This window comes from Hylobates moloch, unplaced genomic scaffold (genome assembly GCF_009828535.3).
Source record: "Hylobates moloch isolate HMO894 unplaced genomic scaffold, HMol_V3 SCAFFOLD_6, whole genome shotgun sequence".
NCBI lineage: Eukaryota > Metazoa > Chordata > Mammalia > Primates > Hylobatidae > Hylobates > Hylobates moloch.
The window spans coordinates 149,813,093-149,884,110 of record NW_026652281.1 but is presented as its reverse complement, the minus strand read 5'-3'; the positions used below and the strand labels follow the sequence as shown (position 1 = coordinate 149,884,110).

Below are 71,018 nucleotides of genomic sequence, written 5' to 3'. Positions count from 1 at the left end.
GGTCAAGAATTCGAGACCAGCCTGGCCAACGTGGTGAAACTTCGTCTCTATTAAACCTAACAAAAATTAGCTGGACGTGGGCAGGCGCGGTGGCTCACGCCTGTAATCCCAACACTTTGGGAGGCCAAGGCGGGTGGATCACGAGGTCAGGAGATCGAGACCATCCTGGCTAACACGGTGAAACCCCGTCTCTACTAAAAATACAAAAAATTAGCCAGACGTGGTGGCGGACGCCTGTAGTCCCAGCTACTCGGGAGGCTGAGGCAGGAGAATCGCTTGAATCCGGGAGGCGGAGCTTGCAGTGAGCCCAGATCACACCACTGCACTCCAGCTTGGGTAACAGAACAAGACTCCGTCCCAAAAATAAAAAATATATGTATATATTTCGTCCGGTTCTCTAGTTGTTCTAAGTGGGAGGATTGATCTGAAACCAGTTAGTCCCCCGCCCACCACGAAGGAGACATCTTCATGTGTCAGCGTCCTGCAACACGGGAAGTAGCTAATATAGAAAACAGTAAAAATTTACAAGGAATCAAAAAGAACACTTGAAAAAATAACGGAGATAGCTGTTATGTATCTAGAGAGGAGAATTTAATATTTGAAAGATATAAATTCTCAGTAATTACTTTAGGATGTTTATGCGATTTAAATATAAAGAATAATAGGATTTGGGGAATAGGAAAATGCACAATTTCCCCATTGGAATAGAAAGTCAAATAATAAACTGGGAGGAATATTTTTAACATATATGGCCAACAAAGCATTTTCGTTTTTACCAATGCTCTTACTAACCGGGAAGACTTTGCTTCAAAATCAGCAAAAGACAAGGAAAGGCAATTCACAGGAAGATAGCCAATACTCAAACAGCAAAATGTATAGGCTTGCTAATAATCAAATAACAGTATTTTGCAAAAGCAATGAGATGCCATATATCTAAAGTATCTAACTGATCAGAGATGAAAAATAAATAATACCCGGAACTGGTGAGATTGAAGAGAAGCGGGTATGCTCACATTGCTGGCTTACTTGTAAACTGTCTCAGTCCTTTGGGAGAGCATTTTGGCAGCGTAGGTTTATCATCTTAGACCTCTGCATAGTTTTTCCCTAACAATTCCCATTCAAGGAATTTATCCTGTAGAAGCAGTTGTGGGATGAGCCAAAAGATTGCTTCGGGACCCGTGTGACAGTGATGTTGGTAATTGATCATTTCTGCACACAATAAGAATGTGTGTTATATTAATAGGGGAATGCTGAATACATTATGCAGTACCCAATCAGTGGAATACCATGTAAGTCTGTTTTTTTTTCTTTTGAGATAGGGTCTCCTCATTCTGTCGCCTAGGCTGGAGTGCCGTGGTTGCCGTCATGGCTCACTGCAGCCTTGATCTCCTGGGCTCAGGGGATCCTCCCACCTCAGCCTCCTGAGTAGATGGGACTCACAGGCGTGAGCCATTGTACCTGGCTGCAATCTTAAAATTAATGATGAAAACCTACAGCAGCAATCCAGAAAATGCCAATAATTCAGATGAAAGGAACTCTGAGGAGTAGCTGCTCCAGAGCCGCCACTCAGCTGGGGAGGCCTCAGAGTACAAAGGAGTGGAGGTGGTGACAGCCCTCTCTGAGGCCCCTGACCACCCCAGCCCACCTGTCAGCCTTCATGGTGTTCCAGCAGCTTCTGGATTTCCCCCCGGCACTGCCCTGTACCACCCGCTAGCCAACCCCATCCTATCCATCTCTCTCTCTCTCTCTCTCTCTCCTCTTTCTCTCTCTTGCAGACACACCCACACCACACACTCACATCCACACTCACTCATCCACACTGACACTCACCCACCCACACATTCACACACACATTCACCCTCACACTCTCACACACCTACATTCATACACTAACACTCACACCCCCCGCACTCACATACACACTTGCAGTCACTTGGATACGCACACACATTCCCACACCCTCAGCTCATGCACACTCACACATACCGCCACGTCCTCATCCCCATGCTCATGCACATTTGCCCTCAGGCACTCACCCCACTCCCAGCCCACACTCCCCTCCCTGTGCGTCCCGTCCCCTCTGAGTCCAGCAGGCCTTCATGCCGCTCTCCTCTGAGCAGCGTCTCCATCCTCTCCCCCGCCTAAAATGGACTGTCCCCAGGACGCAGTGCCCTGGGTGTCTCAGGTAGAAGAAGTTTCCCCACGCTGGGGCCCTGGGAGCTGGAGCAGATGTGCAGATTCCGGGCTCCTTCCTCTCCTTTGGGAGCTGTAGACGTCCGGCTGTGCTGCTCTTTCCCGAGTCACTGGTGCCATCTTCCGGCCCCCAGGACACCTCGTGCCCCTACCCCTTCCCCGTATTTACAGAAGACTTGAGCTCACTGGGAGGGTGGGGGGACTTTAACCCACATGGGAGTGACCCACCCAAGTCCCCAGGCCTCACAGCTTCACCCCTTCCCCACCTGCGGCCACCTGCTCCTCGCGCTCAGCCACCTGCCCCATCACATCATTCTCTGCCGTTCTCAGAAGGGGCCTCATTTTTCATGTGTCAAGTCTAGGTCCCAGCTTTCGGCCACCACTTCCCACCCCTCCAGGCCACTTGCTCAGGATTCCTCGATGTCCCGTCCCTGGTCCTCGCCCTGCAGCCAACTGGCCTCACCCCCTTCTCACCATCCATCCTGCCCAGCAGCCGTCATTTCCCGCCTTCCCTAGCTCAGGTCCTGGGGTCTGCCACCCACGCCTTGTTGCTTCCTCCCGCCCCCTGCTGTGCCCCCCTTCCTCCCTCTTGCTTGCCTGGCAAAGCCCTGACCCTGGATAAATCCACCCTTTCCCCTCTCCAGGGCGCTCTGGAGCAGCTGAACGTTGCTGGGTAAAATCCCACCTGTCACAGTCAGCTCGGCTGCACTCACAAAATCCCACCGGCCCAGGGCTTCAACCGCACACTGTTATCTCCCTACAGCTCTGGAGGCTGGAAGTCTAAGGCCAAGGTGACTTGGTTCCTGGTGAGGGCTCTCTGCCTGGCTTGCAGATGGCCACTTTCTTGCTGTGTCTTCACACCATGTTGGGGAGAGGAGGAGGAGGGAGAGAGACATGGTGGGGCGGGGGGTGTGGGGGTGGAGAGAGCGAGCAAGCTGTCATATCTTTTCTTGTAAGGGCACTAATTCTATCACAAGGGCTCCACCATGACCTAACTGCCTCCCAAAGGCCCCGAGTCCCAATACCATCACACTGGGAGTTTGGGCTTCAGCATACGAATTTGGGAGGGGAGGAGACACAAATACCACTGCCAAGCTGACTGCATTCACTTTCAATTCAGTTTTATGATTCCCAAATGGTCTCTCATTGCCCTGCCCTCCTACCATGGTTCTCTAGAAGGTTTTCTGCCCATTCCTGAGAGGATGGTTTTCCTTTGTCTGTATATTCTCAGAACCCCTTCTTCTCCCCCACTCTCAGCTGAGGCTTCCACTCATTCATCACGGAGCAACAGAAGGTCCCCAGGGGCAAGTTGCATATGCCCACCACCAAACCTACCTCCTTCCTGCATCTTCTCTCTGCCTGCCATACAGCAGCAAATGTCCTTCTCCCCACCACAGCCACCACAGCTTTTGGGCTCGGGATCTCCTCCTGCTTTCTTGGAAGCTTTGCTTGTGTGACTTTCCCTCCCTTCCACATCACCAGTGCCTTCTTCTTTAGGTGATGTCATCAGCACACATGCTAGGGCAAGAGCTGGCAAACTATATAGCTCATGGGCCAAATCTGGCCCACCAATTGTGTTATTAAATAAAGTTTTATTGGAACACGGTCCCACTCATTTGCTTAGGAATTGTCTGTGGCTGCTATCAAACTACAATGATGGAATTGCATAGTTGTGCAAGTAATCACAAGGCTTGCAAAGCTGAAAAGCTTTACCATCTGTCTCTTACAGAACAAGTTTGTTGACTTTTGTGCTAGAGCAATGGTTCTTAGTTGTGATTCAGCATTGCTCATGAGGAGGGCTTTGGAAAATGGGAGATGGCTTTTATTTATTCATTATTTTATTTTATTCTTTTTTTTTTTTTTTTGAGACAGGATCTCACTTGGTCACCCAGGCTGGAGTGCAGTGGTGTGATCACAGCTCAATGCAGCCTCAACCTCCTGGTCTCAAGCAATCCTCCCACCTCAGCCTCGTGAGTAGCTGGGACCACAGGAGTGCACTACCACACCCAGCTAATTTTTTATTATTTTATTTTATTTTTTGAGACAGAGTTCACTCTGCCTCCCAGGCTGGAGTGAAGTGGTGCAATCTTGACTCACTGCAACCTCCACCTCCCAGGTTCAAGAGATTCTCTTGCCTCAACCTCCCTAGAAGCTGGGATTATAGGCGTGTGCCACCACGCCTGCCTAATTTTTTTGTATTTTTTAGTAGAGACGGGGTTTCACCATGCTGGCCAGCCTGGCCTTGAACTCGTGACCTCAGGTGATCCACCTGCTTAGGCCTCCCGAAGTGCTGGGACTACAGGCGTGAGCCACTGTGCCCAGACTTTTTTTTTTCTTTTAGAGATGAGGTCTCACTATATTGCCCAGGCTGGTGTCAAACTCCTGGCCTCAAGTGATCCCACCTTGGCCTCCCAAAGTGCTGGAATTATGAGTGAGCCACTGAGCCTGGCCCTACAATAGCTCTTGTCAAGCTCCCAGGACCTTCCTACTGTGAATCCAAAGGCCACGTCTCTGTTCCCATCACAGCACATCTTTCAGCAGTGTCTTCACTGTTGACTTCCCTCTCCTTGAGAAACTCTTCCCTCGGCTCAGGGCCACCACACTGGCCGGTTTTCCTGTCCCCTGCACTGGCCTCTTCTGTTCAGTATCCTTTGCTGGCTGCTCTTTCTCTATGTGATCTCAGAATCTTGGGCAACCTCAAGTGCAGTCCTGAGCTCCCGTATTCTCTCCATACATGCTCTCTCCAATGGATCTCATACCATTTGTGATTTTCCGCACTGTCAATGTGCTGTTGACCCCCATACTTATGTCTTGAATCTAGATCTTCCCTCCGGCTCGACTCATAGTCTAGCTGCCTACACGACCCCTCCCTTAAATGTCTCACAGACATCCCACCATGAATGTATCCCAAACATAACGTGTGGGTTTTCCTGTAACGCTTGCCCTCCCACCGTCCCAAGTCCCCTGGCACCACCATCCCACACAGGTGCTCGAGTGGGAAATGTAGAGTTCGTCCTTCTTCTCCCGCCCCACCATTCAGCCTGCCAGCACATTCTGTAACCGCCCAAGGGATTCACCTTGCCCGCTGCCTAGACAGACCCGATTTGTCAAGACAGGGGAATTGCAATCGAGAAAGAGTAATCCACACAGAGCCGGCTGTGTGGGAGACTGAAGTTTTATTATTACTCAAATCAGTCTTTCTGAAAACTCGAGGATCAGAGTTTTTAAGGATAATTTGGTGGGTAGGGGGCCAGTGAATTGGGAGTGCTGATCGGTTGGCTTGGGGATAGATTCCCAGGGCGTCAAAGCTGTTCTCTTCTGCTGAGTCAGTTCCGGGGTGGGGACCACAGAATTGGTTGGCAGGTCCAGGTGGGGCCATTTAGTTGTTAGAAATGCAAAAACCTAAAAAGACATCTCCAAAAGCCGAGCTTGTGTTCACAATAGTGATGTTACCTTCAAGAGTAATTGGGGAAGTTGCAAATCTTGGGACCTCCAGAATAATGGCTGGGAATATTTAGAGTTCCAGCCCCTCTCATCTTGGCTTGGTGGCTGGTGGCCTTTCATTTGTTTTTAGCCTTTTGGGAAGGCCTATTATATAAACGATACACTAAATTCCTTCCTGAAGCGAGTTCGGCTTATGCCAAGGAATGAACAAGGACAGTTTCAAGGTTAGAAGCAAGACGGGGTCACTTACGTCTGGTGTCTTTCACTGTCGTAATTTTCTCAGCTATGGTTTTTGCAAAGGCAGTTTTCATTCTGTTTTCTCTGCCCCCAAAATTCATTCTCCCTGCTACGGTCTGAATGTTTGTATCACCCCAAAATCCATGTTTAAATTCTACCCCACTGCCCACCATGTAATGGTGTTAGGAGATGGGGCATTTGGGAGGTGATTAGGTCATGAGTATGAAGCCCGTGTGAATGGGATGAGTGCCCTTATAAAAGAGTCCCCAGAGAGATTCCTTGCCCCTTGCACCATGTGTGGACTCAGCAAGAAGTCACTGTCTATGAGAAAGTGGCCCTCACCAGACACGGAATCTGCTGGCACCTTGATCTTGGACTTCCCAGCCTCCAGAACTATGAGAAATAAGTGTCTGCTTGCGGATAAGCCACCCAGTCTATGGTATTCTGTCATAGCAGCCCGGATGGATAAGATGCACCCTCCATCCAGTAATGTCTATTGGCTTCACAGCCCTTGAGCGCAGACCACCTCCATCTCTGTCCTGGGCCACTGCACTAGCCCAGCACATCTCTGCTTGGCCTCCCCTACCCCAAGGTCATTATCCCAGCCTTCTGCAAAGATGGATTGAGCACGTACCATGTGCCACGTGCTGGGAATAAGAAGTGAAGGGGAGAGGGCTGTCCCTGCCCTCCCCCACCCTCTCCATAGTGAGGGGGAAACTAAACTGACAAAATGTGATAAATGCTCCAAAGAATGGAAACAGAGTAGCTGGGCACAGTGGCTCATGCTTGTAATCCCAGCACTTTGGAGGCTGAGGTGGGAGGTCCGCTCGAGACCAGGAAGTCAAGGCTGCAGTGAGCCCTGTTCTTGCCACTGCACTTCAGCCTGGACAACAGAGCAAGATCCCGTCTCAACAAAGGCAAAACAAAACAAAACAAACAAAAGCAGCAGCGTGCTGAGATAGACAAAGGCCTCCATAGTGTGGTTACAAAGGGTCCTTCTGAGAAAGTCACATTTCAGTTGAGACTTTTATGCGGGTCATGCAAGGCCCCGCAGGCCCTAGTAAAGAGCTTAAAGTTTGATACGAGAATCTCTGAGGGATTTTAAGCAGAGGAATGATGGAATCTGGTTTTGTGTTTTAAGAAAATCCCGGCCAGGTGCGGTGGCTCACACCTGTAATCCCAGCACTTTGGGAGACTCAGGCGGGTGCATCACCTGAGGTCAGGAGTTTGAGACCTGCCGGATCAACATAGTGAAACCCTGTCTCTACTAACAATACACAAATCAGCTGGGCGTGGTGGTGGGCGCCTCTAATCCCAGTTACTCGAGAGGCTGAGGCAGGAGAATTGCTTGAGCCCAGGAGGCGGAAGTTGCAATGAGCAGAGATCATGCCATCGCACTCCAGTCTGGGCAACAGAGTGAGACTCCACCTCAAAAAAAGAAAGAAAGAAAAGAAAAAAAGAAAACGAAAAATTCCTCCTGTGGCTGCGTGGACAATGAATGTGGGTGGGGCAGGGTCCAGTGGAGGGGGGAGGCACTGATGGGCCGGGCCACAGTTCTTGGCCAAGCGAATGAGGTCAGCCTGTGTGATACACAGGGACAGGGCGGGGTGGGGTGGTGCCCCTGAGGAAGACTTAAGTATTGTTTCCAAGAGGCTGGGCAGGAGAAAAATAATAGCTGTCCACTTCAGGGACCAAGGCGGTGTGTCTAAAAGGGAATATTATGCAAATAAAGAGCGTAAGAAAATAAAGGATCTTCTACACCTGGGACACGTGGGGCTCAGTAAATGTTTATTAACTGAAGAGCTGTACCAGGTGTAAACTATGGAGGGTGGGGCATGCTGGGCAAATAGAAATCTCGCTTCCCTTCTGATTCAGGAGGAGGTGGAGGAAGAGGCAGGAACTGTCTGCTGTGGTTTCTTGAGGATGTGGCATTTATAAAGCTGTGATCCATGTGCCAGTGTGAGAAGAGTCCTGTGAACACAAAACCAGCAGTGTCCATAGAATGCCGTTTCTCTACTGTAATTCCCAGTGGGGACTGACACCCTAGCTTCGTCTCCCACCGACTGTGTCTTCCAAATGCTGCAAAATCCTCCCTCCAGCCCCAGCCGGCATACCTCTTGCACTTCTCCCCTTCTGCCCACCCTCCCCAGAACCCTCCCAAAAAGTGGAGAGGGGAGAAGTGGAACAAACTAAGCCAGCAGGACAGAGGCAAGAAAGGCTCGGCATGCACCCAGGTGGAAGGAACGTCCCAGGTATGGCCTGACGCCGATGTCTGCAGCTGTCAGAAAGAACTTCCTCTTACGGTACCTTCCCCAAGTCCTGTCCTCCTCACCTGCCATGTGGTCATTTGTTTAAGTGAAGAAATATTTGTGGGGTGCCTGCTAAGTGCCAGGCACTGTTCTCAGCATTAGCGATGCCACAGTGAGCTAGATCTCGTCCCTGTTCTTGAGGAGCTGATAGTTACTGAAGGACACAGAGAAGTAAGAACCTGCTTACGGATTAATCCAGCGCGGTGATGTGGGGGCAGGGGTGAGGTCTGTCGGGGAAGGCTTTCTGGAGGAGGTCATGTGGAAACCGAAGTTTGGATGGTGAGCAGGTAAGTAGGCATGATCCAGGCTGTGTGTGAGTGTGTGTGTGTGTATGTACTTGGGGTGTGGGTGGGAACCTTCCAGACCGAGACAGACACCTGTGTGCAACAGGTGTGAGTCTCAACCCATAAACTCAGCATGCATTTAATAAGCTTGCTTTCCCAACAACTGCATTTCTATTTTGAGACTGCATTTCACTGGGGTTCCTTCCCATTCCCTCAAGGTCATGGCCAAGTTCCAGAGGTATAGTGCCAAGGCGTTGATGGGGAGTAGGAGCAGAACACTATTCTGCCTGCCCCCCTGGCAGCCCAGGCTGCTCCGAGAGCATCAGTTATGCAGTAAATCCGGAGTCCTTCCTGTTTGCTTTCTGCCCCGAGGCATCTTTCCATTGAGTAGGGAGGGAGGGAAAGATTCTAGGTAAGCGGGGTGGGGTTGGGGGTGGGGGGCGGGAAATGCCAGGGGTCAAGGAGACTCAGTTAATGCTTAGAACCATGAGCAATCTGCATCCGTAGAGGCGGCTCGAGCTGGCTAGGGCACTGCAAGGTGCAGGGAGGCTGTGGGGGCTGTGGAGGAGCAAGGCGGGGAGGCAGGAGGAGCCGTGGGAACAGATGTGACAGAGCTTGGGTGTCCTGCCGCAGAGGCTGAACCTGGTTCTGACTCCCAAAGTGACTGTGAACACCGAGCCACACATCCCAAAGCAGCCCCGGCATTCTGTAGAGAAGGGGCTGCTTTTATCCATTTATCCATGAGGGAAGGGTAGGCGGAGCCTGGCAGCTGTTGCTTCTCTCTACAGCAGGGGTGGGCTCTTTAAGCTCTTTTTTTTTTTTTTTTTGAGACGGAGTCTCGCTCTGTCGCCCAGGCTGGAGTGCGGTGGCGCAATCTCGGCTCACTGCAAGCTCCGCCTCCCGGGTTCACGCCATTCTCCTGCCTCAGCCTCTCCGAGTAGCTGGGACTACAGGCGCCCGCCACCACGCCCGGCTAATTTTTTGTATTTTTAGTAGAGACGGGGTTTCACCGTGGTCTCGATCTCCTGACCTCGTGATCCGCCCGCCTCGGCCTCCCAAAGTGCTGGGATTACAAGCGTGAGCCACCGCGCCCGGCCTTTAAGTTCTTTAAGGGGTGGGAGTCTCACAACTTCACTGGAGCCAGATCATGCTGAGAGAGGCAAACTCTTGGTGGTTTGGGGTTATTCTCTACCGGTTTCTAGAGATCCGAGGGTAGCAAGTGCCAGTGGCTATGCTGGGGTCACAGAGCTTACGGAGCTCCTATCTTATCCACACCCAGGGCATGGCGACTTCTTCCCTGGCAGATGAGTAGGGAATGGTAAGCAGTCCTTGGAAACGCTCTTGTGATTTAATTTGACTTAACTTCTTAGCATTAGTAGGTCACTTTTGCAATTTATTAGGCAAACCACACCCCTGGGGAGAGGCTTAGCAGCTGAGAGCATGTTTTCTATTTTATGTGAGGGAGGAAAGGAAAGCAAAAAGAACTATTTAAAAAGAAATATTCAAAAGCAATCCTCAAGGTGGAGTTCAGCATCCTCTCCAAACCAGCTTCTTCGTATATCTTTTGTTGTTATTGTGGTTATTGCCCTGATGGGCCACCCAAGCTGGAATAAGCTGCCCCTGGGCCTTCGCTGTGCTCTTCCACCTGCCTGGCAATCCTTTCTTCCTCTTCTCCACCTGGAGGCCATCAATCCCCCCTTCAAAATGCTCCTCCAAGTTTCCTCTTCCTGGACACCTCCCCGACCCTCTCGGGTTATCAGGGCTCCCACAGTGTCCTGGCTTTACCCTCGCCAGAACACTGGCCATTCTGTTGTAACATCTGCTTCTATTTCCGGCCCTGGCCCCGGCAATGAGGATGGTGAGAGCAGAGATTTGTCGTGTTACATTGATTTGCTAATTCACTGGGCTCTACTTTGTCCACTGTCTTTTATTTTTTGAGATGGAGTTTTGCTCTTGTTGCCCAGGTTGTAGTGCAATGGCATGATCTCAGCTCACTGCAACCTCCACCTCCCTGGTTCAGGTGATTCTCCTGCCTCAGCTTCCTGAGTAGCTGGGATTACATGTGCCCGCCACCACACCTGGCTAATTTTTGTATTTTTAGTAGAGACGGGCTTTCGCCATGTTGACCAGGCTGGTCTCGAACTCCTGACCTCGGGTATCTGCCCACCTCAGCATCCCAAAGTGGTGGGATTACAGGCGTGAGCCCCACGGCTGGCCTGACCATTGTCTTTAGAAGACTGTCTCCTCTTGTCAGTTCTTTTTTTTATGTCCTTATCTAGACCCTTGTTGCATTAAACAATAATAACAATTTTTTTCTTATTATAACAATAAATATTTCTTATAGAATTTTAAATTTTTCATACATGTAGAGAAGCAAAAGAAGAAAATTAAACCACTTTTATTTCACCATCACCGTACTTCCATCAAGATGACTTTTGTTAACATTTTGGTATATTCCTTCAGCCTTTTATTCCCATTACCAATTATTCATGTATATTTTAATGTTATCATATGGCATATATGATTTTGTAGCTTTTAAATTTTTTTACTTAACAACGTATTATTAATATTCTTCTCATACTGAAGTCGGTCCAGGGAGATACAATCCCAGATCTTGCTGTAAGGCTGGACCTCAAGCTGGGAGAATATGACTCTGGGCACGTCAGGGCTACCGTGTGCAGAAGCAGTGAGAGAGGAGGATGGTGCTATCATCATTCGAAACCCATTTAGTCCAACACCTTTCAGCACCGCACAGCCAGTAAATACCTTGCACTGAGACTGATACAGGCTGGTCGTACTGGGTTTCTGCTACTCCTGCTTGAAAGGCGGAACCTATAGAGGTTTCCAATCTACAGAGCTTGTCACAAACCCAGAGCAAACTTTTTTTTTTTTTTTTTTGAGACAGAATCTGGCTGTGTTGCCCAGGCTGGAGTGCAATGGTGCAATCTCGGCTCACTGCAACCTCTGCCTACTGGATTCAAGCGATTCTCCTGCCTCAGCCTCCTGAGTAGCTGGGATTACAGGCGCCTGCCACCACGCCCGGCTAATTTTTGTATTTTTGGTAGAGACGGGGTTTCATCATTTTGGCCAGGCTGGTCTCGAACTCCTGACCTCAAGTTATCCGACTACCTCAGCCTCCAGAAGTGCAGATGTGAGCCACCGTGCCCTGCCCCAGAGCAAACTTCTTGAACCAGCTGGGGCATAAATATCTCAAGCACTAGGGAGGCACTTTTTTCTTTTGGATGGCCAAAGGTGCAGTTTTACCTGCATTGTCATTTCTGTCTATCTTTGAGGGTTTAAAAAATATTGCATTTTCCTCCCCTACTTGTTTTATTCTAATGTGCCTGGCACAGGGTCAGACGTGCAGGTTAAACGGAGTGGGTCAGATCAGTAGGACCGGAGTGGGTCCACGCGCCATCCTCCCAGCATTGCAGGGGCGGGGAGATCCTTTCCCAGCCCCAGCGCCAGCCCACCACACCCTCAGCTCCAGTCCACCCCCAAACGCAGACTTGACCCCAGACCCAGACTCAATGTCACCCTGACGTGCCTCCTCAAGGTAACCCAGATCCACAAGGCCATTTGCAGGAGTCTGGCTTCCCGGCCGTCGCGGCTTCTGCAGGATGTGCTCGGGGGCATGGTAGGGGATGTAAATCTGTCCAGCACCTGGACCTTGACCAATGTCTTTCTGCTCAGGTCTTTGCCACTTCTCACCATGGCCACTAGAGAGCGACGGTGCTCCATCTTCTAGAAAGAAACCGTCCAATCCCTGCGCCTTCTGCCGAGGAGCCTGGAGAGCCACCTCCCTGAACTTCAGGACTTTCAGTTTCGCTGCCTTATGGTGAGGGCGCGGAAAGGGAAGCCAGACGGTACGGGGCCCTCACCCAGGATCACTCCCGGCCCAGGCCGTTTCATTGCCCTTTGCCTGTCCGTCCATCCTTTCCTGGGAGGCCAAGGGGAGCTTGCCCTGTGGGAGGAAGCCTGCTCAGGAGCGCCAGCCAGCAGGGTCGTGGGAACCTCTTGGAGAAAGGCTGGTTTGTTGCAGAAGGCAAATGTCTCTTGGGACCTTTGCCCTCACCCTGGAGGGCTCCTCCAGCATGGGGCCCATCAGCTTCTGCGTTTGGGCAGCTCCTTTCTGCAGGGAGTGCTCAGGAGGAGCTTCTGCCGGCCAAGGGCTGTCCAGCCTCTAAGGTCCAGCTCCGGGAGTACCTTGCGGGAGGCTCCCACAAGCCGGGTCTGTGTTCATAACAACTCCAGATGAAATAACTCCAGGTGGAAAGATAGCAAGGTCAGCCGGGAGGGATGGCCCTGGAGTAGGTTCTAGACAGCCCTGGGACCACCTGTCAGAGGGGGCAGAGGCAGAAGGGAGTCTGCTATTGCTCAGCCATGTAGGGAACTCTTTTTGTGCTGATCAGGGGTGGGGTGGCACCAGAAAAAGGAGACGGAGTCAGCGTGGGAAACTGCGGGCAGATGGGGAAGCCAGAGAGGGCTTCCTGGGAGCATCCTGGTGTTTCTTTCCTGGGGGGGCAGTAGCAATCTCTCAGAGCCCCATCTCCATCCCTCTGAGGTGGGGTGTTTGTCCCTGGGGAACCCAAAGTGGGCTTGGGGCAGCGCTGAGGCTGTGGGGGCCAGCGTGGCTGCAGGCAGCTCCCCGCTCAGCTCAGTTGCGGAAGGCCTGGCGCTTCCCACGCCCCTCCTGGAATGCGGGGCTGCTCCTGGGAGTTGAGCAAAAGTGTGGCTTTCCCCCTGGAGTCTGAGGTCAGTCAGCCTCCCAGGCCTGGGGCCAGCGCTCTTGACTGGGAACCAAGACAAGCAAGGGGCGGGGGCCTGTGGCGGGGGCCTGGGCCGGCCCCGAGGCCTGGCACGACCCCACCAGCAGATCACCACTCCGGTTCATTCTGTGTGGAAGGGAGGTGTGCTAATGCCAGAAATTCCACACTGGGCGTGGGTGAGGGGTGTACACACTAAGGCTCTCCTGTTTGGTAGACCCTGTGTTGGGAGCCGGGGATACTCAGCGTCACCTGCGGATGCTGCTGACAATATCGCAGGGCAGGCCCACTGAGCTGGCACGGGAGGCCCAGGAGGTTGTAGGAGGATGGAGGCAGCCCCTGGCCCAGATGGGACGGGGGGAGGGCATGCGTGAGGGGTAGCTGGTGTAGCAGGGTCTAGAATACTCCTAAAAAACATTTAGCACCTGCTAAATGCGAGCCACTTTCTGACACAATTTGACAGCCCTCTTCCTTTGAAGCTCCAGAAACTGAGGTTCAGAGAGGGTATGTAACTTGCCCAAGATCCCACAGCACAGGCAGGCCTGTCCCCTCAGCTGGAGGGAACTCACCCACCACACTAGACCCCATCACACTGGAAACCCCGGCTCAGAGCTGAGATGCCAGGATGCAGCCTCCTAAGGGCGGAGGGGGGGTGTGGTCTTACAGGGCCCACTTAGGGGCCACGAGGGGGAAGCTCAGAAGGGGGTATCCCCATCAGGCAGCTCCAGGGGGCACATTCACGTAAAGTTTGGTATGTGAGAGGCACCCTCAGGAGGCCTGGTGGGGAGGGCAGGCCCTCTGCTGGCTGGGGCGGAGCGTGGATGTGAACTCAATCAGGCCGGCCCAGCCCTCCTAAGCAGGCCCTTGTACTCCTGAAAGGATGGCCAAGGCCTCCCCTGGGCAGTCGGAGAGGCAGGAGAGTCAGGCTGTCTGTCTGGGGAGAAGGGTTTAGACCTGGGAAGGCCCAAGCTGAGAGGGGAGGAGGCTGAGGAAAGGGGATCAGGCGGCCTGACGCACTTCGTTTTGATGCAGTTCCTCCCCAACACACCCTGCCACTGGGCTTCTGGAAGCTTCTCCCTAGGTGTAGTTAACAGCCAAGGTCGGGGTTCTGTTCCCATAGCTCAATGCCTGGAATAATCGTGTTTTCCACATCCCTGTGTGGGAGCTTCCAAGAGCCGGGAGATCCGAGCCTGAAGGGAAAAGCAAAGATTCCCTGTCCCTGGAATTGAACGGATAGGCATTGTGTGAGTCAGGACACAGCTGATGTCCTTCTAGAAAAAGCCCTTCGAGGTGCTGAATCTGGCTGTTTTTTTCTTGTCCTTTTCTTCTTACTCTCCTTCCTCCTCTCCCTCCCCCTCCTCCTGACAATGTACCCACAGACATGCCGTGACGCGGTGGAAAGCGGCAGGCCTGGTTCAAATCCTGGCCCCACAGCTCCTAGGCAGCATGATTTGGGGCAGCCCCTTCCCTTCCCTGTAAAATGGGACTGTAATACAACGGGTGGCTGGTGGGAGTCAGTGAAATCACAGCTGCAAATGTTATAGGCCCATTTGCACTTGGGAACTAGGGGGTCCAGGTCCAAGGACATAATTACAAAGAGAAAGCGAAGAAACCTTTTCTCTTTGAGAGGCCATATAAAGTAGGAGAAAGTTACTGATTCCTTCTGCGTCTTGGCTTCTTGCCTGTAAAATGAAGGTAATGATGGAGCCACTTCAGAGAACTGTTGTGAGGATTTACTGATGTCATGGATGTCCTTTGCACACAGTAAGTGCTCATTCAATGATCCGGTATTATTATCATCTTTCTGGAGGATTGCTTGTCCTGCAGGAACTCAGGGAATGAGAAAAAGGGATTTGCATGCACAATAGTGAACCCCCACCGCCCCAGGCTAGGTGCACTGCAGGCAGCAGGGGCTGGTGAGGGTCAGCGCACGGGCTGTGTGCACTGCAGCATCAGAGGAGGAATTGGATGTGCCAGGGAACATGGCTCAGGTGTTGGTAAGAACACACACGGCCAGGAGAAAGAAGGACGCCTTTCTTCCTACATCGCTAAATGGTCCCGAGCCCTCGTGGCCTGAATTGGATGGTTCCCACAGCCTCAGAAGTGCACTGGTCTAAACACGTCTGTTTAGGGGTCTGCCTTCCCCTCCAGATGGGTTGGTTCTTGAGGGTAAGGGCCATGCCATACCTAGTTTTGTATCACGTGTGGGCATGTGACAGGTTCAGGGATTGAGCTTTTGATCCAAGGAGTCAAAGGAGAGACAGCACTGGGACTTTTCCTGAAGCTTCTTTAAAGGGTCACTAAACTGGCATGATATGAGTCACTGGAGGTTGTTCTGGTTGCTGCAAAGAGAGAGCCTGTCTGAGAGTGCCATCAGCTCAGAGGAAGACAGTACTGAGAGACAGAGGCAGAGGCCTGACAACATCATGTGAATACCCGGATCTAGCTATTCCTGAAGCTAGACTGATCTGTTTTGGGCGTGAGTCAGTACATTCTGCCCACTCTCCTTTTTTTTTTTCTTCTTAAGTTGGGTTTCAGTCTCTTACAATGCAGTGGGCCTAGATTAATATGACCTTTTTTCTTATTTATTTATTTATTTATTTATTTATTTATTTATTTATTTGAGATAGAGTTTCGTTCTTGTTGCCCAGGCTGGAGTGCAGTGGTGCGATCTCAGCTTACTGCAACCTCCGCCTCCTGGGTTCAAGCCATTCTCCTGCCTCAGCCTCCTGAGTAGCTGGGATTACAGGCGCACACCACCACGCCCGGCTAATTTTTCGTATTTTTAGTAGAGACGAGGTTTCACCATGTGGTCCAGGCTGGTCTCGAACTCCTGACCTCAGGCGATCCACCCGCTTTGGCCTCCAAAGTGCTGGGATTACGGGCTTGAGCCACCATGCCTGGCCCTACCTTTTTTTCTTTATTCAAAAGAGTCTTGATTATCAGATAGCGTCTGTGAAAATGTTGCCTGGTCCAGTAGAAGGACATAACATTGTGGGAAGGAAATCTGGAAGGGGAGGAAGGATCCTGGGTTTTGGACAGACTTGGCCCCTCACTAAGACTTTGGTAAAGGGGTGCGAAATGTGTCTCTGAAAGATTTTGCCTTGAGTCTGGAGCAGGCCCACCTGGGGGCCAACCCTACTTTCAGTTTGGCCTCCTTGCCTGTAAAATGAGAACACTATTGTGAAGATTCCTTGTGAGGATGTGTGAGAACCAGGTTTGTGCTGCTTTATAAATGCTGGTTTCTCTTACCCCCTTGCTTCCTAAAACTCAGTGTCACCAAGCCAGGCTCTTCTAACCATCCAAGAGCAGGCCTGGGCAGCTCCCTCTCCTTGTTCACCCCACTCCCCTACTCCCCACTTCCGCTCCTGCTACCACTGCCATGTTCCACCCCAGACATTTGGGCCCCAAAGCCTGACCTGGAGGAAGCCCAACCAAACTGGTCAGCCTGGCCTGGCCCCCACTAGAAACTTACAGGTCCTTATCTCCACCGTGACTAAATTTGGATCTTAAACTCACAGACAATCAGCCTGGGAATTCCTGACAAATTCCAGCAAGGGCCAGCTGTTCTCTTTGGCTTTTGCAGAGTAGGGAGATCATTTTTTCCAAGTAACAAGTTTAAATGAAAAGTCATACTTGCTCATTATAGAAAATTTGGGAAATTTGGGAAATTTTCTATAATGGGCAAGCATGAGAAAAAGGCACCAATAAGGCCATCACTCAGACACAGCCCTCATGGACAGTTCACTCCTTTCTTTCTGGTCTTTCTAATGCATGGGTAGGTTTTTGGGCTGTTGGCGTTTTTGTGTTTTTTTTCACCTATGAGATCATGGTGTATGTGCAATTTTATATCTTGATTTTTTTTAACCACACTTTAACATAAACCCGTTCCTGTGTTATAAACTAACAATTGTTGCATGGTGCTGGGTGCCAGGTGCTGTGCCTGGCACATCACTGGTATGATCTCAATAACATTTACACCCATCCTAAAATCAGGAACTATTATTGTTCTTGCTTTGAAGATGAGGAAACTGAAGCACAAGGACGTTAAGCATCTTCCCCAATGTCTTGGTGAGGCCTTGGCAGTCTGGCTTCATGCTCGTGCCATTAGCCCCATATGTGTCGCTATCATGGTTTACGGTTCCCTACACAGGCGCCTGTTGTTTTTGCCCATGCTACATTCTTCTTCTTTTTTTTTTTTTTTAGACAGTCTCGCCCTATCACCCAGGCTAGAGTACAATGGTGCGATCTCAGCTCACTGCAACCTCCACCTCTCAGGTTCAAGTGATTCTCCTGCCTCAGCCTCCTGAGTAGCTGGGATTACAGGCACATGCCACCATGCCCGGCTAATTTTTTGTATCTTGAGTAGACGGGGTTTCATCATGTTGGCCAGGATGGTCTTGAACTCTTGACCTCATGATCTGCCTGCCTTGGGCACGCATTCTTTAGGACTCATTTTCTCTGGAGATTGCGATTCCCCACTTTCAGTCCACAGAGTTCAGACAGGGCAGCTATTGGGTGCAGGTGAGCACCCATCCTGGGTCTGACCAATCAGAGCCCCGTATCTGCCTGTCCTGTGACTAGTTCAGGAGCGGACACGTGACCTGAGCTGGTCCATGCAGGGGCTGCTCAAAGGCAGGATGCCGGTGGCCCTGCAGGAGGCATCTTGAGAACCTGCCTGGGAATGGGGCCAAATCACAGGGCCGAGCGAGAGGGGAGAGGCTAGTCCTGATGCAGCATTTCAGACCCTGGTTCCACTTGCACGTAGAGTGGGTTCTGCTACTGGACTTTTCAGTTCCCTAGTTCTTTATCCCCCTAAAACCTATCCGAGTTGGGTTTCTGTCACTTGTAACCAACAGTCTTGGTGAATACACCCTGGTTGTTGGACATTAGGGTTGCTCACAGTTTTTTACCACTCTAGAAAATGCTGCAGTGAATATCTTTACACGTAGATCTCATCCTTGAGTAGAATGATTTCCTTGTGATTTTCACAGAAGTGAGTTATTTGGCAAAGGCATCAAACATTGTCGGGGTTCTATGGACATTTTTCAATTTATTTCCCCAAGGCTGGCAATGATTTGGATCCTCACCTTCACTCCCCATCAGTGTATGTAAGTGGGATTTTAAAAATTGAGTTCTGAAGACTTTTTTAACAAGCCAAAGTTGTATTTTTTTTTAAACAGGAAAATTATGTCAATATAAAACATAAAAACAGACAAAAATCAAAACACACAACACAGAAAAGCACAACACGCAAGACCAGTGCAAACCCTTCCCAACCCACTTCCCAGGTTTTAAAACCTTGATTACAGATCCCCAAGGATTAGACTGTATTGGAGAGGTCACAGTATTGAATCAGAAAAAGAAGAAGACATGTTTTAAAAGGTCTGTACACAGGTAGTGGTGTGTGGGGTGGGGGATGTACACTTCATCACTCCAACATCAAAAACATGATGCAAAAAGGATTTCAGCGATGACCACAGATTTCTAGAACCCTACCACGTATGCTAGCCCCACTCCCCATCCACTTTTAAAAGTTGCTTTTAAAAAGGATAAAAAGTGCACAGACACTTTCGTAAGGCACAGACAGATTGTCGCACAAGTCATTTCATTAGGGACTCGGATAAGACAGCGAGACAGTTAAAACCGAGAAATGCCAGGAGGCCGCGTGTTCCTGAGCCGGTGCCCCCTGCCAGGACTGGGGCAGGCGCAGGGCCGAGCAGTGGGAGGTTATTGCCTCTCTGCCTCAACTGGACAGACTCACCGGGGTTCTCCTGGGCCTTGGCGACTGATTTCCGGGACCTGAAAGCAGCAATTAGCCAACTTCCCCACTGTGTCTCCCTGGCAGGACCTGAGGGTGATCACCAACCCGCGGGGCCTCCGGGGGTTCTACTTAACGCCGTTTTGGCAGCAGCTCACTGACTGCAATGTGCCCAGCATTTCTAATGAAGAGGAGGTTCTGTGAAGCGCACAGCGGTTCTGGTCAAGAAGGCAGCCTTTGGGCACCCACCTCAACGGACCCAAGGCAGCAGATGGCCAAGAGAGCCCAGTGGATTCTGCCCCAAATATCTCATTCCCCTCTTAGTGTCACCCCTGCTGGCATCACAGCTGGGACACGGTCCTCTCTGCTCTATCCTCACAGCACCTCACACATATTAGGTACTCAGCAAATGTTTCTGGAGTTATCTTTGTGTGTGTTATGTGGTGCTGTTTTATCAAACCCCTGAACACTCATAATCTGATTTCTGGTTTACTCAGCAAACCTTTACTGAGTAACTACTACGTGTTAGCACAGGACCAGCACCAGGGGGTCAGAGAAAAGTTCACCCTGTGTCCTGAACACAGTCCATGCTGATGAGTGGCACTGAGGGACTGGAAACGTGGTGCTGCCGTGAGGGGAGCAGCTCCATCCCAGGGGACTCCCCATCCTGAGAACCTGCTAGGACAAGGAGCTGGATTTGCCTTGGAAACAGCCCAGTTTTTCAGGAGGCTCTGAGTGAACAGGCACAAGACCATTAACAACGGGGTGTTTTCAGGTCTCCCCTGTCCTCGCCCTGGAGCCCTGGCTGCTGTGGCCCAGAAGAGCACACGATGGGCAGTGAGCCTGGAACAGCCGAGGGCTGGGTCACGTGAGGGGGTGCTCAGGGGGCTGTGGCCCCGCGTGAGGGGGTGGTGATCACGGAGCCTAGGAAGATGGTGGGACAAGGCCCCAGGTCCCTCCCCAACTGTGGACACCCCTGCATAACAAGAGAGGGCCCTTGGGTTGGAGTCCAGATCTCACAGAGCTCAGCTCTGTCAGAAGGTGGGCAGTGAGCAGATGAGCCTGGAAGGGAGGCCGCTTTTCCTCCCAGGGTGTGGGCAGCGGAGGGGCCCTGGCTGGGGCCGGAACCCTCCACATAGGCACAGGTGCCCGGACTCTCTCCAGGTGAGTTTCAAGGGAGAAAACTCACAGTCTCGAGCTTCCTGGGACTTGAAGCCAGGCAGTGGGAGTGTGGGATGTGGCAGCAGACACTCCCGGGTTTGAATCCCAGCCCTGCCACCTCCTGTTGTGTGATCATGAGGTCACTTCACTCACAGGACCTCAGTTTCCTTACCTGCCAAGTGGGATAATACCAGCTTTCATAGATTCTAAGTAGCACAATTTTTTTTTCCCCACACGTGAACATCTCTGATTGGAAGGAACTGTACAGTTGTAGCATCTCAGTTAAGATTGGCAGCGTTTTTTTCCTTATGGTATGTAAAACAGTGTGTTATATGACCGGCAGTGTCTTAGACGTGACTTATTACGGCAATAAGACCTGCCTCACAGGATTCACGCAGGAAGGTGTCTCTCTAGCCCAGTGCCAAGGCACACTGTAGATGCAAAATAAAATATAGTGGCTCCTTTTCCTCTTTCTCTGTCCCCTTCTCAAGACAGAACATAGTGGGGATGTGTGCATCTCCTCTGTAGCACTAATGCTCAGAGCATCAGGAAACGTCTGGTTTTTAGAAGATAAACACCTCCTCACCTCCTCTTGGAAAGAGGGAGGCTATTTATAGTAGCTGCAGAGCAGGCTGAACAGGCCACTGACTCCCTTCTTCCCAGGTCCCAGGTGGCCAGGAGATACCTGGTCCACCTCTGGGTCCAGGCCCAGTCACTGGTTTCCCAGTGGAGGCTGGATGTGACCCCGGCTGGAACCCAAAGGGGCAGCCAGGGAAGGGCAGGAGAGTGGAGCTGCTTTCCCCCAGGCCACTGAGACCCCACAGCTTGTGGCTGGGTCTCAGTGTAGACAGGAGACGGTTGTCTGGAGCACCACAGGCCTGGGGTGGGAGTCCTCCCATGCAGGGCCTGTGTGTGGCCCCGCCCACACCCAGCACATGCAGGAAACCAAATTCAGCCAGGCACCCAGGGCTGCTGGATTCCCAAACTCTTATCTTGGCAAACACTGCGGTTCCAAAAGCTGCTCAAAAGATTCTGCTGCAAAATTAAAATGTGGGAACTTCCCCAGATTTTCTAGGGAAAAGTAAATAATCAGGGATTCTTGATGGGGCTAGAGAGTGGGGGCCTTAAGTTGGAATCAGGTCAGACAACCGTGACTCCTCCCAGCTAGAGGAGGAACAGGAGGCCCCAAACCGCCAGCATCGCATGGGCACCAGTTGGTTTGTGGGGCTTGATCTGGTGAGGGCCTGGCCCAGCTTTGCTCTGGACACCCAGCAAGTGTTTGTTATATGAATGCATCAACTCCCCTGCCTTCTTCTCCCTCCTTCCCTCCTTCAGCAGGGTATAAACAGATTAGGAATTGTACTACAAATGATACTTGCTTTTTGTAAGGCGTCTCAGGCTTTTTAGAACGTTGTGCTGGTCCTCCCAAGAACTCTTGGAGTTGTCGGGTTCTAGACTTCTAATTGGGAACTGAAAAATAGACAGGCCAAGGGGCTTCCCTAATGGGACAGCACAGAAGAGGGCAGAGGTGCAGCCCAGAACTGGGGGCAAGAAGGGAGAGACAGGCCTGGGCCAGCCCATCAGCCCGGGTGTGATCTGGGAGTCTGCAGAGATGGGCAGGGCTGAGGGGGTGGGGCAGGGCCAGGGTCCCAGGAAATACCAGCAGGTAGGTCTGGGAAGGGAGAGAATCCCAATGCCAGCATTTTTAGTTACTGTCTCGATCATTAGTTAACATACTTATCAGTGAACACTTTAGTAACCAGCGGAGGAAGATACACTGAGAATCAGAGCAAAGACCAAAAGTTATAACCAAAGTTATAAAGCCCTCGTTCCTCCTCCTGCCAGCAGGTCCCCTGGGAATGCCAGGCCCAGGGGCCACCGCAGGAAGGTAGAGAGCTGTCTGCATCGTGGACTGGGCTTTCCAGCTCCAGGTGGGTCACCTGCCTCTGGGATTCTTTCTCTCCCACAGAAAAACAGAACCTACTGCTGGTCTTCTCCTTGGAGATGGGCAGGGGCATTACAAGAGACTTGCCTCCAGAGACAGAGACAAGGTATGATGTGTGTATTCTTAGACAGTCTGGGGGTGAAGGGGTGAAAGGATGACACAGCTCAGAGGGCTTGGCCTCAGTGCCATCACACCCAGCTCTAAGACCCAGTAAGAAATGAAGAAGTGAATTGTTCTCCGCCCACCTTCCCCTCAAGGAGTTGATGCTTTGGAGCTGTAAACAATGAGTTATTTTTGCCTCCCCTTAGAAAATCTGAGCATCTCTTTTCTACACCACCCCAGGGAGTTCTGTTAGGGTCAGCTTAATACATTCAAAACCAGCTTATGTCCCATCCCCAGAAAGTGAACAACTTCTAGTCATGCCAACGTCGGGGCTCCGGATTGCACATTTCCTCCCGGAGCCGGGACCCCTGGTAAAATCGCTACACGTTCATTCTCTCTCTCACACACACATTCTCTCTGTTCTCCCTCCCCTCCCCCTCTCTCACACTCAACCCAACCCCAGCAAGAAGCATTGCACAGACAGAGGACGCTGTTTCCCAGCTGAAAGGTCACCAAGGGACAGGGTGATCTGCCAGGCAGTTCCTGAGCTTGCTCTTGGGACGGCCTTTTGGGAGCAAAGCACTTTGGAGCCGGAAGCAACCCCTGCCTGGGCTGAGGCCCCGCGGGCCTCACTCCACGACTGTCACGCCTTCCACTGGAGAGACGACCGCTGCTCTTGGACTCCCTGGCAGCCATGTGGTTGCCCAGCCCAGGGGGGCTTCAGAAAGGTGACCTTGCTCCGGCCAAGGCCCGTGGGCGGGCTAGGCTATGGCCTGTAGATCTTAATGACGTCCTTGATGGGCCGCCGGCAGATGGGGCAGCAGGCCCGGGCCTGCCGCTTGAGCCGCAGGCCGCAGCTGTGGCACAGGCACATGTGTCCACATGTGTAGATGACCGTGTCCACCTCGCCATCGAAGCACACCGTGCACTCGCCATTCTTGATGCCTGCCGGCTCCGGTGGGGAGAACACGGGTGACACTGGGGGGCTCAGCGGGGAGCTGGGGGCCGTCACTGCCGAAAGGGAGAAGAGGACATATGTTAACAATGTCTCTCTCAGGTGGGCTCTGTTGGGGCAACCCCGAGAATGCAGGGCTTCTTGGTGGGACCGGTGGGAGAACGCTTTTGGGAGATACTAATTTGAGTTTACCCTGCAGGTTTTGCAGCTTTCTCTACTCTTCTACTCCCAAACACCAAGATAAAATGCCACCATCGTCACCCTTTGGAATGCCCTATCTAGACACTTCTCCTCCCTCCAGCTGAGTGTACAGCAGAGCGAAGGAGAGGATGTGAGGGAAAGGCGGCCGCCCTGCTCAGCCCCTGGAAGGCCGCTGGCACAGCTGGAGGAGCCAGGCCAGCCACCAGCCCCTGCCCCTGCCAGGGTCTGCATTTCCTTACCCAGGGATGACTCAGATGCCGAGGAGGACTGGTTGACACTGAAGGTCATATCTGAATCACTATCGTCCTGGGAGCCGCTGAGGGACCCTGATGGAGTCGTGGTCGCAGGGCTGGACTGCAGGGTACCTGAGGCCCAAAGAGATTCCATCAGGGGCAGTGGGAGGTTGGACCTGCCCTGCTAGTCCATGGTTCTTCACTGCTTTGCACCTTAGCTTTCCCGTCTAACAAGAGGACCAGAGCTATCTCCCAAGGTTCTGCTGAGGCGTGAAGAGCGCATCCAAGTGTGGTGCCTCTGTTCTTTGTCTACCCAGCCTCTATTCTCATTTCTTCCAGAAACAGCCCTGGGATATTCTTTTGGGATACTAATGTGCCTTCCCTCATAGGATAAGGGCCAGGCCAATAGGAACTTCCACTCCCTGGTCTCAATAGTGGTGGTTCAGGAAAGGGCACATAATCCACGTAAGGCCCGAGACCCAATTCTGCAACGTTTACTGGAACTACTAGGAAAGAGGGAACTCATTCCATTCATTGGGAAGGAAGCCTGGAGCTGGAAGAGCCAACCCATGGCAAAGGCCTGCCTCAGAGTGATGCCAACACAGAGGCAAGCAGAGCTTTGAGTTGGAAAGAGAGGTGGGATCCAGCTGTTCCTCAACTCACCCAATATACTCCCAGACATTTCCTTTTTGCTTAGGACACTTTGAGTGGGGTTTTGCCCCTTGCAGGAAGATCCCTGACTGCTAGTGCTCAACATGGATGAGTTTTCTTCCCCAAGCTTGCTGTTGGTTCAGACAATAACAGCTTATTTCTTAGGATGAAGAGATGCCCCTTCCCTTGCCCTACTTGAGGATGAATGGACAGATAATGGGCACTTCATCTTGGGCTGAAATGATGACTATGTCTGATGGTTCCTCAAAAACACAAAACACAACTTTCCCCCTCCCCAAAAAACACTCTGACTAAATAACCACACTGCCACCCGGCTCCTCTTCTGCCCTCATGAAGACAGCAACAGCTGCTGTTGTTACTGTTACCACTGATTAAACCCAGGGCTGTGTCGGGCCCCGCTCAAGGCATTATATGCACATGATTTCATCCTCGTGACAACCCCACGGAAGCAGGTATCACTCTCTTTCTACACAAAGGAAACAGGCTCAGGAGAATCTGTGATTTGTCCAGCATCTTCAAAGCTGACCAGCGATATGACCCTGGGACAGTTATTTAATCTCTCTGTGCTCATTGTCTTATCTGTAGGTGGAGATAATGATACTGATTTCATAGGGTCAAAGGGAGGATAAAATTCAATGAGAGAACATATGAGCTGTTGACTGCTTCTTATGCTTGGACTCTACTTTTTGAGCCATGAAATTGGAGCCAGGCTCTCTGGGAGGCCTTCTCTGAACATCTCCTTCACTCTACCAAGCTGGGAGAGGAGCCCCAGGCTGTAGCAAATGTCACACCGTGCAACTCTCCTTTAGGGTGTCTGTGAGCTCCTAACCGGCATGGAGTGTGTCCTGTCCTCTGCTGGCCCTATCCTGGTGCCCAGGGCCCAGCCCACAGCTGATGGCTGCTCCTGCCTATTTGTGGCATGAATGAAGGCAAAAATTATCTCAAAATAGGATGGTTCAAGCCTCCACTCCACTTTCTGTGGATGATACTATTCTTATTTCCTCTTTCATGTGTAGTCGAATTTATTTTTTCCCTACACTTACTGTGCATTACATGTTAAAAACACCCTAATATAACAAATCATAACAACGGAACTAAAAATCGCACCGACCATTTACCGAGGGGATACAGCCTGCCAAGCTCGGAGACCAGCCAGTTACCTATCTAGGTCGATGGTTTACAAAATGTGGTCCAGAGAGCCGCAACGTCAGCATCCCCGGGCACTTGTCGGAAATGCACGTTCTCAGGGCGCACCGTGGACCCACTGAATCGGGAACTCTGGGGTGGAGTCCGGCAATTTTGGACGGGGTGGATCGTGCCGGGCGCTTAAAGTTGGGAACCGCGGGCTGGCCTCGGGCGGTGCAGCGCCTGGCGAGCGGGGCGGGGCCGGGGAGGAGCGCAGCAGGGCGAGACGGCGCGGGACTGGGGAGGGGCGGGGCCTCGCGCACGCGGGGCCGGGGACTCACCGAGGAGACGCAGCTGGCCCGCGACGCCGCCGCGCACGGCGAAGAAGGCCCAGAGCGCCTGCGTGGTGTCGACGCACAGCAGGCGGCCGCGCGGACGCCCGTTGACGCCCAGGAGCACGTCGCCGCCGGGCCGCAGCGTGAAGCTGAGCGCGTCGCCGCCGCTCGGCACGGGACCGGCGCGCGCCACCACCCAGTACTCCTTGCGGTCGAGCAGCGCGTCTGGGTCGGCTGGCAGCTCGTTGGGCCGTAGCCCGCCCGGGTCGCACGACGTGATGCCGAAGGCCAGCGCGCCGGGCGCCGCCAGCCCCGGACGGCCCACCTCCACGAAGAGGCTCTCGCCGGGCCGCAACGGGCGCTCGGAGAAGACCAGCGTGCGGCCGCCGTCGGGCCTCGGCGCGCAGGCCACTTTGCGGTCGGCCGACAGGCTCACGTCGGGCCCGCGTGTTGCGTGGAAGCGCAGGTCGGCCTCCAGCAGCGCCGGCGACGACGCGGGCCGCGGGCGCTCACGGGGCCCGCACGGGATGGCGGCGGCCGCGGCGTCGGCTGGCGGTGGGCCCGGGGCGCGGCCCAGCGCCAGGTGGCCCAGCTTGGCCACCACCTGGTTGTTCTCGAGCTCGTTGTTGTCGAAGTTGGCCGCGTCGTGGCTGCTGGGCGGCAGGCAGGCGCTGAAGCGGGCCTGGCTGAGGCGCGCGGGCGTCAGCGTGTCGGCGAAGGCGCTCTCTGTGCGGACAAAGGGAGGGACATGGCGGGGAGAGGCGGCGTGTGAGGCTGGTCGCGAGCCCCTCCTCGCCCGCTGCCCCCTGCAGGCCTCCACGACCGACCCGGGCCTCGAGCAGCCCCCGCCCCACCCTGGCTTCGAACTCTCCTTTTGTCCATCTGTGTTATTTAGTCAGTCACAGGAGCACAGAATTGCATTAAGCACCATCCTCGGTTTCCTTGACATGCTCTTACCTTTGGGACTGGCAGATAAGGCCCCATTTTTCCTGCATCCTTCTTTCTCTTTTTCCATCCTTCCTCTTCTTTCCACCCTTTCCCCTTCTCTCCCTCTTTCCGAGGTTTCCATACTTTGATCATTAAAAGGGTATCTAAAAATCGTTTATTGTCCGTCTCCCCAACTAGAACATAAGCGCCAATAAAAAGAGCAAACCCGTTCTCGTGGCCTTATGCAACAGGCACTTCTAAGCTTTCGCACGCTACCTCATTTAATTTACGCAACCACTTTGTGAGGCATGTACAGTTACTGCCTGCTATTGAGCTCACAAGGAAACTGAGGCACAGAGGGGTTGGGGAACATGACCAAGGGCACATGGCTACTAAGTGGCAAAGCCCCGACTTGAACCCATGACTTGAGCCCAGGCTGTCTAGCTCTAGAGTCTGGGCTCTTCAACACATGCTGCCTCTGAAAGAAGGGAGGACCTGGGTCTGTCCTCACTGCTGTGTTCACAGCACGGAGCACAGTGCCTGGCCCTGGATACGTGTTTAAGCATTGAAAGAAAAAAGCCTACGGGAGATTGAGTCAGTTGATAAAACAAAATGAAGAGCAATTTTTTTTTTTTTTTTTTTGGAGATGGAGTTTTGCTCTTATCACCCAGGCTGGAGTGTAATGGCGTGATCTCGCCTCACTGCAACCTCTGCCTCCTGGGTTCAAGTTATTCTCCTGCCTCAGCCTCCCGAGTAGCTGAGATTACAGGTGCCTGCCACCACGCCTGGCTTAATTTTTTTATTTTTAGCAGAGACGGAGTTTCGCCATGTTGGCCAGGCTGGTCCTGAACTCCTGACCTCAAGTGATCTGCCCACCTTGGCCTCCCAAAGTGCTGGGATTATAGGCGTGAGTCAGCACGCCCGGCCGAAGGGAAAGTTCTTTAAAAGTTAGTTATGAAAATATTTTAAAGTAATTTTTAGTGAATTGAAAAAATGTTCTTCATATGACATAGGTAAAAAAGCAAAAATAGTGTTTATCATTTGGGTAATACAGGTACTCGTACTTTAGTAGATTGCCTGTTTATTTTCTGCCTCCCTAGCTGGAATATGAGTCTCTTGAGGGCAGGGTCTGTGTCAGTCTGGTCACCACTATGTTCTCAGGGCTTGGCAAATAGCCTTCACTATTAATAGTTTATTGGATGAATGAATGAACGACTAAGGTCTAGAAGAGACTGCTATGCTAAATGACAACATCAGGAAAGAGTCATTAAAATATTGTGAAGGTGTTTTTTAGTGATACAAACATTTTTGTTTACCATAATAGGAAAATAAGTGTTTTAGACTTTTTAAACAGACCACTTTGAGCCAAGATTTTGTTAAATGTTACCATTCTATAGTGTCTTGAAAAATACTTCCTCTTTAGTTTTCCAAATATGAAATGAAATGAAATCATAAGAATGCACATCCTTTTTCAAACTATGCCCCAGGCCCTGGTGGGTCCAAATGCACCCCCTCAGGCACCTTTCACTTAAACTGGATTTACAGCACTTGGGAAACCAGTAAATCTGGCAGTAGGACCTGAATTCTGGCCTGGCCACAATGGGCTAAAGCTTGCCCTTGTATTGAGGTGGTTTGATCTCTCTTGATGGCCCTCTTCAAGGTCTCAGCAGAAGGGGTCAGCTACTTGTTTGGGCTCTGGGCATCTGAGTGTGTATGCTTTGCCTTAGCGAGGGTGCTTCCCATAGCTCGAGGGAAGAAGTGGGGTTTCAATTTGTTTCTTTAAAAAAGTACATATGTGTGCATTTGTCTACATCTGTCTGTCTGTCTATCATTTTATTTATGTGCATAGGAAATCAAGTGCTGGAGAGACATAAAATATTAATAGTAATTATCTCGGGGTGAGATCATGAAGGACTTTTCTTTAGATTTTTTTGTATTATCTAGTTTTCCTACAATAAACTTGTATGCTACTGATATGGTTTGGATTTGTGTCTGCCCAAATCTCATGTCAAATTGTAATCCCTAGTGTTGGAGGTGATTGGATCATAGGGGTGGACTTCCCCCTTGCTGTTCTCATGATAGTGAGTTCTCACGAGATCTGGTTGTTGAAAAGTGTAGCACCTCCCCCACTTCACACTCTTCCTCCCTCTCTGGCCGAGTAAGCTGTGCCTACTTCCCCTTCGCCTTCTGCCATGATTGTAAGTTTCCTAAGGCTTCCCCAGCCGTGCTTCCTGTACAGCCTGCAGAATCATGAGCTAATTAAACCTCTTTCTTTTACAAATTATCCAGTCTCAGGTGGTTCTTTATAGCAGTATGAGAACAGACTAATACAGCTACAAATTTTTATGGGAAAAAAATATTTTAAAAAATTGAGTTTTCAATTAATATTTAATAATATGGGAAAATACCTATGATATAACATTAAATGAACAAAACATTCAAAACTGAACACATGGTTTGATTCTACTTTTGTGGAAAATGTGTGCATAGGATTCATAGGAAAAATATAGAAATACATTAAAATGTGAGTGGTTATCTCTGGGTAGAAATTTGCTTCTTATAGTTTTCTAGTTTTCTGTTCTTCTCCAATGAACATAAATTGATTTTTATAATCAGAAAAAAAGGCATATAAATAAAGGTAGAATAAAACAAGCACTTTTTTTGAAAAGGCATTTTAGACAAGTACGTGTTTCTGGAAGTCTCGGTGCAATGCACTTTTCCCAGGCTCCCTGCCCCACTCACAATCGCTCGCCCCTAAAGGCGCTGGCCTTACTCGCCCTGCTCCTTCCCCCACCCCTAACTCTCCTCCTCCTGTCCCCCAGCGGCTCCACACAGGAGCCCGTCAGTGCAGCATCCTTATTAACAGCATGGCCTATGGAGACAGGAGGACTTAGTTTCAAGTCCTGGCTTTGCCTCGTTCTGGCTATGTGACCTTAGGTATGCCATTTCACCTCCCAGAGCCTCAGCTCCCTCAGCATAACACAGAGTGATAGAGTGATAGTGGTAAACACCCCCATGTTATGGAAATTACTTTCATGAAGAGTAATACAGAGCATAGCACTAAGTGCGCAAAACATTAATTATGATCATAAAAATGTATAGAGCACTCATTGTGGGCCCAGCGCTGCTGGGTGCTGGGTGAACAGAGGTGAACACACGGGCGTGGCTCCTGTGCTCATGGAGTTCCCTTTCAAGTGGGAGATAAAGGCTCTGTGAAGCCATCTTACAGAAAACTGTGCCAAGTGCCACCAAGAGCCTCTGTCCTAGGTGGAGAAGTGTCACTGGGGGAACTCTGAGGCTCCAAGAGGTCACACAGCTGGGGAGTGACAGAGCTGGGATTCTCTGAGGGTGTATAAAGGGGGACTAAGGCCAGAAAAGGCCTCCCTGACTGATCAACAGGCTGCGACCTGGAGATAAGGGATCGGTGGTCAGGCAGGTTCTCCAGGCCCAGAGAACAGCACGTGTGAAGGCTCTGAGGTGCTGGAAGCTTAGTGTGTCTACAAGGCTGGGTTACAATGAATGTGACATTGTGCTGGGTACCTGGCACATGGCAGCCCCTCAGAAAAGGTTGCATGGCCTCACTTATTCTCTGTGGAAGGAGCTTTGTTCCTCTTGGGCATGGGCCCTGATTGAGACAGGCCCAAGACAACGCAGTGCTGGCCTAGGCCAGACACTTCAGAATCCATTGCTCGAAGGGGCATTTCTTCTAAGGAGAACCAGTCGGATAGAGGCAGAAATCCAGCAACATCAAGAGGCACCGAGGGAGCGTGTGGAGACTGCCCAGCTTCTACCCGTGGCTGAAACAAGTACACACATAACCACGTTCTCGAGCGCCTGCCAAACGCAGCTCCATACACTCATGGTCCCCTTTGGTCCTCACCACTATCTTATGTGGCTCTGTAAAATGGGCACATTTCACAGTGGGAGAACACTGAGGCGCTGAGAGGTGGAGTGAGTTACTGAAGGTCACATAGCCTGGGGGTGACAGACGGGATTCCAGCCCAGGCTTTGACTCCAGAGCAAGGCCCCTGGCTAGCAATACTGCCTCCCAATGCTGCTGTTCTCGTTCAGCTCTGAGAGCTGCCCGGCACCTGGACTTGGCCTTGGGCCAAGGTTGGAGTTTCAGTCTCCGCGGGCCTAATGTCCCTGCCTCCCTGCCATGAATACCCACCGAGCACCAACACACAGCAGCAGTCCCCAGGCAGGTATGAGGAGGCTGGGACAGGCCCCTGACCTCCCACTCTCCCAAGCCACTTCCAGGGCCTAGCTCTTCCCTTTTTCCCCTCCTCTTTCTCTCTTAAGTCCAATATATCTGGGCTGGAAGTAAAGCAGAATGTACGTCTCACATGAAACCATCTTGGTGTAGACATGAAAATGAAGGCAGGGACAACTGGGGACAGAGAAACCCATCCATCAATCACCACTCTGTCTCTGTGGGACTGATTCGGGCCACGTACTAGAGGCAGAAATGACAGGACTCGCTGACAGAATGGATCCAAGGCAAGGAAAAGAGGAATCAAGAATGACACCGGGTTACTGGCCAACCAAGTGGGTGGTGCCACTTACTGCCAATAGTCAACCAAGTGGGTGGTGCCACTTACTGCCAATAGTCAACCAAGTGGGTGGTGCCACTTACTGCCAATAGTCAACCAAGTGGGTGGTGCCACTTACTGCCAATGGCCAACCAAGGGGGTGGTGCTACTTACCGCCAATGAGGCTGGCTGAGGAGCAGGACGTGGGGGATTCAAGAGTTGTGTCCAAGCATGTTCAGTGTAGGATGACCCTCAGATGTAGGAGGAGAGGCTGGATAGGTGGTGGGAGGCCTGGGGTTCAAGGGAGGGGTCAGGGCTGGGAAGATCGGTTTGGGAGTCAACAGCCTAGATGTGAAGCCCAATGATGGGCTCAGATGACTTGGAGAAAGAGGGCAGACAGAAACAGGCTTGTTTTATGACAATCTGTTGAATGCTACAGTTGTTCTTAAATGCCTTCCTATATGCATATTGTATTACACAATTTAAGGAAGTAAAAAGGAAAGAGTGAGCCCAGGATAGAACCCTGGGGCTTTCAACATAGGGAGGACAGGCAGGGTGAGGGGTGGCCAGGAAAGCAGGAGGAACAGCGGGCGCTCGGGAAGGCCCAGGAACCACAAGCAGCAACATTCACGCAGCAGGGAGAGGTTACCCGGGCTGAAAGCGAGGGGCCCGGTAGTGGGCCCAGGATGTAGGCTCAGGGTCTGACAGGCTGAAGGTCAGTGATGGGCAGGGACTCACGCCTCAGGGCACAGCTTAAGAGGGAAAAGGAGAGGGTGGCATAACCAGCACTTAAGAAAGACCTGCCCTGAGGGAGGGAGGGCAGAGAGACAGGACTGTGGCAGGTGAGGGGGCTGACCGAGGGTGTTGTAAAAAGATGGACGCCACTGGGGCTCTTCTATGTGCTCGTGGGGATGACTCAGTGGAGGCGGAGGAAGTGGACAAATGACAGGAACCATGTCCATGAGCAGGCAGGAGGGGACAGGAGCAGAGCTCCTTATCCACAGCCACAGGGGGAAGGCCGAGAGGGTGGGCACCAAGGGAGAGGGCTTGGGGTTCTAGGAAAGAAGATGGCAAACACTGGCCTTGGTGTGCTGGGGCAGGACCCGGGTCTGTGGGCCACTGACCTCGTGCTTTTCCAGATGCCCCTCTGCCAACCAGAGAAGGCTGGACTGCAGACACAGGCCTCAGTTGGACCCTGGCCAATTCTGGCTGTGACCTCAGTTTCCCCACTTGCAAAGTGGGTACCCTCATCCCATCTCAGTGGCCTGTGGGGAAGATTAAAGAGGGCAGAACAGTGGGATCACAATGCGCCTAGCTCCGTGCCTGCATAGAACAGGCCTTCAGAAGCCTTTGGTGGGACAGGCTGGCGGTCATGCAGTGGCGGTCTCGCTCCAGACTGGCAAAGGACAACCCTTCAGGACACCCTGCCATGCAAATGATTTACGTTGGGGTGAGGAGGTGGGTGCTGGCCTGGTCTGTTTGGAAAAAAGAACATTAACCGCAAAGCTAATGACTCCGCGTGGCTCCCACTGGGGCTGTGCCTGAAGCCAGCAGCACAGCAGCATTCTTCCCGGCCCGAGGTGTGCTTACAGGCCCCTCATCGAGACAGCCCTGGGTCCACACCTCCCTCCCCCACCGTGGCCACTGACCAGCTGGGAGACCTTGGGCAAGTCCCTGCCTTTCTCTGGGCCTCAGTTTCCTCTCCTGCAGCCTGGAATGGTGCGCTCAGACCTCCGAACCCTGCATTTAGCTCCATAAGTTCAAGTCTTTATCACACACTTTGTTTATAACAATAATGAACAAACTCTGACTTTAGGACCACCAATAGTTTTGTAACCTTGGCCAAGTTCTCTATCCACGTGGAGTTTGCAATTGAGTTTCCTGCCTCACAGGATTCTTGTAAGGAACAGAAGACACGACCCACGTCAAGCTCTCAGCATTGTGCCTAGCACAGAGTAAGTGCCTAGTAACTATCTTTAACAAGGGATCTCAGTGCTTCCAAGCTGGGCAAATGACACCTTTCCAAGGCCCATGCAGGGCTGTTGTTTCCGGCTGCCTGGCATCCACTCCCCTTCTTCTGGTAACAGCACCCAGCTTTTCTTTGGAGGGAACTGCCCCACCCCCACCTCCCATTGCCTCAGGAGTTGGGAGGGGGGCCTTAACCTGGCCAATCACTTCATCCTATCCCCCTGGCCATGGAGATGGGTTCAGAGATAGGCGTGTGACCCAGGCCAGATCCATGAGGCTACATCTAGAGACGGTAGGCAGGCCTTCTAGGAAAGCAGCTCTTCTGTTGGATTTGTTAAGCTCGTGGGACGCAAGACTGGAAATGCTGGTGGCCTTTCCTCCACCCCAAAGGGACAATCCAGCTGAGGATGAGGCCACCAAAGAAGACGGCAAAATGAGAAATGAAGACAGACAAGTATGCCAGGTGCTGTTCTTTGGGTCCCTGCACTGAGCCAGGCTTAAAGGCGACCATTCCCAGGAATTTACAGCCACATGAGACATTAATGCTTCCTTTTTTTTTTTTTCCTTAAGTGAGACTGAACTGAGTTTCTGTCCCTTGCAACCAAAGATTTCTGACAATATGGTCTGCTATGCCATGACCCCCGACTGGCATTGCTTGTTCAATCTGACCAGCTTCCCACGACTGGGCAGAGGAAGGACGGCAGGGCTGACACTGACCACCCTGGAGCTGCCTAGGAGGAAGGGCAGGGCTGCCTCAAAAAAGCACAGGGCCTGGCCTGAACTCGAGGACCTCCAGAAAGGGCTTCCATAGAAAAGAGACATAAGTTGAGTATCCCTGATCTGAAAATCTGAAATGTGAAATGCTACAAACTCTGAAGTTTTTGAGCACAAAACATGAAAAAACACTAATCTAGAATCATCAACAGTGATTTTCGGATATCAGATTAGTGATGCTGAAATGTTAACTATAATACAAATATTCCAAAATCCAGAAACGTCTAAAATCTGAAATGCTTCTGGTGATAAGCATTTCCGACAAGGGATACCCCAGCTGTGATAAATGCTTCCTGGAGCCACAGGGAGAAGGGAGGGAAGGGAGCGCATGGCCTGGCAGAAGCTTCCTCTCCCGGCTCCAGGAACTGCTAAATTCAGCTAAAAGTAATTTTCCTGCAGTCAGTCCCTTCTCTTTGGCCCTGAGGAGCATCTTGAGAAATCTAAGCCTCTCAGGATGGATCCACTCCAGGACCCGCAAGCCCCTCCTGATCTGTACCCCAGAGACCATTAAACAAGCATAGAGCATCCCTGAGACAATGCACCCTATAGAACTGTCTGTGCGTGTGGCCTGGGGGATTGGTCGTAATCCAGGTGTCCATCAATGGGCAGGGGCCACGAGGGAGAAAGGAACCAGATAGGCATACAACAGTACAGATAGAGCCTAAAGAAGGGTGAGTGGAAAAAGAAAAACAGAATAAGATCCTTAGCACAATACCATCCACATATGCATATAAAACAGATCTACCTATTTTTAAAAGATACATTCGGCCAGGCACGGTGGCTCATGCCTGTAATCCCAGCACTTTTGGAGGCCGAGGCGGGTGGATCACCTGAGGTCAGGAGTTCGAGACCAACCTGACCAACAGGTACCCAGTAGAAACCCCATCTTTACTAAAAATACAAAAATTAGCCGGGCGTGGTGGCAGGTGCCTGTAATCCCAGCTACTCGGGAGGCTGAGGCAAAATAGCTTGAACCCGGGAGGCAGAGGTTGCAGTGAGCCAAGATTGCGCCACAGCTCTCCAGCCTGGGCAACAGAGCGAGACTCCAAAAGATACATCCATGGGACTATGAATCAGAGTGGTGCCTATCTGGTCAGGAGAAGGCATGAAAAGGAGTGGGGATTGGGGATGAAGCGAAAAAGTCAAAGCATGGGCAGGGCCCAATGATTCTATCCCCTGGACAGAGGAGTCCCAAGAACTTGACACCCAAGGTTCCCAAGCAGGGAGGGAGGAAGGAGGGGGCAATGTACACTTATGCAAAGGGGATCGTTAGCAGAACCCTGCAGCACCTGGGGGCCCTTAAGAAATCCTAACACCTGGGTGCCACCCCCAGAGGTTCTGATTTAATTGGCCTGGGTGCAGCCTGGGAAGTGGGAGTGTCAAAGCTCCCCAGGTGAGCACAATGCGAACTAAATACTGCCGCAGCAGTCTTCCAGTCCTGGCTCTGCCACTGACCGTCTTGGTGGTTCTAGGCTAGTCACTTTCCTTCTCGGGACTCTGGGTTCTTTACCTGGAAAGGGCACCCCAGGGTCTGGCCCCATAGATGCAGCACTCTCTGCTGCAGCTGGACTCTGTGCAGGAGGATACTGGGCTGGGCTCACAGTTCCACCAGGCAAAAAAAATATGTGAGGCCTACGAGCCCTTTTTTATTTCTGAGACTTTGGCTCAAGATCGAGGGCAAATAAAACACACCCCAGCCCCACAAGATGGGGTGGATGCTTCTTAGACAAGCATTGCCAGATGAAATGCAGGATGCTCAGTTACATGTTTTTATTTTATTTATTTATTTATTTATTTATTTTTTGAGATGGAGTTTTGCGCTGGCACCCAGGCTGGAGTGCAATGGTGCCATCTCGGCTCACTGCAACCTCTGCCTCCTGGGTTCAAGCGATTCTTCTGCCTCAGCCTCCCAAGTAGCTGGGATTACAGGTGCCTGCCACCATGCCTAATTTTTTGTATTTTTAGTAGAGACGGGGTTTCACCATGTTGGCCAGGCTGGTCTCGAACTCCTGACCTCAGGTGATCTGCCTGCCTCGGCCTCCCAAAGTGCTGGGATTACAGGTGTGAGCCACCACGCCTAGCCACATTTGAATTTCTGATAAATACATTTTTTTTTTTTTTGCATAAGTACGTCCCAAATATTGCATGGGATAGCTTGTACTAAAATTTTTTCCTAATTAGCCAGGCATAAACCTGTGGTCCTGGCTGCTCAGGAGGCTGAGGCAGGAGGATTCCTTAGGCCTGGGAGGTCGAGGCTGCAGTGAGCTGTGTTCATGCCACTGCACTCCAGCCTGAGCAACAAGAGTGAAACCCTGTGTCAAAAAAATTTTTTTTCCTTGTTTATCTGAAATTCAAATGTAACTGGGTGTCCTATATTTTTATTTGCTTGATTTGACAACCCCTACCCAGATGCCACTTTCATTTGTTGGTTTTCAGGCTTTATCCAGTGGGACCTGATTGTGGTGAGGTAGGAATGAAGGGGTCTCAGGGGTTTTCAATTCTAGAATTTACAACTGAGACGCTCTAAAGGAACCATGTCAGCCCCTTGTTCCTTGCGATGGAAAGGAGTTCAGAGTGCTCAGGATAGCACAGAAACTGGCTTTCTCTTTATGTATCCATTGGGTACCTTGGACACCACCTTCAGGAAGCCAAATTCTCCCAGGTATTGGGAGATTTCAGGTGGGATTTTTGATGTTCTCCTGGTGCCTCATCCTGTCCTGGAAACAGCAGGGTATTTGTCTCCTGTACTTAAACCATACAAAATCATGACTGCTTAGCTTATTTTTATTATAACATTTTTCCTGATTACAAATCACTGTTATTTTGGAAAAAAAAAAAAAGTCACTCATAGTCCCTTTGCCCAGATGTAACCAATGACAACTTGCTTTTCCTCTGGGAAGAAAATAAACATTCACTGAGCCTCAATCACGTGTCAGAAACTTCCCCTCTGTTATCTCATATAACCTTCAGAAAGGACAATAACCTTATTGCTCTTTCTGACCATAAAAGCAATACAAGCTCTTTACATATATGTATTTTTTAAAGGTGACTCAGAGATATAAGGAAGCAAAATTCACCCATTATCTCATCACCCATGGATGAAATTCCTTCTAATACCATTCTCCTCTTTTATATATGTTTGTGTTTCCTGCAGATCATATGAGGCAGATAAAAAAAAAAAAAGGACAGAATAATTTTGTGATCATTGTCCTGTGGCACCTGTGCCAGGTACTTTCCATCAATGAGCACAGCTCAGGGATGACTTGTAGATAAGGGAAGCTGAGGCTCATGTCTGCCATGTCACAGTGACATTCCAGCAGACTCTACCTCTCCCTTCCTAGAATGTTGTAAGGAGTTTAATAAGGGTTTGCTGAATAAGGAAATGGAGTGGGGGGAGGGAGAGTTCACCTCATGGATTTATGCAGTCTCATTAAGTCATCAAAGGCTGCTTCCAATTTGTATTTTTTAAAAATCCGAATCCACTTGAGCTGATTATGGAGTGGCTGTGATTTCTTGGCTGTTACTCAAAGACATGGGCTGCAAATGAGCAGGTGAATGAGGTGGGGTTGCTTCCCTGCTGGATAGGAACAAAGAGCTCCAAAAAAGATGATGGGAAATCTAGGAGGTTTCAGAAACCTGCATCTCCTGGAGGTGAAATACCAAAGCCTTTCATGGAAAAGAGCATGAGGGAACACAGTTAAAATGCCCAAGTAGGCTCCAGCTTGGAGGGTGGGTAGCTCTTCTGGTCTAAGCCTGGAATTTGGACACATGCTCCAGCTCACTTGCAAATAGGCAGAGCTTCTTATTTCTTAGCTGTTATTTCTTGAGTGCCTTCTCTGTGTCAGGAACTGTGCTGCATCCCTTTCAGACATCATCTCATGTAACCTTATCAACAATCCCATGAGGTGGGTGCTATCTTGTGCCCATTTTGCAGATGAAAAAAAAATCTGAGGCACAGAAAGGTTCAGTTACCTGGCCAAGGCCACACAGCTGGCAAGTGGAGAATCAGTTCTAGAACAGAGGTCTATGTGATCCAACACCCTGCTCTTGACCACTCAGATGTTCCACTGTCTTCCTACTTCTGTGGGTTGGGGCATAGCTTGGATGCATGAATCTTTCCTCCTTGCCCAATGGTGGGGTAATGAAGGGGATGAGGTAGAGGATCAAGAATCCCAGGCCAGGGTTTTCCCACGAGATGCAAGGCTGAAAAGCCAGAAACAGCCCAAACATTCAGATATACAAACTCTGGTAATCCAGTTCATGGGATACTACTTAGCATACTTAGCAATAAAAAGGAACAAACTACTGATACAAGAACAATGTGGATGAGTCTGAAAAACATGATGCTGAGATAAAGAAGCCAGATACCAATAGATAAATACTGTGCGATTCCATTCACATGAAGTTCAAAACCAAGCAAAACTAACCTATAGTGAAAAATCAGAACAGTGGCTACCTCTGGAGAAGAGAAGGCTTGACTCAGAAGGATCAACTCTGGGGTTATGGACAGATGTATCGGTCTGTCAACACCTGCGAACCTTTAGATCCATGCATTTCAACAATGCCCATAAGCCACACCAAGAGCTGTGTCCAGATTCCCTGACAAACCTGCTCTCCCTTTACTCCCCTAGAGGTCGAGGCTGGGCTGGTTCCGGTGCAATCTGTAGGTTCAAGAGCTAAGGTCTCAAACAGAAAGCAGATGAGTGGTTGCCGGGGCTGAAGCGAGGGGAGAATAGGGAGTGGCTGCTTAATGGGTAGGTTTCCCTTTGGGGTGATGACATGTTTTAGAACTGGATAGAGGTGATGGTTGACAACTATATGCCACTCAGCTGTACACTTTAAAATGGTTGCTGTTTTATTATGTGAATTTTACCTCAATTTTTAAAAAAAGGTCGAGATACAGGTAGCAAACTTCTACTCCCATGAATTCTCACCATCAGGATTTGGGCATTAGCGGCTGCCTCCTCCGTGAGAATCGGGCTTACACCTGTCAGCCTCCCCAGCACCTCCAGCCCCTTAATGTGGGCCAGGGTTTGCCACACCTAACTCCTCTTTGCACATGCCATGGAGGTACTCCACAGGTGCTTGTGATCAGAGCCTAAGTTTGACGCTGAATGGGTGAATGAACGACTAAATGAGCAAATGGAAGTGTGTGAATGAATGGGTGAAGGAGTAAGCAAATGAATACATGTGCAAATGAGTAAATGAATGAATGAATGAATGAGCAAATAAACTAGGAGGTGAAGGAATGAATGAATGAATGAGCGAGTGAATGAACGAATGAGCGAGTGAATGAATGAATGAGCGAGTTAATGAATGAATGAATGAATGAGCAAATAAACTAGGAAGCGAAGGAATGAGTGAGTGAATGAACCTGGGCCACAGCATGGGTTCAAGCCATGTGGGTTCCAATCCTGGCTTTGCAGCACACATAATTTAACCTCTCTAGGCCTCAGTTTTCGCATCTGTAAAACGGGAGGGTAGGTTGTTTTGAGAAATAAATTAGTTAAAAGGCGTAAAGCGCTTAGTGCCACGCCTGGCAAAAGGAGCTCTCCATAAGTGACTGTGGCTACTAATGAAACACACACCCACGCGCAAAGGCACCGCTGCCAGGTCCCCAGGGGGCGCCGCGCCCGCGACCTACCCAGAAGCTGCACCTCGTCGGTGATGCCGTAGACGTCAATGAGCGCCCAGAGCGGGCCGCCCACGGCCACGCCGCAGTGGAAGAGCACCGGCTCGCCGTCGTTCACGCTGTAGAACACGCGGCCGTGGCGGTCCGCCCAGTAGGCCAGCACCGTGTCGCGCAGCGCCAGGTTCTCGGGCAGTGCCTTGGCCCAGTAGCCCGGCCGCGTGACCAGGTCGGGGCAGGCGTACTTGGGGATGTCCTGGGCGCTCATGAGCGACGGATCGTGGGCAGTGAACCCGAAGCGCAGCGCGCCGCTCCAGCCCGGGCGCACGGCCACCAGGCGCAGCCGCACCTGCTCGTACAGCCGGATGGGCCGCTGCGTGAACGTGACGCCGTTGCAGAAGCTGTTGCGCCGCGTGGCCCGGCGCGAGTGGCCGTCCAGCCGCACGTTCTTGCCTTTGGCCTGCGCGTGGAAGCGCGGCGCCTCGCCCAGGACCGGGCGCCGCTCAGGGCCGGGGCCGCAGCACGGCCGGGTGGCCAGGAGGCGCGCCGGTGGGCTCGGGTCTGCGGAAAGACACAGGCAGCACGGTTAGCCTTCCTCCGAACTCCTGTGGGCCCCGATTGGTCTTTACTTAACAATTATTTTCATTTGAAATTCCATTTTAATTGGACTGGTTATTGATAAACTTAAGAAGGTTCCAGGCTAGACCAAAGGGAGACCGGCCCTAACCTCTTTGCCCCCCAGTAGCCACCGTACCCATTCCACAGATAAGCGAACCAAGGTTTAGTGTGTGTGGTGAAGCACTAGAGCTGTTTCACTGTCAGAGGGGCCAACACCAAGAGCTTACCACGACAGCCAGCCGGGGCCAAATAACTTCTCCATCCCCATCAAATCCCTCCAAATCTACAAGGACCTCCGGGGGCCACCTCTGGGCCACAGAGTCCCTCCAAAGCAACAGAGCCCTCTATTCTTGGGGTTAGTAGTGGTGGTATTTGGCTGCTTTTCTCTGTGCAAATCATCCAAATACCTCCCCTCCTTTTATTCAAAAGCTAAGACAGGTCAGGCAATAGAAATGGCCAAGGCAGCCTGAATCCCAGCTCTGGCACTTCTAGGTGGGAGGTATGGGGCAGACTTGTCACTTCTCTAGCTCCATCTTTTTGCCTGACATGACTCCACTCACACAGCGGCTGAAAGAGAATGTGGATGAAATCCCTAGAGTACTACCTGGCACAGTGTGTGTGTGTAACAAGTCATTAATAATATGATATTATTACTGATGATATATTACTGAGGTTCCAAAGCACATCCAAGCCAGGATTCGGGGACTTCCCCTCCCCTCAGCCACAGAAAATGAAGGCATTGCTTATAAGCCACGTTGGCTTTTCCTGAACGGACACTTTTGGGGTCCATTTCTAAAGACATTCTGCTCTGAAGGACCTGGGGAATCCCGGGGTGGTCTTTCAAAGGATCCGGTCACAAAGCCAGGTGGCTCAATATCAAGTGGGAGTCTTCCTCTCCCCCTACCTTTCCTCCTCCCATCCTAGGGGCGGTTCCTGGGGGGCTCTGGGATCCTGGGAGGTGGCAGGGTGGGAGATTACTACATGAATCTCTGCTGCTCTTCGCACAGCAGCTGAGTACAATTTTCATGGCAAATTCTCACAAACCACAGGCCGCCCAAGGCACACAATGAGAAGAATGGCGACCCCGGGAATGAAAGCCCACTCCTCCCACGCCCAGCTACGGGGTGCACTGTGCTCTGGGCACACCACAGAGTGGAGGTGGGGGGGTTCGATGAATGCTGAGCCTGATGGGAGCTAGGGCAGGGGAAAATGAAGAGGGAGAGGCAATGATGAGGCAAACAAGACATGGCTCCCCTCCCCAGGCCCGGGGAGAAGGCAGGCCCAGTCACGGGGGGAGGAAATCACGCCTGGAAGCTGGGAGGCCCCTCTCCAAACAGAAGCCGCTGGCCCACAGAAGACAAAATATAAGGAATAAAAAAGCCAAGGTTCCACATTAGAAAGGAACATAAGGGGCTTCAGTCATTCTTTCACTTAACACACATGAAGCGAGTGTCTAGTATGTGCCAGGCACCATGCCAGGCACTAGGATTACAGCAATCACCAGGACAGACAAGATTGTTGCTCTGATGGAGCTGACGTTCCAGTGGGCAAAGCCAGACAATGAAAACCATACTCTTCCTGGAGGGAAGCATTACAGAGTAAAATTCAGCCAACGAGGCGGGACAGAGAGAGGTGTTTTCTTAGGACTTTGAGGAAGGGCCTCCCTGATGAGTGACTTTGGAGCAGAGGCCTGAAGGAGGTAAGCAAATGAGCTGGGAGGGTGTTTGAGGGAAGACCATTCCAGGTAGGAGGTACAGCAAGCGCAAAGGCCCTGAGGTGTCGCTGAGAAACGACAAGGAAGCCAGTTAGCCAGAATGGTGGGAGCAAGGAGGGAAGCGGGTAGAAATGAGGGTAGAAATGAGATCAGAGCTGGGGTGGCGGGTGGGGAGATCCTATTGTTTGATTTTTCTGTAACCATTTCACTCTGAATGCGATGAGACCTTATTGAAGGTTTAGAGCAGAGACATGGTAGGAGTGCTCAGGCCACTGTGGAGTGGACTGCTGGGAGGCGGGGGCAAGGATGTTGGGGCCAGCAAAGCTACTGGATTATTCCAGGGCAGAGATCATGATGGCTCCTGTCAGGGGTGGGTACCAGTAAAGCTGGTGGGAAGGGGTCAGATTCTGGATATGTCTTGAAGGTAGTAGAGATTTGAAGGTTTTCATTCATTTTTATATAGGAAAATAGAAAACATTCAGTCTACTTGCTTTGGACATTTCAACTATATTCAATAGATAAAACAAATTCAAAAGGCCTTTTGGTTCATTTTTTTTTTTTTTTGAAATGGAGTCTTTCTCTGTTGCCCAGGCTGGAGTGCAATGGCATGATCTCAGCTCACTGCAACCTCCACCTCTTGGGTTTAAGCACTTCTTCTGCCTCAGCCTCCCGAGTAGCTGGGATTGCAGGTGTGCACCACAATGCTTGGCTAATTTTTTTTTTTTTAGTAGAGACAGGGTTTCACCATGTTGGCCAGGCTGGTCTTGAACTCCTGACCTCAAGTGATCCACCCACCTCAGCCTCCCAAAAGTGCTGGGATTACAGGAATGAGCCACCGTGCCCAGCTGGCCTTTTGGTTCTATAACAGACACTTGAATGGGAAGCAGAGTGGTGGTTAGGACAGGGTAGGGAGATACCAGTAGTAGATCCCAGAGGGCAGGGGCTTGTCCATGCCATCTTTGGTTTCCCTGGGCTCAGCACACACCAGGCTTGATAAATACCAGTTGCTGCCTGTGTTACAGTTAGAGCTTGAGCAGACCTCAGGGATCATCTCCTCCAACAAGCCCATTTTACAGATGGGAAAATGGGCCAACAGAGGGAGAGGGGTCTGCCCAAGCTCAAGGTCAGTCAGGGTCAGGGCAGAAAACCCTTTCTTGGGCTCTTCTGGCCGGGCCCCCCCGATGTAGAGAGGCAGAATATGGAGGTCATTTTCATGCAAGAAGGGTAAGGCCCACGAGGGGTGGCTGAGCACCACCTTCCTCAGCGTCGGGCAGTGGCGAAGGCCTCCGCCTTTCTACACCTCCCACCACAGTTAGTCATGGGGGCACCTGCTGTTTCTGCCTGCCCAGTATCCAACCCTCTCTTTCTGGCTACTATGCTCCAGTTTTCCTTGGGAGATCTCGCTTTCCGCCAGCTAGTGGATCGACCTCACTCCAACTCTAGAGACTAGGGTGGCCAATCAGATGACTGTAGACTTTTTGGCTAGGGGCGCCCTCTTCTGCTCTAAGCCAGGTTGAGCTGGGTTTCTGATACTAGCAACCAACAATGTCCTGACTGATAGAATCACCGCACATTCAGACACTTACTCTGGGCTGGTCATGTGCCATGCAGCTCATCATTTAATCCTCGTAGTGTCTCTATGAGGTAAGGACTACTGTTATCCATCCCCAGCATGCATGAAGAAATGGAGTTTCAGAGAGGTTGAGTCACTCGCCCAAAGTCACACAGCTGGTTTAGTTAAGAGCAAAGATGAAACCAGGGATTGAAGCCAGGAGTGTGTGATCCCAGCTCTGTTTTTGTTGCTGTGTTGTTGTTTGCTTTTTACCATTTTACCATCGTCTCTCTGCCTTTGAGAAACCAACACAAGATGGACAGAAGGGCTGGGCCATAGACCCCTAAGGTAGGAGAGGGAGGCAAGAGGCTCCCTGTTGACTTCCTTCATGCCTGGGCAGATTTGCCAGGCACTGGACTGGCACAGGCAGCAGACAAAATGTTCATTCCACTGCTCATTCATTTCTTCATCCAGTTATCCTTTCTGCAGATCACACACATCCCGCCTTTGTGGAGATCTGAGTCTCTCCAGGTCAAGCAGACACGCAGCTGAATGCCCAATGACAACAGGCATGATAAAGACCATCTCAGGCGACGGCACCGGGGGGACTAGGGACCTGGAGGAGGCCCTGGACTCAGGGGCTGGGAATAGTGGGATGCCCACTGAGCCAGGTCTCGAGGGAGGAGAGGGAGCAGAGGGGAACCGTAGGGGCAGAGGCAGGGGGAGGCTGGAATTTGGGAGGAGGGTAAAGTGACATGGTAGGTGTGGCAGAGGATGTGCCAGGTTGGGCAGTCACTGCCTTGCAGAGGTGAGGGCGAGGGTGCTGCAGACATCACAAGAACCAGATGGGAAGGCCCTGAATGCCAGCCCAAGGGGCTCAGACCGCACTGCACGGGCAAGAGGGAGCCACTACAGGGCTTTTGGCAAAGCAGGGCCACAGCCACGCCCGCGCTGCCTGTCAGGGAGGGGCCTCCAGGGCAGCAAGGAGGGTGGACACAGAGTCAGGCTGTGGGCCATCTCTGGAACCACAAGGTTAAGAGGAAGGGACAAATCCCAAATGAGCAGGGGAAACAGCACCCGGGTATAGACCATCGGCAGAGGTAGCCCAGGGACAGCAGAAGCCTGTGCTGTCCACGCTCACGGCGGCCTTGTGCGAGGCACTCAGCTCCTGATGCAGCTTCCCCCAGTGCCCAGCAGGCCAAGGCCCCCTCCAGCTGGCAAATCCTCCAGGAAACATTAAATAAGACCACAGATCAAAAGCCCTTCTGCGCACCAGCGTCCATGGCCACCCTTATTTGATTATTTTTATCTCCCCTCCCCATCACTGTTGTTTCCCAACCTCATCTCTCAGTCGGAGAGTTTCTTTACAGAAGGGCTTGGGAATCCCAAGAGATGTTCTTTAAGAGCGGCCTGCAATTTAAATGAATACTGGGGTGGAGAGAAGTACTGCCTTGTTACTATAGGGGAAGTTTCCTGCAAAACCAACTATATGTTAGGATAAAATGCGGCCAAGTAACCAGCGAAGTTTACATATTTGTTTAATCTTGATTATATGATCTGACTTCCTTCAAGGAATAAGAGATAAACAGTCTTATTTTTTTCCGCCCCGAGACCAGAGCTCTGACGTGAGATAAAGAAAACTAGAGTTAAAAAGTTTCTAAGAGGATGTGTTATTTACACAAATTGAAGATGCTTAAAATAAAAGAAAAACAATAAGCAATCTCAAATAGTACACCAGCATCTGCTTTCAGCTGGGTTCAGGGAAAGTGGTTCCTAGAAGAAACAGAAAAATGTGGAAGGAGGACTCCAAGGGCCCCGCGGATCATCCTAGTTTGGAGATGTCAGTGGCAAACCTGAGCTTTATCATTTAAGTTGCTGCAACAAACACAACAGCCACATCATAGAAAGTTCAGAAAAGGGGAGAAAAATCTACCCCCCGCCCCCGCTGCCTCTCCCAACTTTTGCACCCCATCTCTGCATTTTCCATTGTCCCAGTCCTGATCCCACGTGAGAACTGTGGGCTGTGCCCTCACGATGTACCATGGCTCTGCTGGATTGTTTTTGACACATGGTATCGGCTAATTCTTAAAACAAACCTTCACCGACAGGACTGGTGTCTCCATTTTTCCAGGAGAAAACAAGGCTCTAGGCAGCAAAGACACTTCCCCTGCAGCTGCAAGGGGGCAGCGCTGAGATGTGACCCCAGCCTTTCTGACCCCAAGCCCGTGCTTTTTCCCCCGTCCTAACTTTCTTCCATAAGTACCACTGAAGTACTCAGTAATATAAGTAGCTTCCTAACTTTCTTACCATCAGAGTGCACAGCCAATTTTGTATCCTGCTTTTTCTTTTCTAACTCAACATTACATCAAAAGCATCTCCCCGCATCGCTCCCAAGCCTTCTCTGCTTGTTTCATGGCTGCGGAATATTCCATCGAGGGCCAAATGTCCCCCACTCTTCACCTCCTGGCAGTCACTACAGCCGTTCCCCCAAATGGCCAAGTCTGTGGGCGCAGAGATCCTTAGCTTCTGGCACCAGGACCAGACTCAAACAGACACCCTGTCACTGGTAAAATAATAATAATAATAATAAAAAACAAATAAAACCTCTTCTGCCAGGATGAGGCCCCCAAACCACGCCAGCAACTAAATCCCATGGGCCATCCTCCCATGAAAGACCGAGGCCCTGCTGGCCTTGGGTGGATGCTGGCCCCGGCCAGTGAGCCTCGCCCCCCACTTCTGGCCAAGAATTGAGTCCAGGGACTCTAAGAAGTGGGGGAGGTGTGGTTTCTGTGAAGTGGGAACTTGTTCATAGAAGCGAAAAGGGACAGCTCTGGCCCAAATCCCATGGCTTTCTTTTTTTTTTTTTTTTTTTTTTTGAGATGGAGTCTTGCTCTGTCACCCAGGCTGGAGTGCAGTGGCGTGATCTTAGCTCATTGCAACATCTGCCTCCCGGGTTCAAGCGATTCTCCTGCCTCAGCCTCCCGAGTAGCTGGGACTACAGGCGCCCACCACCACATCTGGCTAATTTTTGTATTTTTAGTAAAGACAGGGTTTCTACTAAACCCTGGCCAGGCTGGTTTCGAACTCCTGACCTTGTGATCCACCCACCTCAGCCTCCCAAAGTGCTGGGATTACAGGCGTGAGCCACTGCACCTGGTCAATCCCATGGCTTTTTAAATTTTTTCTTGAGGCAGGGTCTTGCTCTGTCTCCCAGGCTGAGTACAGTGGCATGATCACAGCTCACTGCAGCCTCAGACTCCCGGGCTCAAGTGATTCTCCCACCTCAGCCTCCCAAGTAGCTAAGACTACAGGTGTGTGCCACCACACCTGGCTATTATTATTATTATTGTTATTATTTGGAGAGTCGAGGTTGCTGGGGCTGGTCTCGAACTCCTGGGCTCAAGCAATCCACCCACCTCAGCTTCCCAAAGTGCTGGGATTACAGGCATGAGCCACCATGCCCAGCCTAACCCCCATGGTTAATCACAGGCTGCTCCAGCCCCACCAAGACTAGAGGGCAGTGTCTTTCCATCAGTTAGTCAAGGAAACAGTGCCCGGACTCGAAATGCATGGCAGAGATTTGGAGGGTGGGTGATGAGTGTCTGTGGGTGGTTAGGGAGGAGGGAACTCTGCGCTGGCTGTCGGGGTCACCAATGCCCAGCCTTGGCAAGTCTTTCTGGAAGGCCAGTCAACGTAAGAACTGCTTCCTGGGTGGCTCTGAGGTTTACTTCATGGGCTCTGGATGAAAGCCTGTGCTTTGCTACTGATTTGTCTGTGAGCCTTGAGCAAGTCACTGTACCTCCCAGATCTGCAGTTTTGTCATGTATAAATGGTGCGTGACCTTAGACCCGTCTCAGGCTGCTGGCAGGGGCAATGAGAGCATAGAAAAATCCCGGCAGAAGTCCTGGCACATAGTAGATGTTAAATAAACAGCTATTCCCTTCCCTTCCCCATGGGAAATAACAAGTCCAACCACTGGGTAAGCCCCTCACCTCCATCTCTTTCATGCTTTTCATTTCTACATCACAGTTTGAGAGGTGGTTAAAAAGAGCACAGGCTTGGAGTCAGACCTGGGTTTAAATTCTGGTTTTGCTTATTTATTAGCTGTGTGATCTTGTGGTCCATGTGATCTTGAGGTCTGTACTTAACTTCTCTGTTCCCCCCGCCCCAGCCCCCAACAACCTAGAAAAGTAGGAAAAATCATCTCTACCCTGCAAGGTTGTTGTGAGGATGACACAGAGCAAACTCATCAGATACACAGTGTGTGGCATGTAGTAGGTGCTCATTAAACCCTTGATCTCCTCCTTTAACCACCTCATTTAGTTCCTTTGACTCGGAAAGGTTTATTCCTGGGTCAGAGATGCCTACCTGTGGCAGCTGGGAAAACACGTTCCGAAACATTTTTCTCCCATGGAGGGCTCATAACCTTGGCCAGCAGAGGCCTCTTGAAAACCCTGGGGTTGCTTCCCCTTGGTGTCCAAGGACAGAGGCCTATTTTTAAGCCATCCCAGCAGGCATCCTAAATGCGCCTTGTGCCACCCCCTGAATGATCCTCACTCATCTCCCCAGCCTAGCCCTTCCTTTGATCTAAAAAGAGCCCAAGGAAACGGCAGTCACCGTCAGGAGGATGGCAGGAAGCAACAGCTCCCGATACTCCGGCCCCGAGACACCGGCTTCCAGCCTGCTGGTGTTCCGCAGATGGCATGCTGGCTGAGGTTTTCAGCAGATTCCTCTCCACCAGGAAAGGGAATTGCCAAATGGGAGAACGGTCTATTCTGCCTCTTCCTTTGAACATGAGGATTACACTGGAGTTTCACTGGGCCTCTGCTATGTACTGGGTACATGTCTTGGTTTATTGGGTTTAATCTTTAGGAAAACTCTGCAGAGTGGGTTTTACCACCTTGATTTCCCAGATGAGGAAACTGAGGGTCTGAGAGGATCAGGCTCATGCCCTTTCTTCCACCCAACCCCTTCTTCAAGGCAGCTGCCATAACTTTTGGGTTGGCAAGGCGTGGGGAATGGTTCATGGACCTTGTTAGAAGCAATAAAATCTATAGAGGCTTTCCCCCCAGAAACATACCCAGACTCCGTGCACAATCTGATATTCAACTTCAGGGGCTTCCTGGACCTGGACCTTTATAACATGCGTCCTTGGACTGTAGACCTTGAGTGAGAAATCTCTGGTTCAAATGACATTTTCCCAAGTCCAAAATGTAAACCAGCACTATTGGCAGTAGGAAGCAACATGGTGCTCATGTGTGTTGGGGTGAGGAAGGCAGGCTGTGCTCTAGAGAAAGGAAAAGGCAAGGCTGGTATTTAGCAAGGCTTCCCGCCATATCCAGAGGGGCCAAGATATCAGTCACCTTTACCAACAAAGTTCCATTTTCCATTGGTGGGTTTAAAAGTGGGCTGGAAAAAAACATAACCAGGCTGGGCACGGTGGCTCACACCTGTAATCTCAGCACTTTGGAAGGCTGAGGTGGACAGATCACCTGAGGTCAGGAGTTCGAGACCAACATGGTGAAACCCTGCCTCTGCTAAAAATACAAACGTTAGTCAAGCGTAGTGGCAGGCATCTGTAATCCCAGCTACTCGGGAGGCTGAGGCAGGAGAATCACTTGAACCCAGGAGGCAGAGGTTGCAGTGAGCTGAGATCGTGCCACTACACTCCAGCCTGGGTGACAGAGGGAGACTCCATCTCAAAATAAATAAAAAGAAAAGAAACATCACCAACCCTTCCTCACCTCTGCCAAATGGGGCAGTGACAGGCACTCAGGAGACAGATACCAGCTTACTGGACTTTGTTCCCTTTTTCAGAGGCCTGGTTGGCCAGCATCCCCAAGGGAAAAGGGCCAGCCCGCGCTGGAAACTGCCACTCTGCTGCCTTTGCTTTGCAAACAAAACCCCGTCAACAGCTGCAAGGACATCCCAGAGAGAGGCCAGAGGTCGTGATGCTGCTTGTGGGGAGAACAGCCCACTCCATCCAGGCCTAAGTGGCAGACCTCTCAGCTTGAGTGGGCTCTGATGCGAGAGTTCCCAGGGGCTGAGGTCATCCTGATGCCCCCTCAAAGCATGCTCAGCAGGGGCTGGGATTCCCAAGCTGACTCCGACCCTCTGCTGGGCCCCTTGACTGAGGTCTCTTCTTGATAAAGGGACCCAGGAAACTCCAACTTCAGAGGCGCCGGCTCCCAGGGCTAGGGCCCCACTGCAGTAAGAGGTGGGGGGAATATGCCCTCATTCCTTCTCAAGTACATCACTTCCTCCTTCATCTGACATTTACAGAGCATCTGCTCTGGGCCAGGGCCCGCGCTGGCTGCCGGGTACATGCACTGACAAGTCACACACTGTCTCTGCCCCCTCGAGCTGAGACCAGCTGCAAGGATAGACATAAGCAGACCCCATGACTGCACAGAGTGGTGGCCAGGGAGGGCTGGGGCAGTGGCGACAGCTTCTCAGAGGAGCTGCTTTGCAGACTGAGGAAGCAGGGCTGGGAGGATGACAAAGGATGGGGAAGTGTGTTTCAGGCAGAGGGAACAGCACCAGCAAAGGCCTGGAGATGAGAATCAGCTGAGAGCACTGGGGAACTGCGAGGAGTATGGGCCAGAAGGGAGAGGGGAGGGTGGAGTGGGAGTCAGGGGCAGTATCACAAAGGGTCTTAAAGGCCATGCAGGGGAGGTTAAAGTCCTCCAGAAGGTTCTGGGGGCTGCTGAAAGGTTTGGATCAGGGAAGAAACCCCTGTGGACCCACCTCTCTGAAAAATGAGATTGAAACCCTGGGCCTTCCTTTCTTCCATGCCAGTCAAAGTGACCCAGCATGGCAGGAGTAAGAAAACAGTCCAGGTTTTGAACGTCTCTTCCAACGGCTGACATGGTCCTGCCCCTCAGCGCCTGCTTCTCCTCCTGGCAGCCCCTGGCAGCTGCCCAGTGATAAGCTGGCTGAGGTTGCCAGTCCTACCGTTTCTCCTTCTCTTTGCCTTGAGGACAGCCACTCCCCCAGCCTGGGTGGTGCCCAGAAGCCTGGCTGCTCCCAACTTCAGCCCCAGGAGAGCACCTGCAGGGCCTGAAAGTCAGCATTTTTGGAGCAATAGACCCACTGGCCCAAGTTCCCCTGGAGCAATGCTGTTCTTGCTCCTGGACTGAGGAAATGTTCTTTACACCCCAACAGCTGGGCAAAGTGTTTGCTGGTCCCAAGGTCTCTCACTTACATCCTGACCCGCAAGAAAAAAGCTAGACTACGTATAAGTAGCTTAATCCACCTTCTGGCACAGAGGGTGAGCAATACCCTGGCTTGGTCTCAGGAAGGAAGCTTTGGCTGGAGGTGGGGCAGGGGTGGTGGTGGATGTCATCAATCAGCTTGTTTTGAGCTCCTCAAAGGCCACAGTTTGGCGGAACTTGGGACCAACAATAAGCAAAGCATCTAGAAAAGGAAGAAAGTGACTGATTACAGCAGGGGGATGGAGCCCCAGGGCTGAGTGTCCTTGAGGCCTGAAAAAGAATTGGGGTAGGGCCTGATGGGAGAGGCAGACCTCCCAAGGGACAATGGTCCCCCACCCACAGGACCTTGCAGGAACCTCCTGACGGTGCTGGAGGAGGTGATGGCTACCAGACCCCCTCCCAGGGAGGAGGGCGGCTCTGACAGGTTGGTTGAGCTGCCCACGACCAGGAATTGCGGCATGGGTGTTTGAACTCATACCAGCCTGACTCCCAAGGCTATGACGAAGATGCTATAGCTCCTGATGGCAAAGTGCAGAAGTCATCCCTGCAGGGAAGGAGGACAGCACAGTGCCTGACACAAGGTAGGTCAGCTAATGTCATCTTCCCAGCCACACTCGGCTCTGAGGCCCCCCAGGAAGTGACTCTGATGCATGTCTCATCCCTCTCTGAAGATGCAGCCTTCTCTTCTCTCCCTGCCTCACCCACCACGCAGGGCTTCCCCCAAATGCCTGAATGGCTCATGAGTGGAGACGAGAGATTGTAATAAATAAGACACAAGACAAAAAGATAAAGAGAAAACAGCTGGGCCCAGGGGGACCACTACCACCAAGACACGGAGACCGGTAAGTGGCCCCGAACGGCTGGGCACACTGATATTTATTGCCTACAAGACAAGGGGGCAGGGTAAGGAGGGTGAATCTTGTAAGTGATTGACAAGGTGAAGCAAGTCATGTGATCACTGGACAGGGGACCCTTCCCTCTTAGGTAGGTGAAGCAGAGAGAGAAGGCAGCATATGTCAGCGTTTTCTTCTATGCACTTATAAGAAACATCAAAGACTTGCACTATTCCTTCTACCACTATCTACTTACTACGAACTTCAAAGAGGAACCAGGAGTATGGGAGGAACATGAAAGGGACGAGGAGTGTGACCATTGAAGCACAGCACCACAGGGAGGGGTTTAGGCCTCCAGATGACTGCGGGCAGACCTGGATAATATCCAGCCTTCCACAAGAAGCTGGTGGAGCAGAGTGTGACCTGACTCCTCCAAGGAACGGAGACTCCCTTTCACGGTCGGCTAAGTAACAGGTGCCTTCCCAGACATTGGCGTTACCACTTGACCAAGGAGCCCTCAAGCGGCCCTTATGCCTGCGTGACAGAAGGCTCACCTCTTGCCTTCTAGGTCACTTCTCCCAATGTCCCTTCAGCACCTGACTCTATACCCAGTGGTTATTCCTAGGTTATATTAGCAATGCAACAAAGAGTAATATTAAAAGCTAATGATTAATAATGTTTATAATAATGATTGATAATTGTCCATGATCATCTCTATATCTAATTTGTATTATGACTATTCTTATTCTAACTATTTTCTTTATTATACTGAAACAGTATGTGCCTTCAGTCTCTTGCCTCGGCACCTGGGTAATCCTCCACCCACAGGAGCCCTGATTAGAATCTCCATCCCATGTGTCCTAAGTTCTGGCGATCTGACAGTCCTTGGTTCACTGGGCCTCTCTATAGCCCTATGAGCCCATTTCACAGATAGGGACATTAGGCCCAGAGAAGGTAAGGGGCTGGCACAAGTTCATGAGGCAGATAAGCAGCAGGGTGAGGATTCGACTCAGGTCCGAGTGCATGCTGTTGGTTCTCATGCAGAATTGCTTCCCTAGCCAACCGGTCATCTATCATGGGGACGTGAGGGGCTGACTCAAATAGTCTATAGCAGGACTATTTGGTCTTACCGCACAGATCAATTTTGGGAGCACAGATCCCTTGCCTCCAAGGAAAAAAGGTAATGGCCACTTACAGAGTTCCCAGCTTGTGCTGGATTTGGACTTCTCCTAGAATCTCCTATTTATTCATCATCACAGCCCCATGAGGGAGGAAGGGATTGTCATTATCCCCATCCTAAAGATGAGGACGTGGCGGTTGTTAGATATGAGTTTTAAATTTCTTTTCAAAGAATTAATATGTCAGTATGTTCAATTCTTTGCCTTCTACTTTTAAACTTAACGTCCTAGTAAAGCAACCTTTTTTGATGATCTACTCCACCCTAACTCATTCCGATCACTGGCTCCACCCTAACTCATTACGATTACCTGCTACCTGCTCTGCCCTGACTCCCGCCAAAGCACTCACCCCGTCATTCTCTTTAAATTAGCCAATCAGAATTAGTTTAATCTGCACGGTCTAATCCTAGCCAATAGGGGAATGACACAGCAGCAGGGGCCACGTGCGTCAGGGATAAGAACCCCTTCCCCTCGTCCAAGTGTGCGCTCACCATTGCTCCATCTGTAAGGGCGTACCCTTCTATGAAGTAACTTGCCTTGCTGAGAATTAAAAAGAAAATGTTATATTTGAGTGCTATTCCTTTTGCGGCACCGAAACTTTATATATAACAATTTGGGGGCTCGCCCGTGATTATATTCCCCTCCGGGGGCGGTCTCTGGTTCTCATGAGGAGGTGCACCCCACCCTACTGTGGCAGTCTCAAGGGTGAGAAATAAGACCCACCCAGTGAGAAGAATAACCTGAGCTCTCAGCAATGCGGAAAAAAAGAAAAAAACCCAAAACACTGGCCAGCAACCTAGCTTAAAGGATCCTCACATACTGTGGTGACAACTGTGCACAGACCAAGGAAGGAGAGCTGCGGGAGCCGGTAAAGTACTTCCTTGGTGGTCAAATTCCGAAGGGCTAAATGTGTGTGCGTGAATAATCACCAACCACCCTGCTCGCGGTGGTGTTTGTGTGGATGGTGACAAGTCCTACTGCTGGACGGAGTAAGTGGGTCCTCTTCGTGGTTCTGTAGCTACCTCATATGGCTTAGGGTGGATCCTGCCGTAGGATTTATGCCAGCACACCAAAACTAAGAGGGGCCTAATTCTCCCTTGGGGAGCAGCCAGAGAGGACAGCACGAGTAGGAAGTGTGCAAAGGACCTTCAGAGGGGGAAAGGGGGGAAACAGGTCAACCTCCCAGGACGAGGAAGGCGAGACACCCCCTGGTTTGAGGGGTTGAGCCTTCCGGGACAGGCAAGGCGAGACATCCCTGGTTTGAGGGGTTCAGCCTTCTGCTAATTTCAAGGGTTGAACCTCACACAAACCCCCCGTTTCTTCTTGGGGGAAGAAAGAGTAGCTCCACTCCCTCTGGTCCCTTCCCTAGGTGAAGAGGAAGGAGAGGGGAGAATAGCCTAAGCGGCTGGCAGAGGCAAGGAAAGACCAGCCGAGAGAGGAGAGAAAAAGAGAGAGGGGAAAGAGAGAGGAAGAGACAGACAAAGAGGGAGTCAGAAAGTCAAAGAGAAAGTGAGAGATATACAAGTAGTTAAGAAAAAAAGTGTACCCTATTCCTTTAAAAGCCAAGGTAAATTTAGAACCTATAATTGATAATTAAAGGTCTTCTCTGTGACCCTATAACACTCCAATACCACTTTGTTATCAGCGTAAACAAGGGCGTAGCCCAAAAGCACTGAGGCCACTGACAACCCGTAGCCTTCTTATCAAAAATCCTTAACCCAGTACCCTGCGGATGGCCCAAATATATTCAATCTGTAGTGGCAACAGCTTTGCTAACAGAAAAAAGTAGAAAAATAACTTTTAGAGGAAACCTCATTGTGAGCACACCTCACCAGTTCAGAACTATCCTAAGTCAAAAATAGCTTAACTAAAAAATCTTAAAGTATGGGGCTATTCTGTTAGATGATTTAACATTAACCACTGATAATTCCCTTAACCCAGCAGGTTTCCTAACAGGGGATCTAAATCTTAATTACCATACAAAGGTGTGACCAGACCTAGGAGGAGCTCCCTTCAGGACTGATGGTTCCTCCCAGGTGATTGAGGGAAAAAGACACAATAGGTATTCAGTAATTGATAAGGAAACTCTTGGAGAAGCAGAGTTAGGAAAATTGCCTAATAATTGGTCTGCTCAAAGTGCCAGCTGTTTCTACTCAACCAAGCCTTAAAGTACTTACAGAACCAGGAAGGAACCATCTATACCAATTCTAAGTTAATTTGGACTAAACAAGGTCTTATTAACAGCAAAGGATAATTGAAATCCCAAACTTAACAAGGTTTTCAATAAAAGTAAAATTTGCTAAAAGTTAACAGTGTAACATGTGTTATCCTAACTTCTAATCTTATGGCCTCAGGCAGTCCAGTCCACAGACATGAAGGAAGTTTGCTCTGGAAAAGAATGGTTATCATCTTTAGGGGGAAAAAAAAAGTTGGGAGGAGAATTTATGTAAAAAGAATGTTATATGGTAAATTATTGTCCTAAAATAACTGGTTGTTTAAAGAAAGAGATGTTTGCAATAAGTCAGAAAGTTGAGGCATGTTGAAGAATTGTCTGTGAAAGACATGAAAGAAAAAAAGTTATAAAAAGGAATTTATGCAAGAAACGTCGTATAATTTAAAAGTAATTAGGCCTCCTGAATGTAAAACTATTGAAAAAAGTTGATGTGCAAGGTGTATAAGGAAAGTAAAATATACTTTTAGTAAAAGGATTATAAAGAGGCATAAGAATGTGGATTTTTACCTACATTAAAAGGGTAAAAATTTTTTTTTGTTTTGAAGGTTTAAGCAAGTTTTAAAACGTTAATTGTAAAGGAAATTCTGTGTGTAAACATATTGGCTAAAGTTAAAAGGGTATCATCCAGTTTTTCTGTGAACTGGACATTAAAATAACACAACGGGTTTTTCTTAAAGCACGAACCTGCTCTTTAACAAAAATTATAAAAGGTTAAAAAGAGTCTATAAAAATCTTACCTTATGGTCAGACATTAAAAATTAAATGTCTACAAAGTTTTATTAAAACGAAGTTTAACATTGACACACTAATATAAAAGTGAAATTTAGCTTATCTGGTATAAAAATCATACAGGAAGCATTGTCAAATATAAAATGGTGTTTGGATTTCTTCGGTCTAAAAACTAATAAAAATAGGTGCTAAAGGAAATTTCTCAGTAAGAAGGCACCAAGCACTATAAAGTCCACTGCTGATGTCCCCACATTTAAAATAAAAGGTCAATTTCTTAGAAATTATATACTTGGTTTATCTCCCACTTTCCTTTCCCTCAAAACTAAAAGTCTTTTAGCACATGTACCACCCCTAGAATTTCTGGTAAACCAGCACCAACCTGAAGATCACGTTCTCATCAAAGGATGGAAAGAACGAAAACTCAAGCCAGCCTGGGAAGGACCCTACCTTGTGCTGCTAACCACCAAGACAGCTGTTTGTACAGTGTCATCACACCTGAGTCAAGAAAGCGCCACCCCCTCCAGAGTCGTGGGCCATAGTCCCAGGGGAAAACCCTACCAAACTAAAGCTAAACTCTTTCATCTATTCTATTAATCTTTCCTCTTCCTCGCTCTATTGCTGACCATCTAGTTATTAATAAAACCAAGTCAATTTCACCTCAAACTATTGCGTTCAGTGCTTGCCTTGTTATACCCTGTGGGGACTTGCCAAATCAAACACAGCTCTCTGCTTCAGAAAAGTACCTCTGTCCCTCCTGACTTTCTTCAGACTGGGCATTAGTAAATTGGGACCATTTAATCTGGGAAGATTTCTATAAAGACCCCAGTGTCAACTAGGAGTCTTGCCCCCTGATGTAGAGCTTTTATGCCATAGTTGGTCCAACGTTCTGTGGACTAGTAAAGAGCAAGGATGGACCGCCCCAACCGGTTTTTGTGATTTCCTAAAAGCCATACGTTCATTTTGCTAGAGGATCATAGAAGTTAGAGACTTAAAACAAACGTTGGCAATTAGAATATCAAGATGCAAATGTCTGGTTGGAATGGATCAAATATTCCGTCTGCACGTTAAACAAAAGCAATTGTTATGCTTGTGTACACGGCAGGCCAGAGGCCCAAATTGTCCCCTTTCCACTAAGGTGGTCCTCTAGTCGACCAGGCGTGGGCTGCATGGTAGCTCTTTTCCAGGATTCTACAGCCTGAAGTAATAAGTGGTGCCAAGCTCTCTCTCTGCTATATCCCGAAGTCCAGCACCCTGCGGGTCAGCCCCCGAGGGCCATCCAGCTTCCATGTCCCAACACGAAGTTCACTTCGTGTCTATCATGACAGGGAAGAAACTCAGCCTCCCTTGGAGACCTGAAGGGATGCAGTGAGCTTAAGAACTTTCAAGAGCTTACCAATAAGTCAACCCTTGTTCATCCCAGAGCGGATGTATGGTGGTATTGTGGTGGACCTTTACTGGACACTCTGCTGAATAACTGGAGTGGCACTTGTGCTTTAGTCCAATTGGCTATCCCTTTCACCCTGGCATTTCATCCACCAGTGGGAGGAAAAACAAGACATCATAAAGCAAGAGAAGCCCTATGGGTCTTTTGACTCTCGTGTCTATTTAGATGCAATTGGAGTCCTATGGGGAATACCAGATCAATTTAAAGCCCGAAATCAAATAGCTGCAGGATTTGAGTCAATATTTTGGTGGGTGACAGTTAATAAAAATGTAGATTAGATAAACTACATCTATTACAACCAACAGCGATTTTTTAACTACACTAGAGATGCTGTTAAAGAAATAGCTGAACAAATAGGGGCTACTAGCCAGATGGCTTAGGAAAATAGGATAGCCTTAGACATATTAGCAGAAAGAGGAAGAGTTTGCGTCATGATTAAAACTCAATGTTGCACCTTTATCCCAAACAACAGCGCCCCTAATGGAAGTATAACAAAGGCACTGCAAGGTCTGACTGCTCTATCCAATGAATTAGCCAGCAACTCGGGTAAATGATCCCTTTATAGGATGGCTAAAAAAGTAATTTGGTAAATGGAAAAGAATAATACCCTCAATTCTTATTTCCCTCGCAGCCATAATAGGTGTACTTCGTCTTGTCAGGTGCTATGTCATACCATGCATCCGTAAGTTGATGCAAAGGCTCATAAAAACAGCACTAACTAAAACCTCACTTAACTATCCTCCACCTTATCCAGAGAAGCTACTGCTTTTGGAAAATCAAGCAGAACTAAGCCAAGACATGGTAAAAAAAAAAAAAAAAAAAAAAAAAAAAAAAAAAAGAAAGTTTGAAAAGAAAGCTGTAAGGAAATACAAGGGGAGGGGTTGTTAGATATGAGTTCTAAATTTCTTTTCAAATAATATGTCAGTATGTTCAATTCTTTGCCTTCTACTTTTAAACTTCCTTGTAAAGCAATCTTTTTCGATTACCTACTCCACCCTAACTCACTTCGATCGCAGGCTCCACCCTAACTCGTTCTGATCACCTGCTCCACCCTAACTCATTACGATTACCTGCTACCTGCTCTGCCCTGACTCCTGCCAAAGCACTCACCCCCTCATTCTCTTTAAATTAGCCAGTCAGAATTAGTTTAGCCTGTGCGGTCTAATCCTAGCCAATAGGGGAACGACACAGCAGCAGGGGTCACATGCGTCAGGGATGAGAACCCCTTCCCCTCCCTTGTCCAAGTGTGCGCTCACCATTGCTCCATCTGTAAGGGCGTACCCTTCTATAGAAGTAACTTGCCTTGCTGAGAATTAAGAAAATGTTATATTTGAGTGCTACTCCTTTTGCGGCACCGAAACTTTATATATAACACAGCTCAGAGAGGAACAGACTTGCCCAGGATCATACAGCTTAGAGACAGTGGAACTGAGATTCAAACTTGGGACTGCCTCCAAACCAACCCTCTTTCCACCACTTTTCTTGAGATTCCAGCGAAAGACCCCATTTGTAATCACCTGGTGACCTTGTGCCAGGCTCTGGTCCTCAGTATCCCCATCTGCCACGTGGGAGCTGGGATGGGGATTCTGAGCACCCTCTGGTCCTGGGAACAGAGCCCCTGAGTGACCTATCTGCAGGGCTGAAGCTCCTGCAGAGACATGGAAATTCCACTCTGCCATCTCCTGCCCTTGAATGGCCCAAACTTTTAGGGAAGGGAAGCTTTTCTGAGACATGGAGACCTGCTTGTTTGGACTGGAAAGTTACCAGGCAGACCTGACAATGGAGACACGGAGTACAGCGCAGACCCATCTCATAAATCCATCCTTGTAGCAAAAGGAAAGAAAACACGTGCCTGAGGGATGCAATTGTGATATAAACAACGTGTAATGTTGAGGATGTAAACAAAATACACTGTTTAATAGCTGTGGGCATTCTGCCAAGTGCCAATACTGCCCAAGACACCTCGACCCCACCCATTTCCCCAAGTGGCTTAGTCATTAAAGAACTTTCCCCCCTTGCCTAGAAGGGAGGCTAGTGGCCAGCTCTGGGTGGCCCTGAGTCCTGGTAATAAGAAGATGAAAGGAGAAGGGATGAGTTTGCTGGGTCTGCGGTCCTGGGATGGCTGTCCCAAACTCTGCTCAGAAACACCTGACGCTATCTGAAAGTTCTGAGGCTGGGTGGACACAGGGAGGTATGAGAACTGGGCTGAGGCAGGTGGCGTCACTGTCCTGTGCCTTATATGTCCTGATCTATAAAGTGGGGCTAAACCCTCCACCATGTAGAACTGAAAGGGGGACGACTGTCTAAGTGAAAGATGTGAAGGGTGCCAGGCAAGAGTGGTGGCTCACACCTGTAATCCCAGCACTTCGGGAGGACAAGGTGGGCGGATCATCTGAGGTCAGGAGTTCAAGGCCAGCCTGACCAACATGGTGAAACCCCATCTCTAATAAAAATACAAAATTTAGCCGGGTGTGTCGGGGGGTGCCTGTAGTCTCAGCTACTCGGGAGGTTGAGGCAGGAGAATTGCTTGAACCCGGGAGGCAAAGGTTGCAGTGAGCTAAGACTGCACCACTGCACTCCAGCCTGGGCAACAGAACAAGACTCTGTCTCAAAAAAAAAAAAAAGTGAAGGGCTCTGCAGGAGTTGGGCAGATGGGCGCTGGAAGGCATTCCCTGGAAGACCCCAGGGTCAAAAGGTGTCTTCGTGGATAATTCATCTGAGATGCATTGGATACTCCAGGGCCTCTGCAAGAACCACGTCAAGTCCCAGCTTGGCTAATTACCTGTGTACTCCAGTGACAGGCACGCTCTCCCCGCTTTCCAGTTCCAGACAGTTCCCACAGTTAGTTCCTCCTTTGGCTGAACTGGAATCTGCTCTCCTTTGATGTCTACACACTGGTCATGTCTGCACTGGGTCCACCGTGCCCTTCCCCTTCAGGTCTGCAGGCAGCTCTCAGGCCGCCACGGCCCCCCCAGACTGTGTTGCTGGAGAGTCTTTGCCTCCCTGGGGATGGCACGGCCTTTGATTTGCTGCCCAGAAAGCCCTCAGGGCATCAGCTCTCCCCTGACCTGCCTTGGCAGGAGTTGGAGATTCACACACCAGACCTTGGGGACTATCTGCTGGGAATCCCCATGGTGAACCCACAGGCTGCCTGGAGAGGGCCCCCACCCTGCCATGCCTAGAGGTGCGATGTGAGACAAAGAAAAGTAGAAGAACTAGGTGAGCAATTAAAAATGAACCTGCCAAGATTTCTAAATGCTTACAGATTTCTGCCAGATATGATGAAGGCTTCCAGTGCAAATGGAAACGTCCTCCATGGGAACCCTCCACCCTGACCCAACATTTCCTTCCACACTGACGTTCCTTCCCTCTAGCTGGAATCTTGTTGGACTGCTTGAGCCGTGCTCCCTGGGGAAGTTACCTTCCCTCTCTGTGCCTACGTTCTCCCAAGAGTTGGGGCACTAATAATAGGAGCCATCTCACAGGGCTTGTCCTGAAAGGCATGGACGTACCTGCTGAGAACACTGTCTGGCACAGACAGGCTATGTGATACAAGTTAGTGGTTAGTGTCTGTCTCCCTTGAGAGCACCCAATCCTAAGATCAGTGTGGAGGAGGGGCCCATCTCCCAGTGAATACACAGTCCTAGCAGGTGCTACGTGTGAGCACTTAGTACCTGCTGGACACTTGGCATGCCTGACAGGTAACATCATTCTCCCCTTTCTGTAGAAGAGGAAACCGAGGCTTAGAGAGGTTATGTCACTTGTCTGGCTAAAAAGGGGAGAGGACCAGACTCAGAACCAAGAAGGAAAGACTCCAGCCTGTGCAGTTAATCTGCTGCTGCTGGGGGCACAGCATGGGGACAGGACGCTTCTCACCTGCAGGACAGACGTGGGCCTGGATGACAAAGGGCTCTCACCCCCACCTGGGCCCTTGCTCACTGGCTGGTGAGGCTGCCTGGAGGTCCGGGATGGGGGAAGGCCTGTGAGCACCCTGGGCCCGGGGAAGGCATTGGGAGTACTGTGATGCTTGCCACTGGGGGCTGGGGGTGGTGGCATGGGCCAGTTTTTACCGGGCAGAGAGTCAGGAGCCTGAGTCCTAGTTGGGCAGGAAGAAGGAGCACAGAACTCAAGCTCACCCCTTCTCCTCTCAGGCAAGATTCCCAGAGGCCACATCCAGCTTTTGAGTTCCAGAGTCTATAGGCCTGGGGTGAGGTGGGCGGGGGCAGGGGGCTTCTCTAGGCACAGCTTCATTTTGGCGGCTGTGGACAGAAGTAATTCATCTTCAGAGGGCAACGGGAGTGCACCTGCAAGAAGGGTGGGGCTCAGGTGCTCAGGATGAGGACAAGGGGTAGCAGCAAGTCAGCAAGAGGAGCCCCAAGAGGCCCCAGGGTGCAGTGCCCCATGGGATGGAGGGGAAGGGGTGTGGTGCCCAGCGTGCCTGGGATCCAATTCGCTCTGCCACTTCCTGGCCACCTGGGCCGGGCAGATCTCATTACCCCTCTGAGCCTCAGTTTCCCCTTCTGTAACATGAGAAGACTGCCTCGCAAGGCTCTCACAATGGTTTCAATGGGATGGAATAAAGGGCCTAGTGCAGGGCAGGTGTGCGGAAACTCGGACCACCCCGCAACGCTGCCCAGGTGAGCGTGTGCTACCTGCCGGGCTGCGACCTGGCGCCCTCCCTCTTCCCTCTCTGCTTTAAGCTCTAACCACACACTTGGCTTCTGGGCTTCTATTTTAAGCCCTCAGAGAGCACCATAAGTACAGAAAGCCCTTTGGTCCAAAAGAGAAGCAGAGCTGACTCTTCTCCATGGGGGAGATTAAACAGCCTGTTCTGAGCGGCCCTTGAGGTCCAGCCCAGGGAAAATGCTACGGCCCTGCTGGCAAACACAGCACATTATACCGGTTGGGAGTGTGGCAGCTGAGAAATCCAAGCCTCCTGACTGCAGCCTGGCCTACAAGAAGCCTCCTCTTACCCCTGGCCCCCGCCTCCAGACTTTCCCACTGCTGTGACCCCACATCCCACCCCCATTTGCACTGGGGTCCTCAGAACTCCACAGCTCCTCATACCTGTGCTGCTCCCCCTCCGTCAGGCCTTTGCACATGGTGCCCTGAACAGCCTTTCTCACTCCCTTCTAGCTGATGTCTCTTCTTTCCAGGCTCAGCTAGACAGAGCGCACCTCCTCCAGGAAGCCTCCCCTGCATCTTCTGGGCTCTCACAACTCCCCGAGCTTCCCCCCGACCACATGCTGTAACTGCTGTGTCCTTATTGGTCTCTCCTGCTAGAACTTGAGTCCCTAAACCCAGGCTGTGTTCCCCTGCCCAGCATGGAGCCTGGCCTGGAGGTTTGGTGAACACAGGAGAACTGTAAATGCAACCCACCGGGCAGACCCTTCTTGGCAGAAATCGGGTGTTCAGGAAAGAGCCCAAGGAACCCTTGGGAATTGCTGTCAGTAGACAGGAAAGGGGTGCCTCCCCATCTTCGGCCCCTTGGTTCAAGGCTTGTGGTCACCTGGGGCAGGGTTTTCAAGGCAAGGAGTGAAGGGCACCTGTCAGCCAGCCCCGTGCAGGGACTCCAGGAGCAGGCCCGAGGCCTCTCTTCCCAGAACCACGACGGCTACCGTCCTGGGCATGTGTTGAACCCTCACTTTCTCTATTCCACGTAATTCCCACACCCACCAATCGTGAAGGAGCTACCCCTAGTCTCCCTGTGAGGAAACTGAGGCAGAGAGAGGTCATGCCATTGGGAATTGGCCGAGCTGAAATTTAAACCCAGGCAGCTTGACTCTAAGATCTGAGTCTAACACCATAACACCAGCCTTGCACTGCTGTAGGCCAAGGGCCTTCCAACTCTCAACGGCTCCCGCTGTGACCCAGGGAAAGAAATGCATTTTACACGGCAACGCCAAAACACACATCTCACACACACCTGCATGCGCAACTGAAACAAAAGTTTCTGAGGCAAAAATACTCTTACTACATAAATGCACCAGATTTTTAAAATTCTATGTCATTAAAGATTTTTTTTACAGCCGGTCACAACCCACGGTGGAGAGACCACATGGTCTGGTGGCCAGGCCTTGCTTGGAGTGTTGGGTGCTGAGTTTCCCTCTCTGAGTCACAGGGTAGCAGTACCTTGTGCTCTCCAGTGGTGTGACCAAATAGGTGCCCCGTTCTGTTAGAGCATGTTGGCCCCTTCCACTAGGGCCAGCTCATGAGGGTAGCAGGCGATTCTGATTCTACAGAATCACTGATAGAGGTGGTTCTTAATGACCTGGTGGAAGGGAGGAAGATGGGACAAGACAAGCAAGGTAAAGCCCAACTGAACGTGAAGTTGTGACTGGGGAAGGCGGAGGAGAGGTAGAAAGAGAAAAGGCAATATCACTCCATGGGCCATCCATGCAGTATTGCCATGGCTGGAAGGAGGGTGACAAGGGTCGCTGTCCTCCCAAGAGCTGAGAAAGTCCAGATCCAGGGAAAACAGTGGCTGCCAGGCCCTGGGAGCAACACCACCCATGGCTGATAGGAAGCCAGGGAGCAGCAGATGTGTCCCGGGTAGGCTCAGCATCCACATGGCCCCTTATCTGGGCCAAAAAGAGAAAGGGGCTCTGCAAGGGAGGATGTCAGAGTGTCTGGGGTAGGCGAGTGCTTCTTTGTCTGGATGCAGCACTTACAGACTGTCCACGTAGGTTAGGGGAGGCTGCTTCTCCGCTTACTCTGTGTCCTTGACCTCTCTGAGCCTCCACTTGCTGCCCTGTAAAATGGGGATAAATATAGTCCCTCTAAAGGGTTGTTATGAGGATTTCAAATAGATACTGTGGGTAAAGCCCTTGACCAAGGGCTTGGTATAGAGCGGGATCAACACACTTTCCTCACTCCACAGCTCCGGGATGCCCGGTTATTGAGCTAATACGAAAAAGCTGTTGGTTTGGTCAAGCGTGGGCCAACTTAATGATTAAACCCAACCTGTTGTTTGAATTTAGTGTATTCTCCAACCAGAGCTGCGGGCGAGCCCAAGAGGCGAGAAGGAAGGGATTGGAATGTGCTGTTAGGAGAAGAAGAGGATGAGTCCCTCCCTCCACCTCCCCTCACTCTCATCCTGGAATGCTGCCCTCTCCTATCCCCACCTGCTTACACTTTTTTTCTCCCTTCAAATACCCAGATGGAGGCTAACGGACTCGAGAGAGAAGGACTACACGGCATTAGGGGTCAGACAGGTCTCAGTCTTCTAAGCCCAGCTTTGCCACTGCCTAACTGTATGCAAAGTGTCTTAATCTCTTTAAAATGGAGGAAAATGGCACCTTACTTTGCAGGGTTGAGTTGCAACTGGAAAGAGAATATAGAGCACACAGTAGGAGCTTAGTAGATATGAGGTCCTGTGCTGCACGGTTCTGTTTAAAGGGCATGTCTCTGAATATGCTGATGCGCTTTGCAAGAGCTGACAAGAGGCTTCCGCAATTGATCATAAAGAACCTTCCCTTTCTTTGGCATTTCCTTATTGTATAGCATAGCATGCCGCGTGCATGGCGGGGAACCCAATAAATGTTATCTAAATCACGGGCTGGGAGGCCACAGCATGTCAGAATAAGAATGCAGGACTTTGGAGCTAAGTTAACCTAGATTTCAATCCCAGTTCTGCCAACTAGGTGAACTGTGTGAGCTGAGACAAGCCAGTTTACCTCTCTGAGCCTTGGCTTCTCAACTGTAATACGGAGATGATAATGTCTACATTGAGGGATGTTAGAAGAATTAAATTCGTCCATTCATCCCATCCAACACGTACTTACTGAACATTTACTCTGTACTAGCCACTGCTCCAGGTGCTAAACGTATAGCAGTGAATAAAACACAAAATCTCCCTGGGGGAGACAGACAAGAAACTGCTAACTACACATACAGCGTGTCGCATAGTGACACATGCTAAGGAGAAACTTAAAGCTGGGTCAAAGGAGTGGGGTTGGTGGCAACAGCAGGCCCCTCATTCAAGCAGAGACCCCAGGGAAGCCTAGTGGGGGCCATGGGGAGGAGGGCAGAAGAATGTGCCAGGGAGAGGGATGCGGAAGTGCAGAGCCTTGAGGAGAAGCATGCTTGGCGTGTAAATGAAGCCACATATGCAGGAAGCCTGGCATGGAATCCAGGTGCTCAGCAAATGCCAGCTCTCTATTTCAAGTCCCGCAGAAAGAACCCCACGCATGTGTCCTTTTCCTGAGAACGAAAGCACAAGGATTCTACAGGGCAAGACTGTGCCAAGTGTTCCTTCAGCCTAAGATTCAGGCAACATTCGAGCTCCACCACCAGTTTTTGAGCCCTTGCCAGGCACCAGTCTCTGGGATGGGCAACCAGGGATACAAGATGATCAAGACAAGGGCTCTGTCCTCAGGGAACCCCAAAGAGTCACAGAGACAGGCAATGACAATGCAGTGATTGCAACGATGAGCAGGAAAGGACTTCAGGTATCCAGGTAGCAGAGCAAAGGATGAGACTGTGGGTGGTCAGGGAAGGCTTCCTGGAGGAGGTAACCACAACTGGATTTTGAAAGGCAGACTAGACAAGAAAGGACAGTCCATGCGTGGGGACCATCACATGCCAAGCACAGAGGTATAAAAAACAGCACAGGGTGTGCAAGAAACTCATACTGGTGGGTCGGAAAACAATTAACGGCCCTTCATATTCTTGGCACCTGCCACCCGATGTGACTCAAGAATTCCAGTTCTGACCCCTTCCTCAAACTCAGTGCAAGCTTCAAGCCCCAGAGGAGAGTCTGAATTCCCCATACTTAGACACTGCAGTGGGTAACCAACCTTAACTGCCGGCTCCCAGCCTAGGGTGGCCCAGCCCAAGACAGAGAGTTGAGAGGGATGGAGAATACATAAATCACCAGCTATATTTAGCCTGCCTGGCGTGTGTCTGTCCCTTTACGCACCCCAAGGCTGACCCACAGGTGGCAGAATGGCTTTTTACTAGAATAGTATAAACATTTTTAAATTAAGAAACCAAGCAAAGGGGCCTGTGCTGAGGTGCCTCATCCCTGAGTCTTTGTGGCGAGAATATCTGCTGCCCTATTTGCCAACATCCCCAGATATCTCCTGACCCGCGGGTGGGTTCTCCCCCAACCTGGCAATAGCCCTGTCCACAGGAGGTAGAGGCCACCCTCCAGTAAGCAGACCTGGGTTCTAATCCCACCTCTGCCACTGACTGGCTGGTGACTCTGCTGATGATTTCAGCTCTCTGGGAATTTGAACGTTTGAGTGCAGTTGCTCAGAGGCTTGTAAAGTAGGAGCTGGCTCCTCTTCCATAAGCTGACCCTGGGAATCCTGGGCTCAGCACTGTCCATTTCAACCCGCTCCAGGGGAAGTTATCCTTTAAGAGCATGTAATGCCTAGAAGGAGAGCTATATGGGAGTGTTATAGCAGAGATGGGGTGATATGTCCCTCTTCTAGAACCTCACACTAAATTAACCTCACAGCTGATTTGCTTCCCCATTGAGCCGAGCCTTTGTGCTTTAAACACACACACACTCCTCTCACCTTTTGCCCAAAGGATGCTACAAACGCCCAGCCTTAAGACGAAATACTTCTAAATACTTGGGCGTGTGAGGGGAGCGAGGGCAGAGAGACACAGGTCCCACTCCAGATTCTCCCACTACTAGCTGTGTGACCTTGGGTGAGTCATTTCACCTCTTCTGACACTCAATTTTTTTTATTTGTAAAACTGGGATACACATCTTTATCGCGAAGCTTCTTTGCATACCGAGCTGGGGTATGCAAAGTGCTGGGCACTGAGCCTCCACGGGCGCGCGCGGGCGCGGGACCGCTGATCTGTTCCCACAATTACCATGTATTTTCCAGTAAGGCCCCTCCTACCCCGTTACCCTGCTCCGGATCCCCTCACTCCGGTCCCAGAAATTCTGGGGCTGATTTTAACTAGGGGGCGATGCGATCTACAGCAGCGACTCCGAGGGGGCGAAGGAGTCCCCAGTGGCGCGGACACCAGAGGGGGGCGCAACCGGGGTGCGCGTGGGAACGTGGCCAAAGCAAGGCAGCATGCGCCGCGGGGGCGCTGGGAGGCTGGAAACTGGGGTGCCCCTGCGAGCACCCCTCACTCTCGGCAGCTGCAGTCTCGGCACCACGGGTGGCTTCTGACCGTCGGAAGCCCTGGCGAGCCCGGCTCCAGTCACCCCCACCCAGGTCGCCTTGAGTTTGCTCATCAGCGCCCTCGGGCTGGAACAAAGGCGAGGGGGCGCGCGGCATCGCCCCAGCGGCCCTTTTTGCGCATCTGGCCAAAGCCAGGAGAATGAGGACTGGGGTCCCCAAGGTAACCAGGACGCGGTACCCGCCCTCCCGGGGCGCAAAGCCCAGCCGCGGGGCGCGCGCCGAGCTGGGGTCCGGGAGGTACCGGAGACTCCAGCCCGCTGCGCGCCGAGGGCTCCAAGGGGCGTGGGGTGGCTCTCCAGAGTCACCCAGCGGGTCCCCCGGAGGAGAGAAGCCCGGCGCCCGCCTCCCGGGCAGGGCTCCCCGGCGTACCTGGCAGGGTCCGGTGCACCGTGTTGCCCATCGCTGCGTCGGGCGCGGCGTTGGCGGCGGCGCGCTCTGGGCGCGCGGAGGCTAATTACGCGGCGGGCCAGGGACCAGGACCGGGGTCGACGCTCCGGGGCATCGCCGCTGCACTGCCGAGCCGGCGGGCGGCAGCTGGGGCGGGAGCCGGGAGGGAGGCGGCGGCGGCGCCTGCGGGAGGAGGAGGCGGAGCCACCGGCCCGGGCCCGCCGGCTCCGCCCCCGCCTCCCACCGCCTCCAACAGTGCAGGGGCGGGGCCGCGGCCGCCGCATCTTTTGAAAGTTTGCACCAGGCGGCGGGAGAAGCACAGCCAAGCCTCCCGCCCTCGCCGCTCCCGCGCCCGGGCCGGGAAGGCGCGCAGGGCAGCTGGGTGCCCTCGGGTGCCAGGATCGGCAGTCTGCTGGCCTCTCACCCATTTGTTCTAACACTTTGAGAAGGCCCACTGTGTGCCAGGCCCTCTTCCAGGCGCGGGGCCCCAGCCGGCCAAGTCCTAGCCCCGGCAGACCTCTTTGGAGAGTGCTTCGTCCGCGGGGGACTTACACAGAGGCAGAAGGGCGCCTGGGACCGTGTAAAGGGCTTGGAGACAGTACGCCCAGGGTTCCCGGGTTTGGGTGGAGTCTTTTCTATCCCCTAGGCCAGGTGCCAAGGAATAGAAGAAACCTAGTGTCCAAAGATTGGGAAGAGGGAACCCATATTCATTAATTTATTCGCTCATTCATTAAAAGATTTATTGAGCACATTCTATGCTCCAGGCACTGTGCTGGGCCGGGTAGATACAGACAAGGTCCCCACTGCCCTGGAGATGGCATGCTGAAGATAGAAATAACAAGCAATTATGATCACATTATATAATAATCAAAGCCACGAAGAAAATAAAACAGATCCCAGTAGAGTGATGAGATGACATTGTTTGGGGGTTTAGGGAGAATCTGGGGTGGGGGCACATAAGCTCCATCTGATGGACTAGAAGGCATCGGCCATGGGAAGAGATAGGTAGAGTGTTCCTGGCAGAGGCAGTAACAGGCATTCCTCATTCAGGCACCTGGACCACACTCAGTGGGAAGTGCAGCTGTGCCCTTCTCGAGCTCCATTTCACAGGCTGGAACACTGAGGCCTAGAAAGTGCAGTGACTTCCCCAAGAAGACCCGATTTCAAATGAGTTGTGTTTTTTTCAATTCTATTTTCCATGCTCTTGTATCCCTTGAGACCTTAGGAAATATGTATTATTACTTCCATTTCACAGATAGGGAAATTGAGGCTCTGAGAGTGGAAGAGAAGTGCCCAAGATCTTCCAATGGTACAGGGCAAAGCTAGCCTGAAGCTATGCGAATAAAAGCGGGGTATTCAGGAGACAGCCTTCTGCATCTCCGGTGCCTTCTGCTTACAGTACATGACCCATCCCAGAGGGTTCTAGGGTCTTTAAGGCCAGCTCCAAGCTTCCACTTCCGGGAAACCTTGATTCCCCACCCCACCCTGACGTCATATGTCTGAGTATAAGATTGCCTTGTATTTGAGTTACTAATTTCTCATATTACAGGTGCTCGCTCAGTGACTTAATTTTTAACCCCAAAGTTCCGTTTGAGAATGGTCCGTTACCGTGATCCCACTTTTTTTTTTTTTTTTTTTTTTTTTTTGAGACACTCTCGCTCTGTCACCCAGGCTGGAGTGCAATGGCACAATCTTGGCTCACTCAACCTCTGCCTCCCGAGTTCAAGCGATTCTCCTGCCTCAGCCTCCCGAGTAGCTGGGATTACAGGCGCCCACTACCACACCTGGCTAATTTTTGTATTTTTAGTAGAGATGGGATTTCACCATGTTGGCCAGGCTGGTCTCAAACTTCTGACCTTAAGCAGTTCCCCTGCCTCAGCCTCCCAAAGTGCTGGGATTACAGGCCTGAGCCGCCTCACCTGGCTGATCCTCCTTTAATCTATGTGACATTGGGTTGCATATGGAGGTCAGCAATATTATAAAGCGAATCGAGGGAATTTTCCTCAGATAAGGCAATGCAAACAAATATGACTTTGTGACGGCGAGGTGAGAGGTTGTTGTGAACAGGCCTTTTAAAGGCCACTTTCAGAGTACCTCAGTAAGTGGCCATGTTGTGCAGATCACAAATACTCACCTGCAGCAAATGAATCCCCACTGTCAAAATGTGATGCGGATTGGACCTGTGGTGGAGACACAGTGCCCAGCGGTTGCCTGACACATGGATTCAAAAGGGCTGTGTGTTAGCATCTGGATTTCTAAGAGTACGATGTGCTCTAGTAAAAAGCTGCCCCCCCCCCCCCACACACGATGGTGACACTAGTGTCAAAGCCACGCAGAAAATAATTGGAATCAAACTGTTTCCTGAAATTTGAAACTGACAAAAGCAATCTTTCCATATTAGTATTCTATATGAGAATAATTGCAAATGTGTTTATATAACTAAAGTAATAAATGAAATATTTTAAGTAGATGTCTGACTATTTCATCTTCACCCCATTCAGTTTATATTATTCAACAATAAAGTGCATCTTCTCATAGGGAGAATGGGGATTGCCTGTAACATTTACTTGGATTGCCTTATATTTGGGTACATACAGTAGTTGCTCACCCCTCTGAGATCCCTCTGCACTTTGTGCTGTCCCTCAATTACACCCTCAAGACAGGTGTTGTAGCTGTTACCTTTCTGTCCTCTGCACTGCCAGACAGGATGCTCCTGTAGGCAGGAAGCAGGCTGTAATCATCTGTCAAACCCCAGTGCCCAGAACAGGGCTGGCAGACACAGGTGCTCAATACATATTTGCATAAATTGACTGCAGAGATGCATTGCCCTGAGCTGAGAGAAAAACAGGAAAGAAGGCAAGAGGGAAGAAAGAAGGAATGGAGAAAGGGAGAAAGGGAATAAGAGAGGGAGAGAAGAAGGGAGAGGAGAGAAAGGGCTGTGAGGGAATGAGTTTTCGCTGTTAGCAACCCTAGACCCTGGTGTGATGAATAGTAATAAGTGCAGGGAAAAATACGCAAATGAGCAAAATAGGGATGCATTAACAGAAATATAGTCTTTAGGACAAAGGAGGGGCTTGCTGCTCCAGTGCATGTTGGTTAGACCATTCCAAAAGTCGCTTTGGCTCTGGGCACCACACTAGAGAAGGAAGACAAAGCTAGTCCACAAAGGTGGAAGGGTGGTTTTGGGAGAGAGGGAGATCCCTCTCCCTGGAGGTGTGCAAATCGAAACCATGCATTTCCTGCCAGGCAGTTGAGGAGGGGCTTACTGAGTCATGTGTCTTCTAAAGTATACCTTCCAGTACAATCATTCACTGAGCCCCTACAACCCACATGAAGCCATGGGGGCGATTTATGGTTTGAGGTTTATGAGTCTGATTGGTCCTGCCTCTACTGACCCTGAGAGGACTGCAGA

General features: G+C 50.8%; 1 protein-coding gene across 1 annotated transcript; it reads right to left on the bottom strand.

Annotated features, from left to right (window-relative positions):
* Nucleotides 1-18,378: 18,378 nt before the first annotated feature.
* Nucleotides 18,379-67,763, bottom strand: NEURL1B (neuralized E3 ubiquitin protein ligase 1B). The gene is made up of 5 exons (XM_032158634.1): nt 67,589-67,763; nt 39,569-40,114; nt 25,730-26,449; nt 23,598-23,723; nt 18,379-23,213 (listed from the first exon to the last, which is right to left on the bottom strand). The coding sequence occupies exons 1-5, from the start codon at nt 67,617-67,619 to the stop codon at nt 22,969-22,971; spliced, it is 1,668 nt and encodes a 555-aa protein (XP_032014525.1). The 5' UTR covers nt 67,620-67,763; the 3' UTR covers nt 18,379-22,968.
* Between the last annotated feature and the right edge of the window lie 3,255 nt (nt 67,764-71,018).

Coding starts and splice junctions, on each gene's coding strand:
- NEURL1B (XM_032158634.1), bottom strand. CDS start 67,619: ATGGGCAACACGGTGCACCGGACCCTGCCAG. Junction 40,115..67,588: donor GGTGCACCGGACCCTGCCAG/GTACGCCGGGGA, acceptor GTCTTTCCGCAG/ACCCGAGCCCACCGGCGCGC. Junction 23,724..25,729: donor GGGCCAGCTGCGTCTCCTCG/GTGAGTCCCCGG, acceptor TTTGGGCCTCAG/GTACCCTGCAGTCCAGCCCT.